At 42.6% G+C, this 72,089-nt stretch overlaps 1 protein-coding gene and 1 long non-coding RNA gene across 4 annotated transcripts; both read left to right on the top strand.

Annotated features, from left to right (window-relative positions):
• The first annotated feature begins 45,934 nt into the window (after window positions 1–45,934).
• Window positions 45,935–63,380, top strand: LOC131243032 (uncharacterized). 3 transcript variants are annotated; one of them, XM_058242087.1, is made up of 6 exons: window positions 45,939–46,089; window positions 46,343–46,486; window positions 48,756–49,331; window positions 51,186–51,681; window positions 53,008–53,089; window positions 62,827–63,380. In XM_058242087.1, the coding sequence occupies exons 1-6, from the start codon at window positions 46,065–46,067 to the stop codon at window positions 63,028–63,030; spliced, it is 1,527 nt and encodes a 508-aa protein (XP_058098070.1). In that variant the 5' UTR covers window positions 45,939–46,064; the 3' UTR covers window positions 63,031–63,380. The 3 variants fall into 3 exon arrangements, with proteins under 3 accessions (XP_058098072.1, XP_058098070.1, XP_058098071.1); XM_058242088.1 differs by lacking the exon at window positions 45,939–46,089 and adding an exon at window positions 46,716–46,859 and having other exon boundaries at window positions 46,350–46,486; XM_058242089.1 differs by lacking the exon at window positions 62,827–63,380 and having other exon boundaries at window positions 45,935–46,089; window positions 52,982–53,089.
• Window positions 46,855–47,376, top strand: LOC131243033 (uncharacterized). The gene is made up of 2 exons (XR_009169818.1): window positions 46,855–46,945; window positions 47,032–47,376. It is a non-coding gene; the product is annotated as an uncharacterized LOC131243033 (long non-coding RNA).
• Window positions 63,381–72,089: the final 8,709 nt, after the last annotated feature.

The following is a 72,089-nucleotide window of genomic DNA, read 5'->3' as shown; positions in this document are numbered from 1 at the left end:
TGCTGCTGACACCAGAGGACGTAGCAGTGTCCGGCTGCTACGTGGACATTAGCCGGGTAAGGACCGTGGGTCCCAGCCGTGGGCCCCTCCATGTTGTGTGTTGAACATCAACACCGTGCATTTAATGGGTCCCCTTTACATACAGGGCACCCCCAAAAATCAGATGTATACATCACTCAAGTGGCTCACACGGCAGGAAACAGTGGTGATTGAGCGTCTGCCATTGGAACCCTTTTCGAGTGTCCCAGGAGTTTGGATCATTATGAAATTTGTTTTCCTCTTCATCCAGGGTCTGTGTGACCTTATCAACGGTTTGGATGGTAGATAAACATTATGGTGTGCCCCGCATGGGATCCACTGATGTAAGTGTTGTACCCACACCGTCCATGGGAGTGGGGCGGCTAGTGTACCTCACTCCAGCTGTTGTAGTGGCGCCACCAAGTTCTGTAGGTCCCATCTACTTCATCTATGTCGTCCATCTATGGGACCCATCATGATGCATGTGTTGCATCTAAGCCATCTAACCATTGTGAAAGCTCATTTTATGGCATGAGCTAAAGAATGAGTCTAACCCATAGTTCAAGTGGAACCACCCCCCCCCCCCCCCCCCCAATTGAAAAATGTGGACAGTGACGTCCACCGTTCAAACTTCTAAGGGTCACATTAGTTCCCAATTAAGCTTATATTTTTGTTTTTCACTTCGTCTATCACTATGTTAACTTATGAATAGGTTGGATTTCAAATACACGACCAGCCCTTTGATCAGGTGGACCACACCACAGAAATAGTGGAGGATTAAACGTCTATCATTTAAACCTATTTGGGTCATAGAAGTTCTGGATCAATGGCGAATTGTTCCCCCTCTTAATTCAGGTCTTTACGACCTTATGATCATATTGGTTGGAAAATAAACTTTATAGTGGGCCTCGTGAATTGTTTTAACAGTGAAAATTATTATCTCCACTGTCACTTGGGGTATGGTCAAAATGATCCTTCAATATGACTTATTTTTGGAAATTTATGAGGCTCATGTGATTAGGCCCATCTAGATGTATTTATGGCCCGTTATTGAGGCCCACATGATGCGGCCCATTTGATGTACCTAAGGCCCATGGGTTGAGGCCCAACGGGATGTACATAAGGCCCATTGCAATATGTGATTCCACCATGGTTATGTAATGATGATTCATGACAGGCCGTGCCTTGGGAGCAATGATGGTTTGACGTCCACATTGTAAGAATAATGTTGGTTAAATGTCCGCATTACAACTCTCCCTAAGGCCCATTGTTAAGCCCATACTTGTAGTGTATAGGCCGTCTAGGCCCATCTTCATTATGAACGGAGCCCACCACCATATAACATGTTTATTATAGATCCATGATTCATGCTCATATGCATCATATGTATGCTTGATATGAGGAGTGATTGATCATAGCATATGCCTTCGCGTAGATTGTTTATGGGCTCCCTGATAGGCGGAGTTGCCCTACATGAGCGCGCGGTATGCGCAGGATTGCTGCATGACCGGTAATGTGATTCATGCACTTCGCATTTGTATGACATGATTACTGTACGCCCTACTAACATCAGGGTTGTGGCCTCAATAGGCACATCGTGGATGGTAGGATCGGACACCGAAAATACTGTTTCTAACATCGGGGCCCCATAGATGTCCCTGGGTGAAAATTCCTAAACCCAATGGTACCAGAGGATGACTCCAACATCAAGACCTAGTGGATATATGAGCACACGAGGGCCGAATACTAGGAAGTCGCGTCTCCCACTGTGTCGTGGTCGGATAGAAAGGGGTGTAGCCTTACTCGCCTGAAGGTAGGGGCATTACTAAGCTGAGTTTGACCAGCTCGTGAATAGGTCTGCTATCGATGAGTGGAATAGATATTGGCAGACTATTGGCTAGGCGGATAGTGAAGTTTCTTACGCTCAGTTGGACTACGCGCCTGGGAAAGGGGTAGTGCCATTTGGAGTGTAGTAAACCCCGGTGATTATCCAGAATGAGAACTGTACTGATATTTGATGAGCTGTATAAGGATTTGGATGAGGATTGGCATGCTTGAGTTGCATCTCGCATCACATGGTCTTGATATGGCTAATAGCATTCATGTCTTACACCGCATAGCCTTGGTACGGCTGATTGCATTCATGTACCCATCAGCATGATTCCGTATTACTCTGGCATTACATTTTGAGCACGTTCATACTACGCACACACTTACACCACCCTCTAAGCTTTCTATAAGCTTATGCACGATTAATGCGTGCAGGTGACACCAGGACGCAGTAATAGCCTCGCCGCAGTTGGAGTGTGCAGCCGAGCTTCTGGAGTTTCTGTTATTTTCATTATCTTGTATTTTCCTTTCATACGCGTTATACTCAAAGTTTTTTATCATAGTGAATTATGTAATGGTGTTCTTGTAGTTATTATTCGTGGGTTATGCTCATTACAAATCAAATCATGTTTGAAATCCTCCTTGTAGGATCCCGAGATAAGAACCTGGTGTATAGGTGCCAGAAGCCGAGAATGGGATACTATGGAAGCTCTCAGCGTCAGATTTGGCGATCGGGAATTTTGTGAGCTCGGTTTCTGAGTTTGGGGCGTGACATACCCTATATCATTCTCATAATAGTTGACCTTGTTGACATCTCTATGATTCCTACTTGGAGGAGGCAGGACCTGGTAGTTACTCTCATTATAGGGAGTTTGTTGAACTGGAACTAGAAAAGGGGGCTGCAAAGATATCTTGGTTGCAGGAGATTGTTGAAATTGACTGAATTCCCATAAGGGAGAGAATTTTGGAATTAATTAGGAGTCTAGGGTGTGGAATGGTGGAACTGATTCTTATTAGTGGGGGGATATTGGTTTGTGTTGGTTGGATGTCTCCATTAGGAGGGTATCAGAAGTCATGCACAAACCTTGACTATTACGGTTGTTGTGTTTTACCAACCTGGGTGCTGGCTATTAGGACTTGCATTGATGTGAGCTAGCGAAGTGTTTCTTGCATGATCTTTGTATTTTGGACCACCTCCTGAATGCAAGAGACTAGCAATGATCCTTCTGGATGCAGTTGAAGGGAAATGCCTTCCTATATATCGAGAGCGAAGAAAGGGAGAGCTACTTCTTCATGATTGGTCATGACTATTGAAGATCTAGTTCGGATTATGCTACGATAAGCGAGATTTTTTAAGGCTACCTAACTCGTAGAGGTACTATTTTTTTCTTCTTTTTAGTATGAATGTTGATGCAGATGTAGATACAAATGCAAATGTGTGAGAACTGGTATTCCTCAAGTATTCGTAATATCTTATTTTTCAAGTCGGGTCGCGACTATTGTGACTAGTTGATCCCCAGTAGAGTTGACATTCTGTGGACTCTGGAGGGTGAATTGTCCTGAGAGGATGGGAGATTGACTCTCCTTTCAACCGGTTGCCTTGCTCAAGGGCTTTCGTTTGGGGGTAAAAAAGGTGTTATATTTGACAAGAGTCACCACTAATCAATTATTACAATCCTACAGTCGGTTAGACCCTGTAGAAATGCTTAGGATTGAGAACTCAAAGATTCTTAACCCCAAGATAACTCGTGAGTTTATGTTCCAGAGATTCCGAGTAAGAGACCTCGATTGCGAAAAGGGGATGTGTTACGCACACACTCTACCCATACAAATGTATGGTCTTTACTTCATAAGATCTGACTAATTTCTGAAGAATGTAACTAATTCTCACATGCGGAAGATATAATGCGATGCAGTGGCAATGATAATTGACTGATCCGAAGTTTTGATGGGCAGGATCTAATTATATCAGCAAGCCGTAGAGCATACATTCAAAATGATCAAGTGCAGGGTGCAAAGTATGTATGTATAGGATACTTAATGTTGTATTAATACTTATGATAAAATGATAGCTAATTGGCTAAAGTTTCTGGTGGACCTACCCAATTATATCAGAAGGCCTCAGAGCATATGTCCACCAATCATATACAAGAAAACAATGGAATACAATGTATATATCAAAATGATGGCCAATTGGCTAAGGTTTCTGGTGGGCAGGATCCAATTATATCAACAAGCCTCAGAGCATACGCCCACTAATTAAATGCGAGAAAATGATGAAATGCAATATGATTATGTATATGAGGAGCAAGGGGGTTGAGAAGGGAATGAGTGTTGCACGACGCTAATGCTCTAATTTGATGAAATTGGTTGAAGTTGAATGGTTGAATGAACGGTAATGTTGCAAAGCTAGATCGAGTGACCAGATTTGAACTTATGTGGCTCAAGAGGCTTGGGCTCTAGGTAGGCTAGGCTAGACCAAGGCTGGACTCTCTCTCTCTCTCTCTCTCTCTCTCTCTCTCTCTCTCACTCTTACTCTCCTCAGTGGAGGAATGGACCAGGATCTACTACATGTAGTGGGGGACTCCCTCTGAATTCCCGATGCCTCTGGATGAGAGTGTGTGCTTAAAATGAGAAGGGGATGGGGCTATTTATAGCCTTCAAACTCGGTTTTATTGTAATTAGTGGTAATCATATGGGATAAAAGGTGGTTGAAGGGTTAGGATTGAAGATTACCACATGGCATCATCTCATGGGTTGGACGAGGAGGTAAAAGTATAATTTTGGTTAAGGAGATGGGCATTGAAGTAAATACACCTCAACTGCACACTTAGGGTCTGAAAAAGGAACATTCAATATGCTTGAGGGACGCCGCCCTAAAGAGGGCGAGTGCCACATGGCCGACAGCAACCTGATCACCACCAATCCCTGCTTGGACTCCCTACTTTGGCTGACAGCCTCCTCCAAGTGTGTGGAGGCTTTGGTATGAGGGTTATTGCTTTGAGTGTTTGCATACTTCTCCGATTAGGCTTGCTTTTAAACTTTAGTTCGGCCTTATTTTTTGGCTTAACTAGGTGAGTTGAATGGGTTGTTGGATTAGGTAGGCTGACCGAGTGAGTTGACTCAATGAGTTGATTGGGTGAGTTGACTCATCAAGCTAACTTAAGGTTGAAGGGTTTTAGGTTCCTAGCTTTTAAGGTTAGGCTGACTGGGTTGACTGGTTTAATGAGCTAAGTTTAGGGTTTAAGACCGGGGTTCTTAGGGTTTAGGCTCTAGGGTTTTTAGGATTGGGGTTTGGTCGACTATCCATCAATTCAAACTCAATCAGCTAATCAGCCTGGGGTGAGATGTTTACACAACCAGGTCCTGCTACGATGCATGGATTAGACTGAAGCTGTAAAAATCAGGACAAAAGTCCACGATGGAATATGTGGTCCATACATGAACGGGCACATGATGGCCAAGAAGATCATAGGGTTGGGATCCTAGTAGCTGGCAATGGAAACGGACTGTTGCCAGCACGTCAGAACATGTTTCAAATGTCAGGGAGCACGCGGATCGGATCCATGCCCCTACTTCTAAACTATACAACTTGATGATCACATGGCCTTTCTCAACGTGCGGTATCGACATTATTGGCAAAATCAATCCTAAAGTGTCTAATGGCCACAAGTACATCTTGGTAGCTGTCGATTACTTCACCAAATGAGTGGAGGCAGCATCCTATACCACCATAGCAATATCACAGATAACACGATTTCTAAAGAATAACATTTTTTTTTGAAAGATAAATTTCTAAAGAATAACATTATTAGTTGTTATGGAGTACCACAGCTCATTATCACAGATAATGGGACACCCTTTGTAGATCGAAAGGTGGACAAATTTCTCGAACAATTCAAACTTAAGCGGCACCGATCAAGCCCTTATCAACAGCAGATGAATGGGGGGGTTGAAGCTACCAACACGATACTCATTCACACCCTCGAAAAGATAGTAAAAACATACCATGCCTGGTGAGAGAAGCTTTCGTATGCGCTATGGGTTTATCAAACGTTCGTATGCACTGCAACGGGCGCCACCCCATACAAACTTACATATGGAACAGAGGTTGTTCCACCAGCAAAGGTGAGATTCCCTCACTACGCATATTGTTGGAAAGCGAAGTTGAAGATGGAGAATAGCTACAGGCCCGCTGTGATCAGTTACATCCGGCAGACGAAAAGCGTCTGCGAGCTCTATGCCATTCCCAAACTTATCAAAAGAGGATCGCACAAACATACAACAAGCGGGTCTACACAAGAACGTTCGGAATAAGAGACGTGTTAATGAAGAAAATCCTACCTATTATCACATATGACATTATTTGGCAGATTAAGAAATTACCATCAGTTAGGAAACTGCACGTGCACATTATTTGGAATGAGGATGCTGCTTTATTCACTGTCGTCTGATGTGGACTTTGCGCTTTTCTATTGACTACATCAAAGTTTAAAGGGGCCCTGGTTACAGGTAATTCACGTTCATTGTATGTAGATGAGATGTCACTCTAATGTCAGTTGAATTTTAGCATTCATTCAATTATGGATGAAAGCATCGAAATTATTGGCCTAGGTACTATGATTACTAGATTAGAATCAGGTTTTCGGTTTCTTCAAATTGGGCCCATAGTTTAATTATCCAAAACATTGATAAGATGGGACTCATATTGGATCGTCCATGCACCAAAATCCCAGCCTCAGTGATCCTAGATATATAAATGTATTATTAATTCAGTGGGAGCGGTTGGTTTATCGTGTCTAAATCATTTTCTTGTTTGGCCGCCTCTGTTGAGAGGCTTAGAGCTTTCTATTAGAAGATTTTTGGTTAATGGACCATATAGCGGGCCCGTAATTTCAATGGTCCAAAAAACTGATTGTAAGTCTCCTCTTGTACAAACTGAAAATCCCATCATTAATGTGCAGTCTCTTAGCTTTAATATAGGAAATTTTACAAAATAGTACCTCATTGATATGGTATTTATGTCCAGATACTTTTTGAATTATTTTTTTATTAGGCTAGATTAATATTAATGGAGTTATTGTCAAACGGGCAGCCACCGTGTGCGTGTGTGTGTGTGTAGGGAAATGGTACTATACGGTCAAGCGTATGAAACCCTAACATATGGTCGAGTCATGTCCCGTTTTCCCTCGTTGGATGATAAATTTGAAAAATATACCGTATGCATGCTAGCTACACAAACAAAGGTAAAACCGGCGGAACCGCCATTACCCATGTACTACTTATTGGGAAAGTTCTCGAGTCAATGTGATATCCACACCGCTTGTCATTTTAGAGATATTATTTTAAATCATGAACTCAAAAATTAGGCAGATCCAGCTCTCAAATGAATCACACCACATAGGGTAGTAGGACAATGATGACCACCGTTGGAAACTTCCTGGGATGCACCATGATGTTTATTTGTTATCCAACCTGTTCATACTGTCACACGGACCTGGATGAAAGGACAGAACAAATACCAGCTTAATCCAAAACTTTTGTGCCCCTAAGAAGTTTTCAATATTTTCAATGGTAGACACTCAATCTCCATTGTTTTCTGTGTTGTGGTCCACCTGAGATTTGAATCTTCCTTATGTTTCGGCTAATGCCATAAAATAATCTCATCAAATGAATGGACGGTGTGAATATAACACTTACATCATGGTTGGGCCACGACAGCAACACAACAACACAGAGATCATTGCACGTGGTAGACGGGCGTAGATTTCCTGAAAAGCCTTTGGCCCTAAGTTGCTGTGTTGGGAAGTAGGTGGGACCACCGTGATGTTTGTGATAAATCCACCCTATCCATCCTTTTTGCGACCTTGCTTTAGTTTTTGTAACAAAAAAATGTCGGATCCAAGTCTCCAGTGGGCCATACAATAGGAAACAACGGGGATTGAATAGTCACGGTTGAAATATTCATATGTCCACAAAAAAATTGTATCAGGCTCAGTTCTTTGTGTTTTCAGTTCATCCCAATGGAAATGAACTCATAAACAGTTTGGATGTCATGTAAACATCAAGTTCAAACCCAGGAAGGTTTCAATGGCAGGTATTTTTTCCCCAGGTTTTCCCTCTCGTGTGGTCCACTTGAGTGTTGGATCATGATCAATTTTGTTTTTATGTCTTGGAACGAGATCGTAAAACGGATGAACGGGTGGATTTCTCACAAGCATCACGATGGCCCCACCTAAGTTCACAAGAACTTCCTACCTTTTCGCGGGAAATTCACGCACTGGCACACGAGGTTTTCTGCTTCGACACGGTGAGAGCATATTATATGCAACCCCGGCCTCACCATTGACAGTGCGGCCCTAGCTGTTGGGCTAACTTAATCCATTTATTTTATATCCATGATGTTCATTTGTTTTACATGATCATTTTATGGCATGAGTCCAAAAATGTAGAAGACTTAAATCTCAAATGGACCATATTATCAGAAACAGTGGTGATTGAACGCCTACCATTAAAACTTCCTAAGGTCCGTAGTAATGTCCATTGTAACGTTTTGTTTCCATCAAACCCGTTGATAAGGTCAACCAGACATGGATGAAGGGAAAATGTAAAGATAAGATTAATCCAAAACTTTTGTTGCCCATAAAAAACTTTTAATAGTCATTCATCACTGTTTCTAGAGGTGTCGTCCACCTGACATTTGAATCTGCTTAATTTTTAGGATTACGTCCAAAGAATATATAATAAAAAGGATAGAGGGAATAGATATATAAAAAAATCATCAAAGTAGGCCCCACACAGCAAGTGTAACAAAGGTGTTACCCGACAACACCTAATCCGCTCCCCTACTTTCAGTAAGCGGTTTGCGCGGTGTGCAACGCACCACTGACTTAGTTGTTACGACAACGTCACCAGTTCTGTGGGCTCCACCATAATGTATGTGCTATACCCACACCGTCCATTTCTTTGGCGAGGTCAATTTAGATCATGAGCCTGAAAATTATGAAGATCTAAAGCTCAAGTGGATCTCACCACATAAAGCAGTGGGGCACCGTGACACCCACCTTTAAAACCTTCCTAAGGCCTACCATGATGTTTATTTGCAATCCTACTTGTCTATAGGGTCACCCAAACGTATATGAAGAGAAAAAAACAAATATCAGCGTGATCCGAAACTTCTATAGGCCTAGAAGTTTTCAATGATAAGCATTCAATCCCCAATGCTTCCTGTGATGTGGTCCGCTTGAGCATTCAATCTACCTCATTTTCATGAATGTGCCCTAAAATAAACTTGGCAAATGGATGGATGGTTTGGATATAACACATTCATCATGGTGGGTCTAATGGCAACACACCACTAAGGTCGCACCACACAATCCAATACTTGATCTCTTTCCTTCCGGGCGAGTAAAATGCTCCATCGATTTCGCGAGTTTCCTTTTCATTAGAAGCTGTTATCCAGGCAGTATATTTTTTACATTTATTATCCAACGATGGAAAACGAGACACGACTCGACCGTATAGTACCATTTCCCATATATATATATATATATATATATATATATATATATGGGAAAAGGTACTATGCGCTCGACCTCACGATTAGCTCCAGTGAGGTCGAACTGTGTGGGCCCCACCGTGATGCGTGTCGACCATCAACACCGTGCATTTGATGGGTACCCTCTAAATTATGGGATATCACAAAAATCAGCAGTATACAGAACTCAGGTGGGCCATACCATCTAAAATCATGTGAAACACCGTTAAAACATATAAAAGCACTTGGTGGGGCCCACCTAAGTTTTGAATCTGCTGAAACTTGGTCTGAACCCTCATGCAAGTGTGACACACATTATGGATGGGCTGGATTTGCAAACCACATCTCGGTGGGCCCAAAAAACTGATTATGAATGTTTTAATGGTGCACAACCCCTCCCTACTTCTGTATGTTGTGTGGCCCACAAAAGTCACGGATTGACTTGATTTTTAAGACCTAGGCCCACGATGGAATGGTGCATCTGACTGATGGGTTAGATGTTCGAAACGCATCACAGTGGGGCCCACACAGCTTGACCTCATGGGACGGACTCGTGAGGCCTAGCGCATAGTACCTTTTCCCTATATATATATATATATATATATATATATATATATATATAATTAAAATGGCGAAAATGCCCACCAGCTTTTAACCTGGACGCAGATTTGCATACAGTGCACTGTGGGCTCCACTGTGATATATGGGTTTGATCCCCGCCGTCCATCCAATTTGGCCGATCGTTTAGGGCATGAGCCCATGAATAAGGCAGATCCAACTCTCAGGTGGACCATACGCAGGAAAAAGCGGTCTGTGTGTGTTAATCAACAGGTTGGATGGCAAATAAACATTATGCTGGGCATTAAAGTGGGCCTTAGGAAGGTTTTTAACGGTGGGCATTCAATCAGCACTGTTTCCTATAGTATTGTCCACCTGAGATTTGGATCTGCTTAGTTTTTGGGTTCATGCCCTGAAAAGAGCAGGAAAATCGGATGGATGGCATGGATACACAATACATACATCACAAGGTGGCCCCAGCCGCACCGTGTTGGGAGGCATATGGCCCCAGCCGCACCGTCTCGGGAAACCGATGCCTCACCTAATAGGAAAGCTTTAATGCGGCAAAGACGGAGGCGGACTGTCTGTGCTCCCTGGATTTCCTGTAGTCGAAGCTGTGTGGGGCCCAAAGAAATTCTTGTAACGAATCCACTCCCTTCATCAGTTTTGAAAGAGAAATATAGTACGGTAATTTATAATCAGAAAGATCAAAAATTCATGTCAGCCACACCACTCGAAATATCGAGGATTGGACGCTCACCATTGGAAACTTTGTGGGCCACAGAAGTCTTGTATCAGGATGATAATTGTTCTCACATTTTATCTGAGTGTTAATAACCCTATGAATGATTTGGATAGCCTATAAACATCATGGTGCACTCCCGGAAGGTTTCAACGGTGGACGTTTTGGTTCCCACTGTTTAATGTGATGTGGCCCACATGAGTTTTGGATCTGCCTAATGTTTACATTCCAGTCCTTCCATGGTCTTTCAAAACTGATGGACGAAATAGATTTGTGACGGCCATCTCTGTGGCTCTATAACGTTTCCACCTCATGAACTTATTGTGCCAGGGGCAACGGCAATCGGCTTCCGGCAAAGACACCAAATCGGTGATTTAACCTAGGTTGCATGTGTGCCGTGTATGCCTAACCATGACGTATGTGTTTAATCCATGCCGTTTATCCATTTTTCCCGATCATCTTAGGGAATCAAGTAAACAATGATGCAGATATCCAACTCCCAGGTGGACCACACTGCAGGAAACAGTGGTGATGAACACCCACTGTTAAAAACTACTTATGGGCTACAAAAGTTTTGGATCAAGCTGATATTTGTTTTTTTCCATTCATCCAAGTCCGTGTGTTGACAGGTTAAATAGAAAATAAAAATTATGGTGGGCATTAAGGTGGACCCCGAAATTTTTAATGGTAGCCTTTCAATCACCACTATTTCCTATGGCATGGTCCACCTGAGATTTGAATCTACTTTATTTTTGGTTCATGCCCAATATGGATGGACGGCATGGATACATAATGGTGGGTCCCACTGAGCTCTGACTAGTAATCATGTCCTTGCTACCATGTAATGGGCGAGCAGAGATTTCTTTTCGTTATATATATATATATATATATATATATATATATATATATATATATATATATAAAACGATATTAATTAATTGGTGGCCGTTAGAGAAAACCAACTGAAGTTACTCGTTTGACAATATCTTAATTAATGAGGTAGCTTAAAATTTTAATTAAGAAAGGTATCAGGATGTAAATATCTTATTAATGAAGTACTATTTTGTAAAATTAATTATAATATATGATCTAAACTACTCATTCTATTATTGTTTGGTAGTGTGTCCCATCGACATGCAACCAGTGGTGTTTGGCTTCGTTGGTCAGGAATGCATGTTTTCTTCATTCTTAAGACTTGTACTGAAGAAAAACAAATGCTAATGTTACGGTGTCCTGAGCAAGGATAGAAGGGATGAATCAAAGCAAACGTGCCAAAGTGGCACATGTGTGCAATATCATGTCCATGTTTTTGGCCTGAAAAAGAGTCCTTGTGGATGGAAAGAAAGGAAAGCCCAGTAGAGGGTGAAATCAAAGAGGGAAGGAGGGAAGGCGAGAAAAGGCGAGGCTACACGCATGTGCATATACATGTAGAGATGCAGATAGAAAGAGGGAAAGGTTGAATGATGGAAGACCCATTCCAACTGTTTCCAACATATGGCCTCTCAAATATCCCATCTCCCTTTTGTAGAGATCTCTTAATATGAGCTGGCGCAAAAGAGCATGGAGTGGATGTGGTCTCAGTGGTCCACGAAGCCTTTGTTACACGCGCTCCTGAATGCCTACTTTCTGTGCTTGCTTATGCACAAATGAGGTAGGTATGAGTTATCTGCAGGAAGTAAAACAAAAATGCGCTTAGAGAACCACACCTTATTTTGGGTTCAACCTAGGTTTGGGTTTTAACCAGACCCACCGATCCAACCTCGAGTTCAAGTCAGGTCATATTGTCAAGGTCCTCTTATGGTTGAAACATGCCAACTCTATTTGATTTCAGGTTGAGTAAATTCAGGCTGGATTAAGCAGGTTGGTAATAATTGTTGATTGATGTCTTAAATCTATAAATCAATTGCCTGTAGATGACAGCTCGATGCCATCGAGCAGACTTCGATGCGTCCGTCTTGATGCCATCGGAAAAATTCAAAATTTTCACAATTGGTTGATAAACACTTTTAGTGTCCTACTTGATGCCATCGAAAAAGGTTCGATGCCATCGATAAGCCATTAATAACATCGAAATCTCATCGAAGTGCCATCGAGAAAATTTGAAAAATTTATGTTTAGTCGTTGGAATGTTTTGGTGTTTTGTTCGATGCCATTAACAGTCTATCGATGCCATCGAAGTGTCATCGAAGGTGCCATCGAACGATCGTGTAGAAATTACGAAGAGTTGCATAGTGAGGGATTTGTTTCCTATTTTGGATTGCAATTCACTTAGAGGCTATATATGTGGGTGTAATCGGGACTATGGGGTATTTAAAGCTTTCTAATTCGCTCATAGGGTTTCAAGGGTGTAGCTTGGGTGATTCAAGGCTTGTTCGAATAAGGTATTCTCTATCTTTTGTAATTTTCTGCTTTCATAGTGCATATGTCACTTTATGCTATGATTTTTTCCCACAAGGGTTTCTCCACGTTAAATTCAGAGTGTTTGTGATTGGGCTTAATTGTTGCGATTGAAATATTTTTCTTGATTCATCTATGTGTGCTTCCACAGTCCCCCAACAAGTGGTATCGGAGCGTAACGTTGGGGCGCGGATTGAATCTAAAAATAAAATTGAGAAAGGAAATGGTGCATCTTGTAGCTCTTCTTATGGAGTATTTACAACCCCAAGTGTAGGGTCGCGATGTAATAATAACTCGGTGAGACCGAGGTCAAATCCACAAGGACTAAACTTGTACATATTTTGAAAATAACTAGAACTAGAACTAGAATAATATCTCAATCTAAATCTGAAATAAAAGAGAGTAATTGTGAATGAGATTTCAATAATCAAAAGGAAACTAGAGCGCCAAGGATCCACTTGTAGCTATCAGGATGCTACCTTATTTGATTCGAGAAATACAATTGGAGTTGGAGTCTTATCTTATCCAATTAGAAGATGAAGCAATTAAACCAAATCTGAACTTTTCATTGACCTAGTCACACATGAAAAAGTATTGTGATGATCGGAAGTGATTTCATCATCCTACCATGGCTAGGAGACAATGGTGAATAACAAGATTTACCAATCTCACAATCTCAAAACAGAAAAAGAAGATATTCAAAACTATCACAACATCTATTGTAATTTGAGTCACAATAAATCATGAAAAACTAAAAATATTCATTAAATTCAACTAGAAATCAATGAAGTTCAAGAAAAATAAAAATCTAAGCAAGATAATCATCCCAACATTCTACAAGCTTCACATCTTAGCCATAACTAAGAGGTTTAGCCAACCATAGACATGATTGGATCTAAAACCCTAAAAGAAAGCATTAAAAATAAATAAGGAAAGAAGAAAAACTCTTGGGAGGCTGCTCCACCCTTTGCCTCTACTTCTCGAAACCTAATTCATACCTAGAACTTCTCAAAGAACCCATATTCATAGCCTTAGTCTGACTGTTTTTGAAAATCGCCTCAAATTTACACACTCTGCGTAACGCCTTCGATGTCATCGAACAACCTTTGATGTCATCGAACGTAACTTAAATCCGGAAGTCGCGTTTTTCGCACTGCGTAACACCTTTCGCACTGTGTAATTCTTAATGTCATCGAACATACCTTCGATGTCATTGAAGGGTGTTTGATCAATCGAGAATGTGTACAAAGTGTTCCAGCAAGTTGTTCTAAAAATCTCGATGTCATCAAACTGCCTTCGATGTCATCGAGCAGGTCTTTGAGCAATTGAACAAGACTTCGATGTCATCGAGAATTACATCCAATTTGTCCAGCAACCAACTTGATTTTCATATAATTCTTCGATGTCATTGAACACTAGCTTCGATTTCATCGAACGGTGGTCGATGACATGGAAGTGAAGTTCAGATTCTCTGAATTTCTGCACTTTGTACTTTCGACTTCCTTCCTTCTACACTTGATTTCCTTGAATCTTAGGGTCTTGAAATCTTTAATCTTGGTCTCCTAAAATCCATCCCTTGCCTTGGGGATTCTTGAGCATCAAATCCATGCTTTTAACATTCTTTTCAATCTAAGCTCTCAGATTCACCTCGCAATACAAAATGTATAAAATATACCCATTAAGTGTTATCATGTTCATAAAACCAAGATATAAACAGGGGGTAATATGCAATATTTAACACTCAACAGAGAGCTTGAAGGGAGAGAAAGTACCTTTGTGGGCTTCTTGAATGAGGCTATTAATGGTGGGTGGGTTGGTGAGGCTTGATGATGGGGTAAATGTTGGTGAGCTTAATGCTATTAATGGGGGGAATCTACCCATCATTAATGGAGATGAATTGGGTATTGAGGAATCCTTGGGTGATGGTTTTGAAGAAGATTGGGTGGTTGATAAGTTTGAATTGGTACATGTTCAACGAGCCACTTGATGGAGGGCTTGGGAGCTTTGAAGGGCCCATTTTGGGGGATTTTAATATGAACAGGCTGATCAAATTGTTGGGTGGTCCTTCTTTGGGTTGGATGAGGGAGTGATGCAAATGGATGACTCGAATTTTATGGAAGATGGTGGGGCCATGATGGAGGGTGTGGATGGAAATGGCAAGATGGCTATGACGGGGGGTGTGGGTTTTGTCAGTGATGGCAGGATGACTATGGTGAAGAGTGTAGGGGTGGATAAAGTGATGATTTTGGATGGTCCAAATGTAGTGGCATTTAAGGTGGGCGGTGCTTTGGTGGACCGCGATGTGATGATCATTGGTGATTTGGGTCCTTCTAGCGTTGTTTTTCATGACACGCTGGATAACCCCATGGGTACAGCTGGCTTCTTTAGTACCACAATATCGACCTTTTGGATGAGGGGATGCCAATTTTTGGCAATCCATCAGTTGGCCCTGATTTTTAGATTGTGGAAGGCATCCCAGTGCATACTTGTCGCCTGAAGCTATGTGGGACTTGTTCAACCAGGTTACGTGATTGCATAAGGAGTTTGAGCGCATATAAGAGACATGAGCTGCATCTTCTAAGGTTTGGTGAGGTTGTGCATCTTTATTGGGTCTACCTGGATTGGTGGATGTTGAGCGTGGCATCATATGATTGAGTCCCATCGTTGAACTTGTTCTCATTCAATGACTTAGAGCTGGGACCCTCTTTGGAGGAGCTTTCTCGCCTAACAGGATTGCCTTTCTCTTATGAGTCGTATTTTCCCCTGTCCTGATAGGTGAGGGAGTTAGACTTAGAGAGTTTATTTGGATTCATAGCGGCTCTCCCTGTAGCTAGCGCTGTTGTTGGGGAGTTCACTCTCAACCTTTTATTCCATCATTATTCGACTAGTCAAGGAGGCAACAACTTTGCTCATCAGTTGCATTGTCGAAATGTGCTGAATTTGGCATTTTGGTTGAGTTGCTCTTCTCTGGGTGGCGCCGATCATCCTTGACAATTCTTTTCGACACCTTCCACCACGTGCTCATTCAGCGGAGCATAGTTCCCTTAGTCCTAGCTAAGACATTCCTTGGCTTGATAGAGTGCTCACTTGGCCATACCAATATCCTCCATGGTTGTTGCTCCTTCCTTCAGGTATCTGCTAGTCTTTGGCTTTTGAATTTTCAACTTTTGTTCCTTTTCAGTCATGCATGAGTTGCTTTTCTCCTATCATAGGTGTGGGTGTGGGAGCATCTTGTATGACCCCGCCTCTCTCCTGGCTAGATTCTTATGGGTTCGATGTCCTATCTCTTTTCTTCAATGGACTTCCTCTCACTACTGAGGCCTGTGAGCCTCTTTATTATCAGATGCTTTCTCATCTTCATGGATGGGAACTTAGCTGAGAGGCTACATGGATGCGTTAGGTGCCATTGATTTGCAGCGTTGACCACTCTCCTCTTGTTGGGCTTCCGAGGATGTGCTCCTACCACCTGATTCATTTTTTACCATAGTTCGGGTACTGGAAGGCATCCCTCTCTTTGCTTTTTCTGATTTCGACCATGCACCTATGCCTATTCGTGCACAAGCTCTTTGGCAGAGAGTACAGTTAGCTTGGCAGGGTTGTTTGGATGCAATTGGGGTTCAAGTCTTGGGCCTCACCATTTGCGATTGCTCCATATCAGTGGTGGGTTGCACAACAATCCTTATATCATCACATACCAAGCTGGCACCTAGGTGACGATGAGAAGAGGGACATTCTTGGAGATTCATCCTCGTATTCTTCTGGTGGTGTAGACAATACTTTTAAGGCCTTTGAGGAAAGGCCCTTCATCGATCCCTCTTTTTTTATGGCTACCCATGGCCATCTTCTATCAGATATTTTTGTGCTCCATTATATATGTGAGGACATGGCATGCCACTTGGTAGTGGGTCAGAGAGTAGATGATAGCATTCTAATATCTCGAAGACTGGAGAGAGATGATCTCTATTACATGCGCATGGAGAATGAGAGACTCAGGCAGAGATTACTAGAGTATGAGTTTATGAAGAGAGACTCACTAGATGGTTCCTAGGTGGTCTTTTTTGTTTTTATTGCCATCCATACCTTTTATACTTAGTATGTGAATGGCTGAAAAAGGAATACTTGCATTTTATTGTTTTGAAAACTTTTGTAAATGATAGAAAAGGATGAAATACATAATTGTATGCAAAAGCTTAGAAAGGAAAGGAAAATATTTTCCTTTGTGCCATGCTTGTTAGTATGTGCATGTGTTTGGATTTTGTACCAAGATGAAGTAATCAGAATATTGGACTCAGCCTATATTGAATCTGGTATTCTGAGTTGTTTACTAGGGATCCTGATTCCCTGAGAGTAGCGCCTTCTAGATTCTCGCCCCTTGGGTTTAGGGGGAGTCTGAAGGAATTCTAATCCATGACTTATCTTTTCCCTGCATTTCCTTATCTTGCTGGTAACCCAATCGTGTCGTGTACCTAGTTTTTGTTTTTGTTTCTCTTCTCTAGTCGTTGTTACCCATAGCACCCTTTTAGGTTTTCACTATGATTAATTTTCCTGTCATTTTTGCCCGCAATGCCCGTTCAAATTTTTACCATGTCCTGGGTTTTTACTCTTACCTTTTCCTTGGAAGTTGTGCTCTTGTTACCCTTGGTACCATTTTGGGTTTTTACTAAGCTCGCTACGTGCCCCCTGTTTTTACTCGAGGCGCCCTTTCGGGTTTTCACCTCTCCTACAACACTTAGGCATGCTATTTTTCTTTTGAGTTTTCTTTAGATGGTTGTGGTGGGAGACTAGATTTTTTCATTGCCAACTGACTGGTTATATTCCTAACTCTATCTTCAATCATGATTATAAAGTTATTGTCTGAGTCGAACCAAACTTAGAGGGGATGGGGTGGTTTTTCAGGACTTGTGTCCTTTCTTGGGTTTAACTCTTCTTTTTTTTTTTCCTTCTTGTTTTTTTAACCCTTTCAAACACTTATTGGAATGAAGGGATGGTGGGTGTATCTCAAGATGATCTAACCCATGTCGTTTGAGTTCAGCTTTACAATTATAGTTGTTGATATAATCAGGTAAGATTACCCATGATAGATCTTTACATTGTCGATGTTGATGGGCTCCAGAAGGTCCTTACCCCTCATGTTGGTGAGGTGAAGGGCACCTCCTAGAAGAATACTATAAACGACCAGTGGACCATCTTAGGAAGGCTTAAACTTGCCCCTGGGATTTAGTAGGTGTAATGGTAGGATGCGTTTCATAACCATGTCACCTACCTTGAAGCTCTTCTTTTGGAACCTTTTATTGTAAGCATGTGAGATCCTTTTTTGGTAGCACTGCGAGTGACTTTGCACATGCATGTGCTTTTCATCTGCTAGATACAGTTGATAGTATCTTGTTTGTTTCTGGTCACTTTACTTGACTTCACTTTCCAGTAACAATCACAAAGATGGGATTTTGACTTCGATTGGCAGAACCGCCTCCATTCCATATGTAAGCTTGAAAGGAGTTGTGCTTGTAGCAGACCGTACAGACATCCGATAAGCCTAAAATGTGTAAGGGAGCATTTTAGACCATTCTCAATATGTTCTGACCATCTTCTCTAGTATTCGGATGAGTGTTTTTTTTAGGGCCTCGACCCCACCATTCATCTGAGGGCGGTAAGGACTCGGCAATGGCGCTGAAATTTGAATTTTTTGAGTAAGTCGTCCATCTTTTTGTTGATAAAAAGGTGACCCATTATCTATAACAATGACATCTGGGACTTTGTATAGGCTAATGATATTGGCCTTCATAAACTTAATTACGTGAGATGTTGCGATAATGGTGTAGGATTATGCTTCTACCCACTTCGTGAAGTACTCGATTGGCACAAATATATACTCGTGACCATTTGAAGCTTTGGGGTTAACTTTCCCAATGAAGTTGAGACCCCACATAGAGAAAGGCCATAACATTGTCAGGTTGTAAAGCTCTAAAGTAGGTACATGAATATGGTTTTCATGCTCCTGATATTTGAAACACTTCTTGACGTGTTGGCAGCAGTATGTCTCCATTATTAGCCAATAATAGCCCAATCGTAGAATCTTCTTCACCATTATGTGACCATTCATGTGTGAGCCGCACATTCCATCATCGATTTTTGACATAATCACGGCTAGTTCAGTCTCATCCACATAACGAAGGACTTAGTTAGATGATCGCTTATAGAGGATACACCCACTGATTGTGAACTGAGTTACCAGCCACTAGATCATGTGGAGGTCAATTGGTATAGCTTCTTTCGGGTATTCCTGTCATTCTAGATAACTTTTGATATTAATATACCGGGGACAACTGTTGGGATCGGCATCGCCTTCCTTACTTCGTAAGTAGAAAGCATGTTCTTCTTGAAGCTCCATGATTAGTTTCCATTCAGAAGCTCCCTTGGACATCTCTAGCATCGACGTAAGGGTGGCGAGTGCATATACAAATCGATTCTTAACTCGCGGTATGTATAAGAAAGTGACCTCATCAAACTCCTTGATTAGATTTTTGAGGTAGACAGGATATGGGATCAATTTCTCATCTTCGATCTTTCATTCATCATTTGTTTGGTTGATGATGAGTTACGAGTTTCTAAAGACTCGTAACTTCTTTACGCTTAGGATAATGGCTTCTTTTAGGCCAGCGATGCACGCCATATTGTTTGTGCAATTGAATGCTAGATGCTTGGAAATAGGGATTGAAACGTCATCGAGGGAGTAGAGTATGACTCCTACTCCACTCCCCTTTTAATTGGTTGCCCCATCGAAGAAGAGGGTCCATTCTCCTTCATTTCTTTCTTCTTCTCCCTCAATGAGGATGATGTCCTCATCAAGAAAGAAGGTCTTCAAAGGCTAATAATTTGGCAGGAAATGTGGCACTAGGTGGTCAGTCAATGATTGCCCCTTGATTGTCTTCTGAGTGACATAGGTGATGTCAAACTCAAAGGTTAGCAATTGCCACTTCATGATTCTCCTCGTTAGTGTTGGCTTCTCAAACAAGCACTTTAATGGGTTCATGTGGGGGAGAAAAATGATTGGATAGGCGATCATGTATTGATGAAACCGTTGAGTTGCCCAAACTAAAGCGAGGTAAGTCTTCTCTATTGCCAATCACTTGCTCTTTTCTTATCGAGTAATCATGTTGGCCAAGAACACATCTAATTGCTTCCATCGTGTCCTAGATGTAAAGCAGTAATGGCCTACCAGGTGTAGGGGCATTAACACTGGTGGATTTAGCATATACCTCTTGATTTTATTGAAGGTGATTTGTTAGTCATCATTCCATTCCTTTGGCGAGTTCTTCCTTAGGATCTTAAATATGGGCTCATAAATGGGGGTGAGTCGAGCGATGAAGTGACTAATGTACTAAATCCATTTGAGAAATCCCTTAATTTCCTTCTCGGTCTTTGGAGGTGGCATCTCTATGATAGCTCTTGTCTTAGTTTCATTGACCATGATACCATCTTTGCTGACGACGAAGCTAAGAAATTTACCTTCAATTACGCTAAAGACACATTTTTGCGGGTTGAGCCGGAGCTTCATTTTTTCTAATCAATCGAAGAGTTTCTTGAGATCTTCAAAGTGCCCTTCGATTATGCGAGACTTGAACATCATGTTGTTCATGTGGATCTCCATCTCCTTATTCATCATGTTATGAAACAAGGTAGTTATTACTCGCTAATATGTAGCCCAAGCATTTTCAACCCAAATGGAAAAACCCAGTAGCAGAAAGTTTCCCAAGCATGATGAAAGATATATTTTCACCATCCTTTATGGCTATTTTGATTTGATTGTAGCCAAACAAACTTTCCATGAATGAGAAGATCTTATGTCCCACTAGGTTGTCGAGTGTCGTGGTGGGGTAATGGGAAGTCATCTTTAAGATTGGCTTTGTTTAGGTTCTGGAAGTTGATGCACATCCAGACCTTTTCTTCCTTTTTTTTAACAAGTACTAAAGTTGTCAGCCATTCTGGGCAGTTGGAAATTACCAATAACCCTGCATTGTACTGCTTGATGACTTCTTCTTGGACTTTTAAGGCCTACTCTAGTATTATTTTTCAAAGTTTCTACTTAATTGGCTTCATTTTAGGTTTCGTTGGCAGAAGGTGTACAACTAACTCTTCATCAAGCTCAGGCATGTCCTTATAAGAAAATGCAAAGTTGGACAACATTGGCTTCAAGAATTCTATCATCCTCTACTTGTATTCCATAAGTACAGAACTCTCAATGCGCACCTCTTTAGGGAGCTCAGGAGATCCTAAGTTCACAATTTTGAAATCATCTGCGATGACATTGACTTTTGTTTCGACCTTTCTAAGGGAATCCTCAAGCTCAAGAGTTGGATAATCATCTTTCACATCTTGGGCTTCGTCCAAACCCATGAGTTCGAAGTCTAACTCCAAATCAAAATTGTATGAGTCAACTTCAAACTCAAGCACTTTAATGAACCCATGAGTTCGAAGTCTAACTCCAAATAAAAAATTATTACTAATAATTTTTGAAAGATTTTCTAGTGTTTTGATTTTTAAGAAATTTATGGTGTTTTTTTTTTTTAAAATTTTTACTTTTAGCAAATATCTGAATTTTTTTTGTGCTTTTGAAATATCTGGTGTTTTTAACTTTTGTGGATTTTCTGATTTTTTGGGATTTTTGGCTCCAAGGGACCTCCAATAGGACGGTGTTGCAAACCATGAGTGATCTTAACCTAACTTGAGGTGCCAACTGGTATTTACATTGGCCTTTTTTTTTTACTGACACCATTGGATGACCCATCAGCCAATTCAAATGTTAGGGAAATGGTCGACCAGTTTTTTCCCCATGGTCCTTCACTGGTGAAGTTGGTGGATCATCATGGTCTAGCCTAATGACCATGAGTCCGCGGGACTAGGTTTGGAATCATAGTCTGACTTAGTCCCCTCGAGCTCTTCATTTAGAAGTTGGAGCTCTTTTAAATCATCTGGTGTGCTTTCATGTGGAACTTTGATATCAAACCAATCCAAGGTGGGCCATTTTCCTTTCTCGGTCTAATGAACGAGTACTTTCTGCCTCTAGCTATTGTGAGAGATGGGCGATTCTTACCCCTGGTTGTTTGATCTTAAAAGGGGCACCTCCTGCCCCTTACTTTTGGTCTTTGAGAGCGGCCCCTCTTCCATGCCCTTGGTCCCACCCAGTGGGTTAGGTGGTCTTGCCTCTCGTATCAAGTTCCCTTTTGGAATTTTGATGATTTTTTTCCATTGGATCGACGGCCAAATTGACTCTTGATATTGGATGGGAGGGTCGTGGTCTTTCGTCAACCTCAAATCCTAGAATCACTCTTCCAGGGTTGGATCATTGTCCTTGTAGTTTACCCCTATTTTGACAAATTGGATGGGCCTGCACTTAAACTGCCACTTCTTTTTGAACTCTGCAGTTTGCCCCTCCCGTGATAGTCGATATCCCAACCTTGGTCTCTGCTCATTCGTGGGATTTGTTCAATTATCATACCTTTTCCATGGAACTTAGTACGATAGTTGAGTATTTGACACTCAATAGGGGGAATGACATAGTCTGGTGTCAGGGGATAAAGATTGGTGATAGAATTTACAGTTTCTAACTCGAAACTATGATATGGTATGTCCTCCTCAAAGTGTTGAATGTCAATCATTGGGATATTTGGCTCTAGAACAGCGAATGCCACGGGTAGGATGAACTCAGGCTTGGTTAGAACTGAGATGACTCGATTCCCGAAGGGATATTTGACCCTTTGATGGAGAGTTGATGAGAAGACTCTGATTCCATGGAGCCAGGGTCATCTAATAGGATGTCGAATGAGGTGGAGATATCAAGGATCTGAAAATTAATTGTTGATACCTTTGGTCTAATTTACACTTTAATGTCTATTTCCACCTATACTTGCCTCTGAAAATTATCGAAGGTTCTCATGTTCATGTTGTTGGGTCTGTAGGAGGATGGTTTAATCCCCGAGACAATCGACAATCCTCATTTGACGAACATTCAGGCTTGAGCCATTATAATTGAGAACAAATGGGACCTGGAGGTCCTTGTGATATACAACTATGTTGAGTGAACACCCATGGTTGCGGCCCTCAGGTGGCAACTCCTCATCAATAAATGTGATTACTCGAGGAGAGAATAGTTGCCCTATCATATGGGCAACCATCTCGGGAGGTATGTCCGGAGAGATGTGCGCATCATTTAGGTTTTTTGTAAATATTTCCTGATACGCTCTTGATGTGCACAAAAAATCCTAGATGGAGATTTGTGTAGAGATAACTTTAAGCTGAGTTGCTACATCGTAGGTGGCCTCAATCTTGTCAGTGAGCCCTGGTAAGGCTCCCCGGGCTTCATTCCAGTTCGGATTGTCTCACCGGAAACACCTCCCATTAGGGTTCATTTTCTGACCTCGGCACACTCAAGGTAATGCCATGGGATTGCCTTTTCATCATAAAAAGGGACCGTCTTCGTTTCCAAGAACACCTGCTCTTTAGGAGTCTGAAGTAATGGTACTACTACAGGTGTTGGAGTATTCTGCGAAGGACGCGGAGGCCTTCGCTAGAGCACAACCATTTATCCTGTGGGGATCAGGTTTGCTTAGGGAATAGTTGGTTGACCAACAATGGGATCTGGCATACAACCCTAGGATGTGTTCTACGGGGATGGAGGACCCCAGTATGTCCCAATTGTTGGGGTAGGAAGGAAGGTCTTGAAGATTGTGGTTGGGCTAGAGTAGCCCCTTGAGGATTAAAGGTGCGAGGCTTGAAAGTGTCCTTAACAAGATGATAGGTTCAGAATTTGACCTGGTGGGTGTCACGCCCCAAACTGGGAAAACAGGCTCATAGAATTCCCAATCGCTGAATCCGGTGCCGACAGCCTCCATAGTACCCCATTCTCAGCTCCCAGCGCCCATACGCCAAGTTCCGATCTTGGGATCCTACAAGGAGTATTTTCAGTGTGATTTAAAGGAGCATAACCACAAGTGTACCCAAATCACAAAGGCAACATCATCATCACATATCCACTAATATCAAAAACTTGAGTACAATACATGAAAGAAAAATATAAGATAAATGCCAAAAGCTCCAGAAGCTCTGTCGCACGCTCCTACCTTAGCTCGACTGCATCCTATCATCACCTACACGCATCTATCGTGCATAAGCTTATAGAAAGCTCAGAGGGTAATGTACGTGTGTGCACAAGATAAGTGCCAAGCACACAAATATTAGCGTAAGCGGAATACTGGTAAGGCTATAAGTCATTCAATATCAGAGTATGCAATGCGGATCGGTTATATAATGTGGAGTCATTAATGAGCCAAATATCAGATATCGAGGATGCAATACAATATACAATTTTGAAGAGCCATGAATACCATCAGCCTTATCTAGGCCATATAAATGTAGAGACATAGCAACCCAAATGTCATATGCCGCGGATGTAATACAATACACAGATCCTAGCGAGTCCATAATACCATCAACCTCATTCAGGCTATGCAATATAGAAGCATAGTAAACCAAATGTTATGTGCTAAGGATGTAATGCAATATGTAGTGCGAAAGAAATGACCAAACTAGAGTGTAAAGTCAGGATGATAGTACATAGTATCGCAAGCTATAGGGTCCATCATGAGGGACTTCTATCCAAACCAGTCTCATACCTAAATTTGGATAGCTAAACTCAATGTGGTAAACTCCTGATCTCAGGTTGGTTGCGTGCCCCAACCGAAATTCTGACCAGTGCGAAGGTACATATAACAAATTAATTGTGCACCACCAGCCCAAGTGGATAGTGAATGAATGCATGAATGAGTAAAATGATGAGTATACAACTCTTGTTCAATAAGTCCACATATTAATACTGTACATCTCTGGGATCATCACCGGGGTCTAGTACACTCTACACCAGCTTGCTGCCCCATCAAGCACACAACTGGGTAAGTGAAAGAGACCTCGCTATCCGCCTACCAATATTGGCCCAACCCGTTGATAGCGGACCCATTTATGAGCTGGTCAGCCATTGCCTACTCCCTCAGGCGGGTAAGGCCACACCCCCTCCCAACCGACCACGACACAGTGGGAGACACGACTTACTGGTATATAACCCTATGCGCTCATATATATCCACTCGCTCTAGACGTTGGGGCGTCCCCTGGCCTCAGGGGTTTAGAAATTTTTACCTAAGGACATCTATCGCACCCATATGCTAGAACCAAGCATTTTCGATTTCCCATCTGGCCATCAACGACATACATGTGGAGGCCGTGGCCCTGATGTCGCTAGGGTGTATGGTGGTCTATCACAAAATACGAGATGCATGAGTCATTCCATCCAGTTATACATTAAACCTGCGTGTACCGCGTGGTCATGTGGGGCAACTCCGTCTCTCAGGGAGTCCCATAAACAATCAGCCTAATGGTACATGTTATGCTCAATCACTCCTCATAACAAGCATGTAGATGATGCGTATGGGCATGTATCATGAAGTATACCAAGCATGATTATACTCATATACATCATAGTGGGTCGGTATAAGATGGCCCATGGCCCGTATAGGTGAATGGGTGGTGTGCAATAATCACCTACACATGGTGGGCCTATAATGGGCCTCACTCATATAATGGTCCTCACACATATGACGGGCCTCGTACATCACAATTGGGTCTCATACAATCGCAGTGGGCCTCATGCAATCGCATAATGGGCCTCATACAATCATGATGGGCCTCCTATAATCACAATGGGCATCGGTCCTCAACAGTGGATATACTAAATCTAATACCACAGATTCTTCTACCTATGGCCAGAGGTGATGATGCATCCTCCTCTAACAAGGATGGATTTAGATGGCCTACTTATGGGCCTAAGAGCGGGTTTCCAGGTTTGGGTACTTCTACTAGCATCAATGGGGACTCAAAGAATTGGGATAGCCCAATAAGGCGAGATGGGTCATACTAATAATAGTGGGGGCCCATCAATTTGGGTTAGCCTAATAAGAATAGATTGATCATGCAATTATCAATGGGGCTCAATGATTAGGGTCAACCCACTTAGAGAGGGATGAGAATGGGCCTAACAAAGGCCTAAGGGAAGGTCACAATGTGGACATTTAACCATCATTGCCCATTAATGTGGACATTTAACCAGCATTGCTCCCAAGGAGTGGCCCACATAAAGCCTAACATATAATGGGGCCCATGGTCTCACATAAGGGCCTCACATACAACATAATGGGCCTCACACAAGAGCCCAATATACATCACAATGGACCGCATCTCATGGGTCTCATATGCATCACAATGGGCCGTATTACATGGGCCACATCTCATGGGCCTCATATGTATCGCAATGGGCCACGTATATCTCCATGAGCCTCATCACAATGACCTCACATACATCTCAATGGGCCTCATGTAATCACAATGGGCCACATATATCTCCATGAGCCTCATCACAGTGACCTCACATACATCTCAATGGACCTCATGTAATCACAATGGGCCTCATACAATCACAATGGTCCTCATACCATCACAACGGGCCTGACACAACACAATGGGCCTCATATGTACAATAAGTGGGCCTTTTAAGGTAATGAGGCCTACGACCCAAAAATAAATAGACAGTGTGTGTAACACACATACATCATGGTGGGCCTTATGGGGTAGCCCATGGCCTAGAAAAATTGGGTAAACAATGTATACATAAGACATACATCATGGTGGGCCATACAATGCAATGGGGCCCATGGCCTAGAAAAATTGGGTAAACAATGTATACATAAGACATACATCATGGTGGGCCATACAATGCAATGGGGCCCATGGCCCTAGAAAAATAGCTGAACAGTGTGGGTATAATATACACATCATAGTGGGGCCTGAGACTTAAAATCAAGGCAATCTGTGGCTTGCGTGGGCCACACCAGGTACACAGTTGAGAGGTTTAGCCTCCATTAAAACATTCACAATCATTAGTTGGGCCCGCCAAGCCATGGTTCACAAATCCAACCCATCCAATAAGTGTGTCCCACTTGGTTAAGGGGTTAGACTGAGTTTTAGATGCATCCAAATTTCAGGTGGGCACCAACAAGTGCTTTTATGTGTTTTAACATGTCATCACATGATATTAGATGGTGTGGGCCACTTGAGTTCCGTGTATGCCTGATTCTTGGGATATCCCAATAATTAAAGGGGACCCATCAAATGGATGGTGTTGATGTTTAACACGCATCATGGTGGGACCTGTGGTGGGGCCCACTGACCCTGCCCGTTCCAAGCAGCAAGACGCTGTTTGCTGCAGCGTCCTCTAAATGCTGGCAGCAACAGTGTCCAGAGCTGTTGTGTTCTTATATATATATATATTTATTTTCTAAAAGTTTTTTATAGGTGGGGCCCACATCAAGACAATCCACTCCATTAGTCGGATTCTGTGGTTGATGACGGATCTAATGAGCCCAATATTCGATATCTTTTGATGTATAGAAACATCACATCGGGCCCTAACAGTTTATCATTATTAAAATAATCTTTTTTTATGGTGTGGCCTACTAGAGATTTAGATTGGCTCCATTTTTTGGCTCAATGCCTAAAATGAGCTAGGAAATTGGATGGACAGTGTGGATTTAATACATACATCAAGGTGGGGTCCACGTCCAGTGGACTGGACGACATGGATAAAACACTCACGTCATGGTGGTCCCATGTGCAAGATACAGCACGGTGCACTCCACTTGAGATTTGAACCTGCTTCATCTCCCATGCCCGTGGCCTGGGAGGCATGGATGGACAGCTCGGATAAAACACACGCAACGTGGTGCATCCAGCACCGTCTCACGCTGGACGGTGTGGACAGTACACACGTGCCCCACCTGGCCCCACCATCCCTACCTTTGGACGGTGAAGGCATAACAGATACATCAACGTGGGTCCACGTGGTGGCCCACCATAGCCTTGGATCAGCTGATATTTGTTATTTCCCTTTGTCTAGCCCTACCCAAGAATGGGAAGCAAGGTGGATCCATATGGACAGCGGGTTGGCCCGCTTAAATGGATGGCGTGGACGAAACTCATATACTCATCAAGTGGGGCATCAATCATGGAAGAAAGAGAGAGGGGGACAGAATCGAGTGGTGAAGGGAGATCCGCCACTATGATCTCCCTTGAGCTATATTACATGCATCAAAATAGGCCTCAAACGTGTGGGCCCTTCAAAAGTGGAAATCAAGGTGGGGATACCATCCCTACCACAAACTTAAGGTCTAGATGACCTCTTACAATGGAAATCAAGATAAACATCATGATGGGGTCCATAGATAATGGCCCCATCATGGGATGAACATATGAATCATGGTGGGCCATCGGCCACACCTAGGGTCCAAAGTGAGATTCATACCATCAATCGGTAGGCCCCACTTGGTCCATCATCAAAAACACAATATAATCTTACAAATCACCCACTTAAGGTTCTCTTCTTTAGCTCATTGGAATCCTAAACTCCTTGGCTTCAACTTTGATGGAGGATGATGAAGATTGAAGGGGTGGATGGTGAGATGTGGGGCTAGGAAGGTGGGCCTTGATCTTGGGTTCTCTTTTCTCTCCTTAGTCTTTTTCTCTCTTGGTTGCTTGGAAATGGTGGAGGATGGGATGGGATGGAGTGATATATGGGAGAGAGGGATGGTGTTGTAAGAAAGATGGGATGAGAGGGATGGGTGTTGAGAGAGAGAGAGTTGACTTTCGGGATGACTTGTGTAAGAGGGGGATGGGCTAGGTATGAGTTGAGTACTTGCTTGTACTTGATTGATTGATGTGATAGATTGAGTAGAGATTCTCTCAGGATTCGCAACACGTGGCGTTTTCTTGAAATATACATGGGCTTGTAACTCCTAGCTTAGGTATCGCATCGGCGCATGAGACACGGTGATGGCGCGGTTGCAAGGGTATAAGTCTCGGGTCGAGTCGACTTGGGTTGATAGGGTGCAAATCAAGGTCGCACGCAAATGTTGATTACAGGTTGTAGGTTGTCGAAATTCGACGGGGAGGATCACAGGGGTCTAAGGAATGGTACAGACTAAGATACGGGCTTTACAGTGGGACTTCCTCCTTATCGAAAGATGAAATTTAGCATTAGGGGTGCCCCTTGTAAAATAAGAGGTTCTAGTGCATGATTGACTACAATTGCCTCTAAGAACATCGGAGGCAGAGAGGATGCATGGGGTGAGATCACCCCTTGCAGGACAAAGGGACTTCGTCGCTGAGGGAGTTGACGATGCCCCTTCGTAAACCCATAACCAGCTTGCTAGGTTAGATAAAATGGCATGAGTGGACTGATTGGGAGAGAAAGAGTAAGATGAATATTCTTCCTCAATGCTATTGATGGTAAATGTGCTTGATATGCTGGGTCCTACCTGATATTGTGCTAGGGGATTCTGGAGGATATTAGTTGGAGCCGTAATGTCGGCCTAGGAAGTGATCATAATCTTTTGGCCATCAATCAAATCTTGTACCACATGTTTCAAAGTGAAGTAACGTTCCATGAAGTGGCCTCAAGATTGATGATATGAGCAGTACTCATTCTCACTGTAATTGGGTGGTAGAGGATTTGTAAGACCTGTGTCCTAGTCCGTACCGTTCCTTTAGCTTCCGCAGTCTTTCCGGTCGAATTCCGGCAACTTTTGCACCTTATCAGACGTTTGCGCACGATCCTAAACCGGGTCCCGCATACCTAAGTCGATTCGAACCGAAACCTATACCTTTGAGACCGCCTTGTCACCGCGGTTCCAACGCCGCGACTCACGCACCGACCCGATACCCAGGCTAGAAGATGTCAGTCTGTGTTTATTCCGAAGAAACGCCGCATGTTGAGAATCTCAAGGGAATCTCTACAACAAGTCTCATCAATCAACCATAAATGCATCCCTTATCTAAGTACAACCACCCCAATCCTCCTTTTCCCACAAGTCAAACCTCTCTCTCCCTCACCATTCCTTCTTTAAAAAATTTCAAACTAAACCATCCCTCTTTTACCCATTTTTCAAACTAACCCATACCTCATTAATTACACCCACCACTCCATCCATCACTCTTAATATTCTCTTTCCTCATCTACTCAAACAATCTCCCAAGCAACCCAAACTCTCACACGTCCAAGCTTCCTTCTCCCTCCCAAGTGTGGTCCACCTTCTCATCTTCCATCTACACCTTCTTATCTTCCATCTACACCTTCTCATCTTCCATCTCAACCATCCAAACCCCATCAACCTCCATCAAAGTTTAAGGCAAGGATCTTAGGAGCCTAAGGGAGCAAGGAGAAGTCCTAAAGGTGGGTGATCCACCGTTAATTTTAAAATTTAGGGTCCACTTGTTATGGGACCCACTTGATGTATGTGTTGTATCAATGGACGGCCCATAGTGGCGGGGTCCCTCCTCTCCATCACCGTCTCTCTTGTCTCTCTCTCTCTCTCTCTCTCTCTCTCTCTCTCTCTCTCTCTCTTTCTCTCTTTCCATTGTGATGGTGTGGATCCCACCAAAATGTGTTATATCTACTCCGTCTACCAACATCAGACGGTATGACCCACCCTATTGCAGGTAATGATCCACACCATCCATTGTTTAGATGGACCTAATACACCATTACTTCTATATATTATATATAATATATATGATATAATATATATATATATATATTATATGTATATACATGCAGGTGGGCCACGTGTCTGTGGGACCCACCACGATGCTGTAGCCGTCCAGCGTCTCTGAACGCCGGGCAGGGGTGGCTAACACGGATTGTGTATACTTACAGGGTGTGTACTTTCAAGCTAACAAAGAAAGAAGGGGCTTTTTGGGTGGGCTACTTAGGTAGGCCCCACCTTGATGTATACATTTAATCCAAGCCGTCCATCCTCTTCCTCAGATAATTTTAGGTGTTGAGCCGAAAAATGAGACTAATCTGGTTTCCTAGCGGGCTATGGTATAGGAAACAGTATTCCTACCATTGATATACTCCCTGATGCTCCTGTACATCAAAAACCACCCAATATTGGACTCGATGGGATTGTATCGAGCCACAGGGACCAATGGCTGGGTTGGATTCGTCCGAGGTGGGCCCCACCTACCAAAAACCTCAGATTTTCGTGTTTCAAAAAAAAATAAAAAACAAAACAGCAACAGCACTGCTGTTAGAAGACGCAGGCAGCGTGGGCGGGCGGACGGATGAGCTGCGGCTCACAGCCCCAATTGTGGGCCCCACCTTGATGCGTTTCGACCATCAACACCATGCATTTGATGGGTCCCCACGGACCAGGCGGTCACCCCAAAAATCAGCCATATACGGAACTCAGGTGGGCCACACCATCTAAAATCATGTGAAGACATGCCAAAAACATATAAAAACACTTGGTGGGGCCTACCTGAAATTTGGATGCGGCTGAAACTTGGTTTGAATGCTTAGCCAAGTGGGACACACATAATGGGTGGGCTGGATTTACGAACCAACTGCGGTGGGCCCCTAACCATGACCCTATGAATGGTTTAGGTGGCAAATAAACATTCTAGTGGACCCTTTGGTCCACGTGACCCTATGTACAGTCTGGATGCAAATAAACATTATGGTGGGCCCTGGTCCACTTGACTTCATGAACAGATTGGAGGTAAATAAATATTACTGTGGGCCCTACCCCCTGGTCCACGTGACCTTACCAACAGGTTGGATGATAAATAAATATTATAGTGGGCCCTAGGCCCATGTGATCCTATGAACAGTTTGGTTGGAAAACAAACATTACAGTGGCCCCAGGGTTTGTGTGACCTTATCTACATATTGGATGAAAAATAAACGTTTATGGTGGGCCCACACGGGACCCACTAATGTATGTTTTGTATCCACATTGTTCATTTATTTTGTGGGGTCCACCCTATTTATGTGCCCCAAATATGGGCCACCCTAGGCAAGTCCACCGTGATGAGTGTGTCGGACCCTCTGTCCTTCTAATTTTGCCAATCATGGGCTGCTATATGAGGCCCATGTGACTAGACCTATTTTAATGTATTTATAGGCCACCACTTTGATTTGTATAAAGCCATTAGTTGAGGCCTATCTTAATGTATTCATGGTCGCCCACTAAGGCCCACTTTGATATATATGAGACCATGGTTTGAGGTCCATTTGATGTATTGAAGGCCCATGGGTCGAGGCCTAATGGGTTGTACATGAGGTCCATTACAACGTGATTCTACCATGGTTCATGTATTGACTATTATAGTGGGCTACGCCTTGGGAGCAATGATGGTTTGACGTCCACATTGAATGGATAATGTTGGTTAAATGTCCGCATTATAACTCTCCCTAAGTCCCACTGATAGGCCCATACTTGTAGTAAGTAGGCCGTCTAGGCCCATCTCCGTTATACACAGAACTCATCTCTTTATACATGTTTAATATAGATCCATGATTCATGATCATACGCATCATATGTATGTCTGATATGAGGAGTGACCGATCATAGCATATGCCTTCGGGCGGACTGTTTATAGGCTCCCTGATAGGCGGAGTTGCCCCATATAAGTGCATGGTACACGCAGGACTGTTGCATGACTGGTAGTGTGACTTATGCACTTGCATTTGTGTGACTGTACTTACTGTATGCCCTAGCAACATCAGGGCCATAGCCTCCACAGACACATCGTGGATGGCAGGATTGGATATTAAAAATATTTGGTTCTAGCATACGGGCGCCATAGATGTCCCTGGGTGAAAATCTCTAAACCCGATGGTACCAGAGGATGACTCCAACGTCGAGACCGAGTGGATACATGAGCGTGCGAGGGCCGTATACCAGTAAGTCGCGTCTCCCACTGTATCGTGGTCGGTTGGAAGGGGGTGTGACCTTACCCGCCTGAGTGAGGGGGTAATTTCTAGGTTGAGTTTGACCAGCTTGAGGAATCGGTCCGCTATCGACGAGCCGGGCCTGATATTGGCAGGCGGATAGTGAGGTCTCTTCCACCCTCCCAGTTGTGCATCCGGATAGGGGCGACAAGTTGGCGTAGAGTGTACTTGACCCTGGTGATTATCAAGACTGAGAACCGCACTGATTTGATGCTCTAGTGAGGAGCTGTATTGATATGTGGATGAGGATTGACATGCTTGACTTGCATTCTACATCGCATGGCCTTGATGTGGCCGATCGCATTCATGTTTTGCCCCGTATGGCCTTGGTATGGCTAATTGCATACATGTGTTCATCAGCATGATTCCACATTTCTCTAACCTTGCATCCTGAGCACTCTCATATTGCGCACACACTTACACTACCCTCTAAGCTTTCTATTAGCTTATGCATGATTGATGCGTGCAGGTGACGTCAGGACGCAGCCATAGCTTTGCAGCCGTTGGAGTGTGCAGTCGAGCTTCTGGAGTTTTTGTTACTTTCAGTATATTGTATTTCCCTTATATACGCCTTGTACTCAAGTTTTGATCATAGTGGATTTTGTGGTGGTGTTCTTATGGTTATTATTCATCGGTTATGCTTTTGTTATGCTCATTATGAATCAAATGATATTAGAAATCCTCCTTGTGGGATCCCAGGATCGGAACCTGGTAAATGGGTACCGGGAGCCGAGAATGGGGTTCTACGGAGGCTGTCGACGCCGGATTCGGCGATCGAAAATTTTGTGAGCCCAGTTTCTGAGTTCAGGGCGTGATAGAAGTTGGTATCAGAGCATAACTTAGGAATAACCGAGAACAGCATCACATATTTGCTATGAGTTGGGGCGATTAGGTTTCGAGTGCGATTCTTAAGGTTGATTAGCATCCTTATTCTTCCTATAGGACATGCAGCCCAAGAGAGCGACCCGAGCGCACCCTCGCTCCACCATTTAAGGCTCCAGCTTTACCACCTGCGCCTCCCGTTCCATCGTCAGAGATCCTTGCTCCCCTGCCTGAGGATGACGTTCCTCCACCAGAGGCCAGTGTGGATCCAACCGTGCCTGTGAGTGCTTCTCAATTACAGCAGATGTTGCAGGCTGTGACTGCTGTGCTACAGGGGCAGGGTAGGTGCCCAGTTGTTTCTCCAGCCCAGGCCGAGTAGGAGCGCGCAAGTGCACTACTTTGAGAGTTCAGATAGCTTAATCCTCCGCGTTTTCAGGGCGAGCCAGATCCAACCGCAGCTGAGAGATGGCGCTCCGACGTGGAGAAGATCTTTGATACCATATCATGTACGACCAAGCAGCGAGTCCGGTTAGCAGTGTTTCTTTTCCAGGGCGAGGCTGAACATTGGTGGACCTCCGTTACCCGTGTCGTAGGACCTGATTATGTCTGGACGTGGGAGGACTTAATCGACCGATTCGAGGAGCAGTACTTCCCTGACCATATTCGTCATCAGAGGGCACTAGAGTTCGAGACACTGGTGAAGGGGGACATGACCATGGCATAGTACACGGCCTGTTTCGTGGCGCTATCGAGGTTTGCACCATATATGGTTGATGATGAGGGGCGGAAGGCCCGCCGTTTCGAGAACGGCTTACGTTACGGTCTTCGAGGCCGTGTCATTGGGCATGAGCTCTCGACTTTCCAGGCAGTAGTGCGGAGGGTTCAAATTTATAAGACTAAGTGGGCTGGCACGCAGGCCAACAGAGATCAGAGGAGGGGTCAGAAGAGGAAGGCCCCCTCCAGTAGCTCACAGCAGCATCAACGACCACAGAGATACAGGAGCCACCCATCCACTAGAGCGCCAGTCGCATCGTCAGCACCCCCAGCGGCACCACCTCAGAGACAGCTTTCTGACACTTGCTATGGATGTGGTGGGATAGGACACCGTAGGTGAGAGTGTCCCCGACCTCAGCAGCAGCAGCTGAGAGCTCCACACAGCCTCCGCAGGAGCAGCGACAACAGATTCCACCACCGAGGCCCCCTCAGCAGCAGCACCAGCCTCCGAGACCCCAGCAGCAAAGGCAGCGGTTTCGAGCGCCTTAGCGACATCAGCAGCAGCACCACCAGGGACCTCAGAGGGGACATGCACCTCCCCAGCCAGCTCAGGCTAGATTTTACGTGGCTCAGCAGGACCCGCAGTCATCCAGAGGAGTCGTCGAGGGTATACTTCCTGTCTCTTCATGCATTGCCCGAGTATTATTTGATTCTGGTGCTTCTCACTCATTCATGTCTGAGGATTTCTGCCGATCGACTAGATTACCGACAAATTCTACTAGTGATGGATTGACCGTATCAACGCCCTTGGAGAAGACTACAGTATTGGGCCGTTTCTGTTCGTCTTGCCCTGTTCTAGTCAGAGACATCTTTTTGCCCGCTGACTTATTTATGCTGCCGATGTCCGATTTTGATGTTATCTTGGGCATGGATTGGCTTGCCCAGTACCACGCCATCTTGGACTGTTTCGCGAGGACTGTCACGTTCTGCATACCAGGCTTACCGCGGTTTCAGTTCGTTGCAGAGCCTTGAGGAGAGCCGTTATCTTGCTTGATGTCCTGCGCCGTTGAGGAGCCTGTTGCCACTTGTATTGATCAGTGGCCGGTTGTTTGCGACTTCCTCGACGTGTTCCAGGAGATTTCAGGATTGCCGTCACGCTGTCATATTGAGTTCCAGATTGATCTTGTACCCGGTACCGTGCCTATCTCGAAGGCCCCGTACCGTATGACACCGATGGAGTTGTGTGAGCTGCAGCGGCAGTTAGACGAGTTGCGTAAGTTGGGATTCATTCGTTCGAGCAGTTTTTCATGGGGAGCGCCAGTACTCTTCGTCAGGAAGAAAGATGACTCATTGAGGCTCTGCGTGGATTACCGCGAGCTCAGCTGGGTCACAATTAAAAATAAGTACCCGCTCCCGAGGATAGATGATTTGTTTGATCAGCTGCAGGGTGCACAGTTCTTTTCGAAGATTGACCTGCGTTCTGGTTATCATCAGATTCGGGTTCGAGAGGAGGACATCCCAAAGATAGCTTTCAGGACGCGTTATGGTCATTTTGAGTTTCAGGTCATGTCCTTTGGACTGACCAATGCGCCCGCGGTCTTCATACAGTTGATGAATGAGGTCTTCCGTCCATATCTCGATCAGTTTGTTGTGGTCTTCATCGACGACATTCTGATATATTCGAGGATCCGTGAGGATCAAATGCAGCATCTGGAGATCACATTGTAGACCCTCCGTGCCCACCAGCTGTATGATAAGCTAGAGAAGTGCGAGTTCTGGTAGGAGGAGGTGAGGTTCCTCGGTCACATGGTAACGAGGGAGGGTGTCATAGTAGACCCCTCGAAGGTTGAGGCAGTGCGTCAGTGGGACCAGCTCACGACTGCGTCCGAGATCCGCAGTTTTCTTGGTTTAGCGGGATACTATCGACGTTTCATTGAGGGCTTCTCCCGTATTGCAGCCCCGTTGAATAGGTTGACTCGGAAGGGCGCAGAGTTTATTTGGAGTGACGCCTGTGAGCGAGCATTTGTGGAGCTGAAGGACTGTTTGACGTCCGCTCCTGTCCTCACTCTTCCCTCTGGGAGTGATGGATTTGTTGTATTTACTAATGCTTCACGTATTGGTTTAGGTATTGTCCTGATGCAGCACGGCAAGCCTGTAGCCTTCACGTCTCGTCAACTCAAGGTCCATGAGCTGAACTACCTCAAGCATGATTTGGAGCTGGTAGCAGTTGTCTTCGCATTGAAGGTGTGGAGGCACTATCTCTATGGGGTCAGGTTCGAGCTCTTCTCTGACCACAAGAGCTTAAAGTATTTATTCTCTCAGTCTGAGCTGAACATGAGGCAGAGACGCTGGATGGAGCTCCTGAAGGATTATGATTTCGACCTCCAGTACCACCCAGGCAAGGCGAATGTGGTGGCGGATGCCCTCAGCCGTCAGCCATGAGGCCTGGTGACACATATGATGATTCAGGAGTGGAGGATGTTCAAGGATATAGCAGAGTACGACTTTGATTTTGGTCTGCAGTCTTCTATCGTTCAGCTATCGAGCCTGTCGATTCAACCCTCTCTTATCGCAAGGGTGATCGAGGCTCAGCAGACAGATGAGTCGTTACAGGATTATCGAGCAGAGGCAGCATCTGAGAGTCAGACAGATTAACAGATTAGTGCTGATGGTGGACTTCACTTCAGATGCCGATTGTGTGTCCCGGATATTCCTGAGTTGCGTAGAGATCTTATGACCGAGGCACATCAATCGCGGTTTTCTATCCACCCTGGCTCGATGAAGATGTAAGCAACAGTATTTTTGGGCGGGGATGAAGAGCCGGATTGCTAGTTTTGTGGCCGAGTGTGACACATGCCAGCGTGTCAAGGCCGATCATCAGAGACCCCCTGGTCTATTGCAGCCGTTGAGCGTCCCAACGTGGAAGTGGGAGCACGTATCTACCGATTTTATCATGGGTTTACCGAGGACTTAGCACGGTCATGACGCCATCTGGGTTGTTGTGGACCGTCTGACGAAGTCGGCACATTTCTTTCCGATTCGTGTGACTTGGCCTTTGGACCGGTTTGCTAGGTTATTCATTGAGGAGATTGTGAGACTGCATGACGTTCCAATCTCGATCGTTTCTGACCGAGACCCGAGGTTCATGTCTCAGTTTTGGAGGAGTTTTCAGAGAGCTATGGGCACTGATTTACAGCTCAGTACCGCGTATCATCCGCAGATCGATGGCCAGACCGAGAGGGTCAACCAGATCCTTGAGGATATGCTTCCGGCCTGCGTGATTGACTTCGGGGGTAGCTGGGATGAGCATCTGCGATTGGCTGAGTTCGCATATAACAACAGCTATCAGGCGACCATCGGCATGACTCCTTTTGAGGCACTGTATGGCAGACCGTGCAGATCTCCGAGTTGTTGGACCGAGGTTGGAGAGCGGCGTCTCATAGGTCCCGAGCTTATGTAGGAGACGTCAGAGGTTATCGATATCATTAGGCAGAAGATGCACACAGCTCAGAGCCGGCAGAAGAGTTTTGTCGATCGCCGACGTCGTCCCTTAGAGTTTGATGTAGGGGATCACGTGTATCTCAAGGTCTTGCCCATGAAGGGCATAGTTCGATTTGGAGTGAAGGGCAAGCTTGCCCCGAGATTCATAGGACCTTTTGAGATCACTGAGTGCATTGGCGCCGTGGCCTATCGGCTTGCCTTACCATCTCAGTTGTCTGGCGTCCACAACGTTTTTCATGTCTCTATGTTGAGGAAGTGTGGGTTAGACGTAGTTCCTGTTATCGACTGGCAGCCGTTGGAGGTTCGTGAGGACGCTTCTTACATTGAGCAGCCAGTTCGTATCCTTGATCGGAAGGAGCAGGTCCTCCGGAGTAAGGTCATTCCCTTGGTGAAGGTTCAGTGGGGTCACCATTCTGTTGATGAGGCATCTTGGGAGCGTGAGGCAGAGATTCGAGAGCGCTATCCCCATCTCTTTGATGATTGATCATATATTGTATCTTGTATGCTGCCTTCGATCTTATATGACAACGCTTTGATTCCTCTTTTATCATGAGTTAGGTTTGGTTGCAATGATTGTGTAAATTTTGAGGATGAAATTTTTATTTGGAGGGAAGAGCTGTAAGACTCGTGTCCTAGTCCGTACCGTTCCATTAGCTTTCGCGGTCCTTCCGGTCAAATTCTGGCAACCTTCGCACCGTATCCGACGTTTGCGTGCAATCCTAAACCGGATCCCGCATACCTAAGTCGGTTCGATCCGAAACCTATACCTTTGCAACCGCGTCGTCGCCGCGGTTCCAACGCCGCGACTCATGCACTGACCCGATACCCAGGCTAGAAGATGTCGGTCTGCGTTTATTCCGAAGAAACGCCACGCGTTGTGAATCTCGAGGGAATCTCTACAACAAGTCTCATCAATCAACTATAAATGCATCCCTTATCCAAGTACAACCACCCCACTCCTCCTTTTTCCACAAGTCAAACCTCTCTCTCCCTCACCATTCCTTCTTTAAAAAATTTCAAGCTAAACCATCCCTCTTTTACCCATTTTTCAAACCAACCCATACCTCATTAATTACACCCACCACTCCATCCATCACTCTTAATATTCTCTTTCTCTCATTTACTCAAACAATCTCCCAAGCAACACAAACTCTCACACGTCCAAGCTTCCTTCTCCCTCCCAAGTGTGGTCTACCTTTTCATCTTCCATCTACACCTTCTCATCTTCCATCTACACCATCCAAACCCCATCAACCTCTATCAAAGTTTAAGTCAAGGAGCTTAGGAGCCTAAGGGAGTAAGGAGAAGGCCTAAAGGTGGGTGATCCACCATTAATTTTAAAATTTAGGGTCCACTTGTTGTGGGACCCACTTGATGTATGTGTTGTATCAATGGAGGGCCCATAGTGGCGGGGTCTCTCCTCTCTATCACTATCTCTCTTGTCTCTCTCTCTCTCTCTCTCTCTCTCTCTCTCTTTCTCTCTTTCCATTATGATGGTGTGGATCCCACAAAAATGTGTTATATCTACTCCGTCTACCAACATCAGACGGTATGACCCACCCTATTGCAGGTGATGATCCACACCATCCATTGTTTAGATGGACCCAATACAGCATTACTTCTATATATTATATATAATATATATGATATATAATATATATATTATATATATGTATATACATGCAGGTGGGCCACGTGTATGTGGGACCCACCATGATGTTGTAGCCTTCCAGCGTCTCTGGACACCGGGCAGGGGTGGCTAACATGGATTGTGTGTACTTATAGGGTGTGTACTTTCAAGCTAACAAAGATAGAAGGGGCTTTTTGGGTGGGCTACTTAGGTAGGCCCCACCTTGATGTATACATTTAATCCAAGCCGTCCATCCTCTTCCTCAGATCATTTTAGGCGTTGAGCCGAAAAATGAGACTGATCTGGTTTCCTGGCGGGCCATGGTATAAGAAACAGTATTCCTACCATTGATATACTCCCTGATGCTCCTGTGCATCAAAAACCACCCAATATTGGACTCGATGGGATTGTATCGAGCCATAGGGACCAATGGCTGGGTTGGATTCGTCCGAGGTGGGCCCCACCTACCAAAAACCTCAGATTTTCGTGTTTAAAAAAAACAAAAAACAAAACAGCAGCAGCGCTGCTGTTAGAAGACGTAGGCGTTGTCTGCAGCTGCATGGGCGGGCGGACGGACGAGCTGGGGCTCACAGCCCCAATTGTGGGCCCCACCTTGATACGCTTCGACCATCAACACCGTGCATTTGATGGGTCCCCACGGACCAGGTGGTCACCCCAAAAATCAGCCGTATACGGAACTCAGGTGGGCTACACCATCTAAAATCATGTGAAGACATACCAAAAACATATAAAAACACTTGGTGGGGCCTACCTGAAATTTGGATGCGGCTGAAACTTGGTTTGAACGCTTAGCCAAGTGGGACACACATAATGGGTGGGCTGGATTTACGAACCACACTGCGGTGGGCCCCTGACTGTGACCCTATGAACGGTTTAGGTGGCAAATAAACATTCTAGTGGACCCCTTGGTCCACGTGACCCTATCAACAGTCTGGATGCAAATAAACATTATGGTGGGCCCTGGTCCACTTGACTTCATGAATAAATTGGAGGCAAATAAATATTATAGTGGGCCCTACCCCCTGGTCCACGTGACCTTACCAACAGGTCAGATGATAAATAAATATTATAGTGGGCCCTAGGCCCATGTGATCCTATGAACAGTTTGGTTGGAAAACAAACATTACAGTGGCCCCAGGGTTTGTGTGACCTTATCCACATATTGGATGGAAAATAAACGTTTATGGTGGGCCCCAGGACCCACTAATGTATGTTTTGTATCCACACTGTTCATTTATTTTGTGGGGTCCACCCTATTTATGTGCCCCAAATATGGGCCACCCTAGGCAAGTCCATCGTGATGAGTGTGTCGGACCCTCTGTCCTTCTAATTTTGCCAATCATGGGCTGCCATATGAGGCCCATGTAACTAGGCCTATTTTAATGTATTTATAGGCCATCCATTGAGGCCTACTTTGATTTGTATAAAGCCATTATTTGAGGCCCATCTTAATGTATTCATGATCGCCCACTAAGGCCCACTTTGATATATATGAGACCATGGTTTGAGGTCCATTTGATGTATTGAAGGCCCATGAGTCGAGGCCTAATGGGTTGTACATGAGGTCCATTACAACGTGATTCTACCATGGTTCATGTGTTGACTATTGTAGTGGGCTACACCTTGGGAGCAATGATGGTTTGACGTCCACATTGAATGGATAATGTTGGTTAAATGTCCGCATTATAACTCTCCCTAAAGCCCACTGATAGCCCCATACTTGTAGTAAGTAGGCCGTCTAGGCCCATCTCCGTTATACACAGAGCCCATATCTTTATACATGTTTAATATAGATGCATGATTCATGATCATACGCATCATATGTATGTCCGATATAAGGAGTGACCGATCATAGCATATGCCTTCAGACGGACTATTTAGGGGCTCCCTGATAGGCGGAGTTGCCCCATATAAGTGCATGGTACACGCAGGACTGTTGCATGACTGGTAGTGTGACTCATGCACTTGCATTTGTGTGATGTAGTTACTGTATGCCCTAACGACATCAGGGTCATACCCTCCACAAACACATCGTGGATGACAGGATTGGATACTGAAAATATTTGGTTCTAGCATATGGGCGCCATAGATGTCCCTGGATGAAAATCTCTAAACCCGATGGTACCAGAGGATGACTCCAACGTTGAGACCGAGTGGATACATGAGCGTGCGAGGGCCGTATACCAGTAGGCCGCGTCTCTCACTGTATCGTGGTCGGTTGGAAGGGGGTGTGACCTTACCCGCCTGAGTGAGGGGGTAATTTCTAGGTTGAGTTTGTCCAGCTTGAGGAATCGGTCCACTATCGACGAGCCGAGCCCGATATTGGCAGGCGGATAGTGAGGTCTCTTTCACCCTCCCAGTTGTGCGTCCGGATAGGGGCGACAAGCTGGCGTAGAGTGTACTTGACCCTGGTGATTATCTAGACTGAGAACCGCACTGATTTGATGCTCTAGTGAGGAGCTGCATTGATATGTGGATGAGGATTGACATGCTTGACTTGCATTCTGCATCGCATGGCCTTGATGTGGTCGATCGCATTCATGTTTTGCCTCGTATGGCCTTGGTATGACTAATTGCATATATGTGTTCATCAGCATGATTCCGCATTTCTCTAACCTTGCATACTGAGCACGCTCATATTACGCACACACTTACACCACCCTCTAAGCTTTCTATAAGCTTATGCACGATTGATGCGTGCAGGTGACGTTAGGACGCAGCCATAACTTCGCAGTCGTTGGAGTGTGCAGTCGAGCTTCTAGAGTTTTTGTTACTTTCAGTATATTGTATTTCCCTTACATACGCCTTGTACTCAAGTTTTGATTATAGTGGATTTTGTGATGGTATGCTTGTGGTTATTATTCGTAAGTTATGCTTTTGTTATGCTCATTACGAATCAAATGATATTAGAAATCCTCCTTGTGGGATCCCAGGATCGGAACCTGGTAAATGGGTACTGGGAGCCGAGAATGGGGTTCTACGGAGGCTGTCAGCGCCGGATTCGGCGATCGAAAATTTTGTGAGCCCGGTTTCCGAGTTCGGGGCATGACAGGATTTGGCAGAGGTGTGTGTTGGAGTGGTGTGAGGAGTTGTTTCTGCACCAGCATTGCCATGATCTAGCTATATGTTTGTGCCAGTGAAGTAAATTCCTGGCCAACATCGCCTGACGATTTTGATAGGGATATTGTGCATTCTCCCTTGGTTGTTGTTGCTACTGTTAAGGAGGTCGTGGTTGATATCCCTGTCGGGGATGTTGTGGACAGTATGGTTGATATTGCTAGTGCTCTTGTTGGGGAGCATATTAATTGCCTTAAGCAGTGGCAATGATATTGTTCACTTCTATTGTACGTTGGACAGGGACATTCCCATTCCAATTCCCATATCCAAGAGGTTTTCCTTTAATCTTGTTCCATTTTACCTGTGCGGCTTGATGAGGCCACACGGAGATCATCCCAGCCTTTATTCTAGCTTATACTTATTCCTCAATATGGATAAGTTGGGAGAAATTTGTGTATGGATATGAGATTAGGTGTCCAGAAATACTAGAGTTTGTCAAGTGGACGAACATGGAAATCTATTTATCGCCGTCAATGAAATTTCTCATTCTGGTGGACATGCCTTGCCAACGCCCACCATATGCAGACGATGATTCGTCAAGTTCTTTGTCTCAAGGCAGCCTGGTCTACTCTCCTTAGTGTCATGTTCAAATTGTAAGAAAATCAATCGACGAAAGCTTGAGAAAGTTATTCCCAGGTTCAAATTTGGTGGTTGTCGAGCGATGTATACCAATCCAAGGCATCACCCTTCATGGATTTTTGAAAGAGAGGTATCAATGCTCCATCGTTTCTTACTATTGCATTGAGTTCCTAAAAAAATGCTTTTCAAATGTGCTGTGTGGCACTCACTACCATCATATCTCTTGAACTTTGGTATCTCGAAATTTCAAGGCACCTTGGCATCTAGAAAGGGACACAAGTCCTTGAATTTGGTGGATGGATGATCCACCCCTTGCTGCTTTTACAATTGATTTTGCACAGATTGGAGTTATTCTCATAGTTCCTCAATTTTGGATCGGCTCATTTGAGGGAGTTTTGCCCATTGCCTCATAACTTGGATTGCTTCTTCATCATAAGGATCTATCTCATTAACCCTATGGCTCCTATGAGGGGGAGGTTAATGAAAAGAGACTGGACTCTAAATGACTCTCGCTTGGGATATCTGCCAAATCCTAATGGTTGCTCCAGTTAGGGAGAGTATGTTGGACTTAAAACTAACCCTTTCATGGGCAACTGCCAATTCTTATATGTTGCTTCCGTTAGGGGGAGCCTGTGTTGGAAAATGATTAGTGTTCCCACCTACATGAAATTGTGATGGAAAGTTGTTCCCATTTATGGGAAGATGCTGGTGATCTTGTGCATATCCCAAAAGAAAAGAATGAATTGGATTTGCTGTTAGAGGAAAGGAAAAAGCAAGATGGAGTTGTGGAACTAAGCTTTTCTGAACACTAGGCTGTGGTACCTTTATACTTGACGTGATTCCCCCTGGCATGAGGCTGATTAGTAACTCATGCATTACCTTGAGATTTTGGACCACCTCATCCATGGTTGCAGTGGTTGCTAGATTTGTTAGTGGTGCCAGCTTTGGTACCTTGCGAGCTGGCAAGGCCATTGGTTCCTCTTCTTATCTCGTCATGGCTGCATGGGATCAGTCACCATGGAGGAAGTGTATGCCTAAACAAGCGCAAGCCAAAGATCATTTTTTTTTTCATTTTTTGATGCAAAGTGTGAATGCAAATGTCTGTGTGCAGAAAATCTTCTAGAATTGGTTTATCACACTCTTTCAAGTTGGGTCTCGGCTAGTGTGAGCTAGCAAGTCCCCAGTAGAGTTGTCATTCTGCGAATGCTGGAAATTGACGCCTCATGCTTTTTATGTTTGTTTTTTTAGTCACGTGGGCTGATTTGGATTGATAATGTAATGGACTTAGAGTCACCACTAGTCAATTAGCTTAAAATCCTGTAGTCGGCTAGAACGTATAGAATCTATGAAAGCTAAGGAGTCTGAAGACTCTCTTACTTTAAGTTGACTCCTGATATGTAAACTGAGATTCTAAGTAAGGGACATCGGTTATAAAGAGAGAATGTGTTAGGCACTCTCTCTTCCTATACAGGTGTAAAGTCTCTACTTCGTGTGGTTAACTGATTTTAGGTGATAAGATATGAAAGTACAAAGTATTGAAAATAGAATTAGGTAGACTCAAAATTTTGATGTGACAAGATTTCGAATTTCGATAAGTCACAGAGCCAATGTCCAAAGAGTGTCTAGAGAAGCAAGAGAATTAAAAGGTGACATGTAAGAGGATTAGGCTACCATGAGTTTTTGATGCGATATGATAAAGATTTTCGGCAAGTCACAAAACATACATTCAATAGAAACCTAGAGATTAAGGGCGTTGAAAAGGAATGTGATAAGTAGAGGTGGCTAGGAGAATGCTAGAGGAGGTCGGGATGGAGTTGGAATGAAAGAGGAGGGGTATTTATATCCCCCTTGATTGTTTGGGGGTGGAGTTTGTGATTGGTTGAAGGGAATGAGATGCCACATTACACACTCTCATAAGTTGATGAGGCCACCTAGAATGATAAATAGGTGAAAGTTTAGGGATAAGATGGGTCCCAGCATGACTATCTCTTCTAGGGGGGCGACAACTATAGCTCAGGTACAATTCTTGAGAGGGAGTGATAATCCGATTAATGCCGATGGTAATTGGTTTACCGCTACTCTCGCCTTTTTCTATGTATTTTGGCCAGCTGGCTCGCAAAATGGTTTAAGGCTTGGTTTTAGTTTGTCGGCTTTTGGCTTGAGAATGGCGTGGATTTGATTCTGGTTTTGGAAATTGCCGGTGTGGCCTGGTATTGGGCTAGGAAATGGTTAAGATTTGGCTTGGGTAGGGTATGGTTTATGAAATTATAATTTAGGTATGATTTTTAATGACTATCCATGCTTAATTAGGTTGGTAGTCGGTGCCTTCGAGTTACTGTTCTAAAATGAGCTGAAAAAATGAATGAACGGCGTAGATAAATCGCATAAGCCACGGTGGGACCACGGAACCGACGTACAGAAGGGGCCACGGCCGAATCCAAGTCCCCCTCCGTACGGTCAATCACTACGGGTCACTTCCCCCCGAAACACAAACCATAGTGGCAACATAGTAATTCCCTTCAAACCCAGAGGCAGTATTCTTGTTACCCTTCAGTTTAAAATCACTTTCAAAAATAATTATTCTCTCTCTCTTGCAACTCACGGCAAAGCAAAATGCGGCAGCAGCAGCGACTGGAGCAGACCAGCTTCCCCCCTTTGAATCGCTTCTTCTAGACGCAACAAAAAGAAAGCGAGAAAAATCCCAAATGGATTACGAAAGGATCGAAAAACCTCAGGTACGGCCTTTTCATTCTCTCATTTTTCCGTTTTGTCTCTCTCTCTCTCTCTCTCTCTTCATATTTCATTTCGTAATCCTTCGATCCGTCAAATCACTTCTTGCCACTTCGAATTCTCTGAAAATCTCCTCGAATTTCGCATCTTCTGCTCGAGTTTCATCGGAATCGTTTTTTATTTCTTTCGGGGCGTTTGAGTGTTTGAATCTCTCGGAATCGAGATCGAGATCGTTTCGGTTTGTCTGTGGTACAGGGAGCAGGAGGATTCTCTCCAAGCAAACTAAGGATGATGCTTCTGGGAGTGGAGAAGAAGAGGAAGGAAGAGGAAGATATTGTGTCGGCATCAGTGGCGGCATTCTCGTTGAGATCAGAAGGTGCTGAGATGGATGATAGAGGTGAGTGATTCCTTTTTCTCCTTCGGATTTTGCGTTTGTTAGATGAAATTATTTTAGGGTTTTGAGGCAGGCTGCTGGCGCTTCTCTAGCACATCCATTGCTCCGTTGTGGTGATTGGAGCCGTTGATCTGTGGGCCACCTTGGAACCAGCATCCAATGGCCGGATTTTTACGAAATTTGATGTACTGAAAGTCATATAGTCTGATGGTAGGCTACTTTTGCGCTATAGTTTGTGTTTGCGGTGGGCCATCATCAGATCAGTGCTTTCGATCGCCCTAATTGATTGCCACATGTACGGTGCGGATGCTACAGACGCCAACAACTATCTCTAGCAAGAGTTACCATCATTACTACTCAGCCAGCGACCTTACAGGTGGGTCCACTTACTGCTATACAAAATGTGATCCACCGAACGTGGGTGATCATCTTGGGTGGTTTTTCTTCAAACGTTTTTTTAAGGTTAGCAATGCAGAAGTTAATGTAGTCTGATAGTCTGATAGTCCTCGAGTTATGGGATATGAGCTATGCTTGTGCTGGCCCACCAGATTAACAGCTTTGATTGCCCCAAACAGTCATCGTGTCTAGTGGAGATACTGAAGATAAGTGAGCAACCATATCTTGCAAGGATTGCAGGGAAATGCTGTGCTTGATCAGCGACTGTTTACGTGGGCTCACCTTATGGGTTGTTTAGATGCCTGTAAAGTTTGAAGTTGTTACACTTCACACTTAGGGCCTGTTTGGATTACCAATTACCGCTGTAGTGTACTGTAATTTGTGGTAAATGAGTAGTGATTATCTCTACCATGGTAGTCAGAGGTAAAACAGAGTAGTGGTTGTACCCAGGGCTCCTTCAGATCCACTTCTAGCCGGTAAAGCATTTTCAGTTGTTAGATATATGTAGATGTAATTTTCTCACTATGTATTGTAATTTTCTCAATATGTATTATATCCACACCATCTATCCATTTTGCTGTATCATTTTAGGACATGTCTTCAAAAATGAGGAAGATCCAACGCTTCTGTGGACCCCAAGAAGTTTTCAATGGGAGGCGTTTAATCCCACTGCTTTCTGTGGTATGGTCCATTTTTGCTTTGGATTGACCTCATTTTTTTTTAAAAAAAATCTTAGTCCATAAAATGATCACGCAAGACGGACGGACAATGTGGATATAACACATACATCATGGTAGGGCCCATGAAACTATGCCACATCAACACACCTCCCCTGATCCATTTTCTGCCGTGATTCTGGAAGATTACCATGATTTGGCAGTTGGTAATATCCAATCAAAAGTAAGATGTAATGATGTGACTTTTAAGATGTAATAATGTGAGTTTTACACCACATTACTGTGATAGTAGTAGGTCCAAACAGGCCCTCAAAAAGAGTTTTAGGTGGAAACTGTTTACACGCTATTCTGTTTAGCTTTTAAGTGGTAATCTGTTTACAGTAAACATATTATGTGTTTGGCTCTTCTATAAAGTACGTACAAGGTATAAAGTTGGTATTCACACAACATTTGAGCTTGGAGCAGTAAATCTCACTAAAAAGGATTTGATTTTTATTCGGCCCTATGAGATCATCAAAGTATGCACTATGGATGGACTGGATGTCCTGCACCCATCACACTGGGCCTCGCACAATCCAGAAGGGTTTTAACGTGGGCGTTCTATCCCAGATATCCCTTGATGTGGCCCATCTGATGATCAATCGAGCTGTTTTTTCTCGGGGCCATAGGAGAGATCAAGGATGCACGTGATGGACAAATTGAATGTACTGCACGCATCATTGTGGGCCTCACATCATGAGTGTGTATCAATTACTGTGTTATGTTATGTATAATGTCTTTTTAGTTGTGAAGACTAATATGTAAGGCAAATTTTGCCATCCAAAAACCTGCTTATAAAGTGTTTAACTGTAACCTTTTTACAACTAAGGATTTTACAGGCATCCAAATGAACCCTTCGGTCCTTACTGTTTCATTTGGTGTCCCTATTGTGAACGAGTCATTGCCTAAAATCTCCTCAGATGAATTTTTCCTGGTTAAATATGGACCTTTGCTAGAATTGTCCGCTTGCTCCTAAACCGTCTTATCCATCTCCATGGAGGGATGTTTTTTGGCATGGTTCATCCATGATGGGGCCCAAGAGATGAATGGAATGGATTGTTGAAAGGCGGCCCTCCTGTATAGTTGCTTGGTTGAGCAAAGAGTGTTTTCTTGTATTATAAGTAACTCTAATATTTTTCAATTGATGCAATTCTCTTTAGGCGTTAGCATTTCTGAGAACTGCAAAGATGTAGACATTGTAAGCATAACAATGGCCGAGAATTTAGACTCTGAGATGGCCACCGATCATAGATTGAAAGAACGTGTTTTAGCTAATTCAAGAATTAGAGCTCAAGACGATGGTTGTCTGGATTATGATAGTGGCATCGACAATGTGAGTGTGTCATCGTCATCAGCCTTTGAGTTTCAGAAGGCAGAACGGGCCCCACATAGGTTGCCTTTCACACCGTTCTCCAAACCGGCACCATCAAAATGGGATGATGCGCAGAAGTGGATTGCAAGTCCCTCATCGAACCGGCCAAAAACCGGGCAATCTCAGGTACAGGGAGGGCAGGCAACGACTCGGAAAACGGGTTTGCTTGGGAATCGACAATCTGCTACGAAGGTTGTCGTTGAAGTTCCAGACCAGAGGGTCGTTGCTGCAGAAGAGGTGGATACGAAAAGGATTGATCCAAATCAAGCTAAGAGGGTGAATTGGGTGCCTGATCCTTACCCAGTGGCAGATTCGTATGTGAAGCCTGCACTCATAATAGAGAATTCAGTTGCAGATTCAGCGAGTAAGCATGCAATCTTTTCTTATCTTAGTTAAAGATGGTATGTCACAATTAACCATATGATCCTTCAAGCCTTTTGTTGATTTGTAACATGATCACCTTTTCCAGTTGGGCACGTGAATGAGAATGTGTTTGGTTGCTTTTATGTGTGTGTGTGTGTGTGTGTAATATAGAAGAGAGAGAGAGAGAGAGAGAGAGAGAGAGAGAGAGAGAGAGAGGGGAATGAATGCTCACCTGTGCACCTTATTACATGAGCACCCGTGTGCACCTTTGCACATGTGTCTTAGGCATAGAATCTAAACAGTCCCTTGAAACTTTATGGTCCCAATTTTCAGCTCGATCCAAAACTCTAGTGGGCCATAGAAAAGAGAAATGCAAATCAAGGGAGGAAAATTTTTCCTTTTTCCATGGCCCACCAGAGTTTTGGATCAGGCTAAAAGTTGGGCTAGTGAGGTTTCAAGGGGTCCACATCACGTGGACCGTTCAGATTTTGTGCCTAAGACATGTGTGCAAAGGTGCGCATGGGTGCTCACGTAAGAAGGTGCACAGGTGAGCATTCCTCTCTCTCTCTCTCTCTCTCTCTCTCTCTCCCTCTATATATATATATATATATTTCTCGGCTTAGTAATTCCCTAGTTTTACAAAAAAAAAAACATGTTTGGTTTGCAGTTTTTTGTTGGTTCATACATTTCCCAAGAGTTCCATTCCCCAACTTTTCCGCCAAAAACTTGCCTCAGCTAAAAACAGGGAAATAAAAAACCTAGAGAATTCAAACAGGATTATAGACTTTTCCCAGGCTTTTTGGGAAACCTACTGTATGAAGCAAGCAAAATTTAATCATTATTCAGGAAATACTAGGCCACATTTCTCAGGAATCATAAAAACCAGGGAATGAATTCCCCATCAAGCAAACATGTTTGTTTGTTTGTTTCTTTCAATTTTTTATTTTTTTTTCTGATGCTATTTTTGTGAGCAATCATCTAGAGAGGAACTCTCATACCAAATAACATCGTGATTTGTTTTCAAAGCCACCTGTTCTTGTTCATATAATCAGACAGCTATCTGGGGTTGGGATTAGCATCCCAGATAGGAGTGGGGTGTTGGTCTCTCATCCTTGATTGCCTGGCAGTTGGTTTCCCCTAGCAAGTGTTGGAGTCATTGTCCCCACAATTGACATGCATATGTTCAACATAGAACAGTTCTAGGCGAGTCTCCCATTTGTCGTGGTGTGTATTCTATACAGAACCATTTCTCTAATCACATATTATATATGAATTGTGTGTGTGTGTGTGTGTGTGTGTGTGTGTGTGTGTGTGTGTGTCACTACTTTTTGGGTACTACTTGCACATGGAGCACGTGTGTGTGTGTCACTATTTTTTGGGTACACTTGCACATGGAGCACACTTAAAGAGTCAGCGCAAGCATCTCCCATCATTTAAATATGGTTGTTGGGAATCTGGCAAGAATCTCGAGATTTGAAATTTCAATTGCTAATTTTGAAATGCATATTATGATTCCTGCATCCTTCTTGTGCATACACTCTTGGTACATGCTTTGTGATTTCATGAATACATCACGGTGGGCCCCATTTTCCCTAACACTACTGTAAGTTATGGTAATGTCAGCACTATAGGATGTTTCTCCTTTCATGAACATATGATGATGACAACAGGACAATGCCTGGAAAGAAAGTAGTTGGTAAATTTGGGAATTTCCATGCAGTTCCATTTTGAAGGGTTGTCAAAAATCAAAGGTCGATAATTTGTGGATTTGATTGGAAATTTAGAGGGACTATGAATTGCAGTAAAAGGAACTTAAGGTTCATTTATTTATTCTCCGTGTGTCTAATTTGTGCAGTTAGTCTGAGTCGGCATGATTCATCCGTATCTCTCCATAGTGCTACAACATATATTCCACCTCCATCAACAGTTAGGTCTGTGTCCATGAGAGACATGGGTACTGAAATGACTCCTATTGCTAGCCAAGAGCCTTCTAGGACTGGAACTCCTGTGAGAGCAACGACACCAATACGCAGCCCCAATTCTTCAAGGCCGTCCACTCCCAGAAGAGCCGCACCAGCTTCATCTCCTGTTGCTTCAGTTCATTGCCAAGATGATCTTAACAAAAAGGAGCTGTCAGAGAAAGAACTACAGATGAAAACTAGACAAGAGATCATGGTTCTTGGAACACAGCTTGGGAAAATGAATATTGCAGCCTGGGCAAGTAAAGAAGAGGAGGACAAAGATGCATCGACTTCACTTAAGACTGTTGCTGCGGACCAGCTGGCTAAAAGTGTCATCGAGACCCGTGCAGCAGCTTGGGAGGAGGCAGAGAAAGCCAAGTACATGGCCAGGTTATTGGTTTTACTCTAATCTTATGTGCTGACTTCTTTTAATGCGACAGATCTTTCTATTTTGATTGAACATATCTATACCATAGGATAGGGAGAAATTGTGGCCTTGTGGGGGCTAACACACAACCCCCCCCCCCCCCAAGGCCATAGTTAATGATCCGATTGACTTTGAAAACAAAAACATATTTAGAGTGTTTAAATCATATTTTGGTAAGTAGGCATGGTACTTGTAGAGGTAGGATGTGAGCCACTACCTCTCTTCACAATAAATTAGAGTTAGGGTAAAAGAAACTATATGGAACCTGACATTGTGCATGTGTATAGATTTATATACTCTAAGTACCATACTTTGGTAATACTATGGGACTTTGTTAGAGTTTTTCAATCTATACACATGCACAATGTTAGTACGAGTGCCATATAGGTGCCTCAATACAAATAACCAAATTGTAGGCCCTATTATTTATGACTGATATCCTAGAATATAGTTGCGCAAAGTGTGAAACAAAGCAGCACTGGAGTCGGGTGTGGGTGCAGGCAGCATCTGTTTTACAATGTTAGCCAGCATAAACAGCCAGGAGGAGGGAGCGGGGGTCTGATTCTGAAGTGCAACTTGAGGTGGGAGTGGCACCTAGGTAGAAGGTTCGTGCAACAAGGTCCTAGAAATCACAATGACCAGATGATACTAATGTGTAATTGTGAGCCATCGTATCAATGGTTAAGATGATTTTCTTTTTTTCAGCAGTTCAAATTCATCAAACAAATATGAAATAATAAGGGATCATGAATCTTCAATCCATCTGAAATTCTGCCCATCTCTTCTCCCGCTGGGGCATATGATTTGGACAGTTGACAGTTCAAAGTCGTTAAACAAATATGAAATATTAAGGGATCATGAATGTTCAATCTATCCGAATTTTTGTCCATCTCTTCTCATTTGGGGCTCATGATTTGGACGGTTAACAGTTCAAATTCATCAAACAAATATGAAATAATAAGGGATCGTGAATGTTCAATCCATCTGAAATGTTGTCCATCTCATCGCCACTGGGGCCTATGATTTGGACAGTTTGCATTTAGACACATATATGCCACATGTACAATGCTTGTGTAAGCATATGAGTAGTCATGATCTACGAGCCTTGGGAAAGCCTCCGCACGGTTGAGTATGATGCGCCTGCCTTTTTCTAGTTTCTAAATAACGAATCTTCGTACAAGTTGGTATTGCCGTATCAGCATGGCCACTGATCATGTGCTTGACTTTTCTCTAATAACAACTCTATTTGTATATGCGGTTCAGATGATGAACTATGGCACACTTTTCAGGTTTAAACGTGAAGAAATCAAAATACAAGCATGGGAAAATCATCAAAAAGCAAAGACAGAAGCCGAAATGAGGAAAATTGAGGTATTGCTTATGATTCTACACCAAACTAGGCCATGTTTTCGATGTTGGTTATCTGTATGGCTCTTTTTATTTTATGGAACTGTAGTACTTCCTCAGAAGGCAGGCATCTGCACTGGTTGGTTAACTTCAGTTCAATTCCTTCTTGATAGATCGCCAAATGCTTTGGTCCTGAGAATCCTCAACAAAGACCAAATGACTAAGGGGCTGTTTGGCATCTCTACTAATAAGTGCTTGCTTGCTTATTTATATATTAAAAAAAAGTCCTTTTTTTTTTCCTTTCAAAAATAGTTTGTTTGGTAGTGGTCTATTTTACATTTATTTGTTTTTAGACATAACGGTTTGGGCGAACGGCTTGAGTTGTGGGCATCATGGACGATCCTTTACAATCTCTTTCTAACAGGTGGGCCCACATGATGAACGGCCCATATTGAAGGTGGGCTCACATGATGGATGGTTGACATCAAAGGTTGGCCCACATGGTGAATGGTCCACAACAAAGTGGGCCCGCATAATGGTTAGAGTCGGCTTTACATGTTGGATGGCCCACATTGTGGCCCCGCATGATGGACAGTCCACATCAAGTGGACCCCGCCTGATGGATGGTCCACATCCAAGGTCTCGCATGATGGATGGTGCATATCCAAAGTGGCACAACATGATGGATCATCCACATGAAAGGTATGCCCCACATGATGGATGATGGACATCAAAAGTGGGCCCCACATGATGGGTGGCCCACATAAAAAGTGTGGTCCCGCATGATGGACGGCGTACATCAAGTAGGCCTTACCTGATGGATGACCCACATCAAAGTGGGCTCCACAATGGACTGTCCACATCAAAGGTTGGCCCCTAATGATGAATGACCCACATCCAAGGTAGGCCCCACATGATGGACAACCCACTTCGAAGGTGGACACCACATGATGGATACATCAAATGCGGGCTCCCGTGATGGGTGGTGGACATTGAATGGCCCCACATGAAGGACAATTAACATTGATGATAAGCCCCACATGATGGATGACCTACATCAAGGTGGGCCCCACATAATGGATGGTCCACATTAAAGGTCGGTCCCCAACGATGAATGGTCTATGTCCAAGGTGGGCCCTACATGATGGACAACCCACTTTGAAGGTTAGGCCCACACGATGGAAGGTTTGGCTTTTGTATAGACTTAATAGTTTTGGAGAATATGTGTGTGTGTGTGTGTATCTTCACATTGGGGTGGGGTGGCCCATGAGGTGTGGCTTGTGAGATGCAGGATGGCCATGGGGTAGGTCCCATCGTAGGACTCTGTGAGATGTGGGGTAGTCCACGGGGAGGTCTTGGTCGGGCAGCCTAGGAGGGCTAGGATAAGGGATATTCCGGTGCTTCCCCAACAATTCTGGAGCTTTTGGTGTGTTGGCCAGTACTCCTTGCATCAAGTGATTTAGAGCAAGAAACCAGTGTTCGAGTTTCCTTATGGGACATGCGAGATGCAGGATGGCCATTGGGTGGGTCCCATAGGCCTGTAAGACTGGGTGGGTCCCACTATGGGACCCATGAGATGCGGGGTAGCCCATGGGGAGGTCTTGGTTGGGTAGCCTTGGAGGGCTCAGGATAAAGGGATTTTCCGGTGCTTCCCCAACAACTCTAGAGCTTTTGATGTGTTGACCAGTACTCCTTGCATGTATGTATGTATGCATGCATACATGCATGTATGTATGCATGAGTAATGCTAACACACAACTAGTTGGATGTCCAACTAATTGGTGCGTGGGGCCCACCATGGTGTTTGTATGACTTCTTGCCCATTTGGCATGGTTGTCCAACCATGAAAATGGGATGCTCCAAAAATCAGGTCAATTCAACTATTAGGTGAGGCACATCGTATAATAACTATGAACAACCACTAAAAAAACTCTATATTCATGTGGGATGCATCTAATGGTTGGATTGACTTGATTTTTAGGGCATTCCTTTTTCATGGTGGGACAACCATTGCTACACTGATAAGATGTCATACAAACACCATGGTGGGCCCCACACACCAACTAGTTGCATGTGAACATCTTTGTGTGTGTGTGTGCGCTCCCATGCAATGTTTTAGATATCCGCTAATATATCCCACAATATATCTTGTATCCCACTTGTGCAATACGAAACACATAGGTAGTGCCAATATACCCCACATGTTCGATTCGATGAACATTTTCAATTTTCGATCCTTTTTTTTTTTTTTTTTTTTTTGTGGGGGGGGTTGAAATTATGTTAAATTAGTGTCAAATGGTTATAAATCCATTGGTTCTTCATGTTTTGCATGAAAAATTATGGAGTTGGAGTTTTGATTTCGATATCCATTGATTCTTCATGTTCTTCATTTTTTATTTCGAAAATTTCCTTCAACCAGCTGTCAATTGAGACTAATTTCAGAGTACTTAGGAGTGTTTGGTGAAATGATCATCACATACACTCTAAATGTGTTATGCATTCAACTTGAATATAGTTGCATTAGTTCAATCAAACAATGTATAGCTTAGGACCCTATACAAAGGAAACCTATTATGTGCACTTCTTTTTTTAGATGTTATCATTTAAAAGTGTCTATTAAGGTCTTTTTTTTAACAATCCCTGAAGTTTCATTGAAAAATCCAACAAATTTCCTAATGTTTCTCAAAAAGTGTGATAAATTACCCAATACAAACGATACATCCCATGTGATAACTGATATGTATCTGTATCCTAAGGATACAATACGTAACACGATAGTGATATTTTGAACACTGCCCCCATGAGAATTGTAATGCCGTGAAGCTTATAGTGTGAACACTCGGGCATTCTTGGGGTGGCCCACGCTTTGATGTGCACGTGAAATCCAATCCGACCAACAGGTGTGTCAGCTCATGTTAGGCCTAGGGATCAAAGTTCAGGCTGATTCGTGATTCAGGTGGGCCTCACCTTAGGGGAACACCGAATAGGACAACGCCCACCCTTCCAATTGTTTCCCTTAGTGTAGCCACCTGAATCACTGATGGACCTGAGGCTAACATGTGGTGGCTCATCTGTTGGTTGGAGTAGAAGTCACAAACACAACACAGTGGGTCCCCTATAAAATCAAGGGTGGGTTAGCCCTCCTAACTGTTTCAGTTGTTGTGGCCCACCTGAATCATGAATGGGCCTAATTTTTGGGCCTTGGGCCTAACATGGGGTGACGCATCTGATGGCCGAAGTGGATGTCCCATTCACATCATGGTTGGCCTTGAATAAAATCAATGGTGGGTGTCCCTCTCCCAATTGTTTTCCATGGTGTGGCCCACCTGAATCATGGATCCGGCTGAACTTTGGTCTGTGGACCTAACATGAGCTGACACCTCTGATGGTCGGAGCAGATTTCATGTGCACATCACCATGTGGGCCACCCCAAGAATACCCAAGAGCTTGCATGTTAAGCTCCCTGTGCTACAGTTTGCAGGGGAGCATTGCTCTCTCTCTCTCTCTCTCTCTCTCTCTCTCTCTCTCTCTCTCTCTCCCCAAGCGTCTTGACTCACTCAGTAGCTTAAACACAACATGCCACCCAGAATTTGCAACAACAACGGTGTTCACAAGCCTTCAGCTCTATTGGAGTATTGTATTTAATAATAGATGGTAACACAAGTTGCAACAACAACGGTGTTCACAAGCCTTCAGCTCTATTGGAGTATTGTATTTAATAATAGATGGTAACACAAGTTCCTTATGGCATCAAGTATCATTTTGATTGAAGCCTGATAATTGTTTGTCTTTCTGGTTGTGTTTGGCATGTACATGAGGAACTTTGTTTTTGAAAAGTCACATATTATATCAATAAATGAAGGAGAGTACAAAAAAGTAGACTGCACCGCCGAGGGAGCTACACAGACTACTACGAACCTAAAAACAGCAAATTGTCCTTTAATTTTTCTACGTTAACAGCCCATTCAACAACTAGCAATCTAGCTCTAGTAGCGACATAATCTGCTGATTTGGAAATCCTGTTAAAACATCTGCGATTTCTTTCTTCCCAAACAGCCAACCAGACAGCGAGAAGCAACATTCTCCATAGCGACAACTTAGTCTTCTCGAAAGAGATACCATGCCAAGCCTTTAAAAAGCTTCCAGCTGTAATTGGGGCTGCCCAGTTCATTTCAAGACAAGAGAGAATATCCTTCCAAATATGGCTGGTGTTACCATCTATTAAATATGATATTCCAATAGAGTTTGAAGGCTTGTGAACGCTGCTGTTGTTGCAAATTCTGGGTGGTATGTTGTGTTTACTGAGTCAAGATGCTTGGATACAACAATGGTTGTGCAATCCCATTTGTGTTTAGTTAGTCTGGAGATTCCCTTGTGGTCCTTTTCTCAGTGAGAAAGTCTCAAGTGTTTCTTATCAACATGTTCCTCAACAAAATTGCAGACCATTGGATGTTATGCTTGTGAAGAAATCCATGTATGTCAGCTGTTACATTTACAAATGAAACATTCTATTGACCACTAACCATGAACATGGTAGTGCAGGGAACCCTTCTTCAAAAAAGATCCATTGTTCTTGCACTTTACACAAATTAGATAAACCAATTAATACTACTGATTACACCAAACTTTTTGGATGTTGCACAGTCCGGTTCCTTTTGGGTCCAGGTCTCATTTTTGAGGACCCAAACCTAGTTCCAATGCCTTGGTTTCGAGTCAAGTTTGGGGTGGTTCCAGGTTGAGTCCATGTTAAATAAGGGCATTTACCTGGTTAGGGCCTGAATGGAAGGATTAGATCACACACATGTATGCCACTTTGACACATGCTCGATGTACACTATGGATTCTCTTACAACCATGCAGCTTAGCAAGCCTCATTACGTTGTCAGAGTAATTAATATAACATTACTATTGAAATTAACTGGAACGTACCCAGTCCTGTCTCGACCAGATTTTGACCAAGTCCAAGATAGTGGACTCAACTCGAACCTTGAATAGACCCATTTTTTATTGGGTCCAAATGGCAGATCCAAACTTGACCCGATTACTAAACAGGTGCTTGAAATTGGATTGAGACCCATTAAAATTGTGTTGGGCCCATTGAGTACTAGGGGTGGCAATGGGTGGGTTGGGCCAGGTTGGCCTTGGCTGAGCTTTAGAGCCATAAGCCCTGGCCCAAGCCCTAATGGGCTAAAGAGGCCCTGTCCCTTGCCCTAGAGGGCCGGGTAGGGCTAGGCCTGGCCAGGGCCAGCCTTGTAAGTTAAAAATAAGTTACATTATGCTACATATACAATTGGTGTACAATTGTGCTTATGAACCATCATGCTCTTCCAGATAATCGAAGTTCTTCTGTGGCACACCACACCTCCATCAAATCTATCAAATAAGAACATTCATCAACCAAGCGTATTCCTTACCCAATTATCAACCATATGCGTGGACTTAAATATGTGCATCAATATATTGTTCACCATCTAAAGTGGGTGGGATTCCCAATTTGGATAATTTATAAGTGCTTATGTATCATCCATAACACTCTACTAGAGTATCAAAGTTCTTCATATTACTGCATACACTAGTATATGAACTCTATTGTCTGTGTTACTAATATGAATGTACCATATAGAAATACTAGGGAAATGGGCCAATCTAGGCCATTCATCATTGGCCTTGGTCTAGCTTGGCCCAAACAAGAGGCCTAGATTTTAAGCCATAGCCCAACCCTTGCAAGTTTAGTAGCCTAAGTAATGCAGGGGCATTTTCACATCGGGCTTGAGTGGGGTGGCCTGTGGGATGCAAGGGCACACTCAGGGTGGGTGGCTCGTGTGAAGTGGAAGTGGAACCCATATAAAGTGGGGCCCACGAGGAGGGTTCGGCCGAGGTCCTAACCCATGCGAGGTGGGTCTTGAGCTATGAGATAAAGGGATTGATTCACCATGCTCTATCAGTTCGAGCTTTTAGAGCAAGTGGTTAGTTGTCCTGCATCAAAGTGGTTTCAGAGCGGGAGGTCTCGTGTTTGAGACTCCTTACCGAGGGTGATTAATTCAGGAGCATTTTCACACCGGGCTCGAGTAGGGTAGCCTGTGGGATGCAGGGGCACACTCGGGGTGGGTGACCTATGTGAAGCGGAACCCACGTGGAGTAGGGCCCACGAGGGGGGTGTGGCCAAGGTCTTAACCCATGCTATGTGGGGCCTGGGCTATGGGATAAAAAGGGAATGATTCACCATGCTCTATCAGTTCAAGCTTTTATAGCAAGTGCTTAGTTGTCCTACATCACTAAGCCTAACCCTTCAGCGTTGGGTCAGGCAGCCTGGCCCATTGCCACCCCTATCAGATACCCATAGGTCTTGTACCCATTAACACCAACAAAATCACCTAACACCTAACAAATGCGCCTAACAACCTTATGGGAAGGATGTTAATAGATGGCCCGACCCCTAAGCTTAGGTTTAGATTCAAGTTTTTGCCAACAATTTGGACAACAACTGAACGACTCAAAATACTGTGGATTGTGCATTGTGTGGAGTGATCATGCAATCATCAACTAAGCCTTGTCCCAGCTAATTGGGGTTGGCTACATGAATCTTTTTCCACCATCCTACTCTTTCAAGGGCCATAACTTTAGTTTGACGATAGGTCATCAAGTCTTTTCTTACTACCAACACCCACGTCCTTGGGTTTTCCCCTTGCCTTTTTAGAGTCTTCAACTTATATTAACTCACTTGTTCTAATCGGCATATTTTTGTCTTCGTTGCACATGACTAAACAATCTAATTCTACTTCCCTTCATCGTATTACCTATTGGTGGTACTCCTACATTCTCTAGAAAGCAATTGTTTCTAATTCTATCATTGTCTTGCCATTCATCTATCTCAACATCCTAATTTCAACTAAATTCATCCTATGAATTTGTTGTTCCTTAACTGTCCAACATTGTCTTGTAAAGCAAAGCTGGTCTTATAGCCATCCTATAAAATTTCCCTTTTAGTTTGAGTGGTACATGAGGATCTTTGATCACATAGAACTCTAGAGGCACATCTCCATTTGTCCCACCCCACTCCAATTCTATGGGAAATCTCTCCACTCATTAAAGCTCCAGAGGCACACCTCCACATCCTTCTCAATCTCTCCACCCATTAATTATCGATCCAATACATCGGAAGTGGTCATTTTGGGGAACTTTTTAGTCAACAATGTAACTAATACTTCATTCCTACTCCTATTGTTACTAAAATTGCACTTTATATACTCTATTTTAGTTCAACTAATTTTAAATCCTTTAGATTCTAAAGCACCCCTCTATAAATCTAGCTTTGTGTTTACAACCTCCCTCGTCTTGTCAATCAAAACTATGTCATCTACAAACAACATACATCATAGGATCTCTTCCTATAAATGCCTCGTTAACCCATCCATAACCAATGCAAAAAAAGGCACGGGTTCAATGCCAACCCCTAGTGCAATCCTACAATAATTGGGAAGTCACTTGTCTCTCCACCAGTGGTGAACATTTGTCATACTCTGTTATACCTATTCTTAACCATGTCAATATATCCTCTTGAAACTCCTTTCCTTCCCAACCCCCACTAGATTAACTTTGTAGGGCCCTATCATAAGCTTTCTCTAATAAAATAAAGACCATGTGTAGATCCTTTCTCCTCTACCTATAAATCTCTATCAATTGTCTGAGTAGGAAAATAGCTTCAGTGGTAGATCTCCTTGGCATGAAACCAAATTGATTTTCTGATACATTCATCTCATGTTGTAGTCTTTGCTCAATCACTCTTTCCCAAAGTTTCATAATACGTCTCATAAGGTATCCCACGATAGCTAGTGCAGCTCTATATATCTCCTTTATTTTTATAAATAGGTACAACAATACTTTTCCTCCATTCACCTGACATTTTCTTTGATTTTACAATCTTGTCAAACAACTTTATCAATCAAAATAACCTAGTATCTCTCATACACTTCCAAACCTGTATTGGCATACCATCTGGTCTAAGGGCCTTTTCCAAACCTGTATTGTTGTTTTCACTTACCTCAAGGGAAGTACTGCTTGTTCTGTCTGTGTTAGGCAGCAGGGGGTAGCCCATTCAGCTGGCCAGAGAAACTCCCATCTCATCCTGATTCACCACCAACAACCCCCTGTTGATGTGCTTCTACCTCTGCCCAACTTCAAGCCAACTGCTGGTGTTGAGGGTTGTCTTCCTCCATTTCTTCTTCCTACCTGGAAATGCATTCCCTCCTCAAAATTCCTTGCACAATTCATTAAGCTCTTGCCAACCTCCAATAATATTACCATGCTATCATCTGGTTAGGTGTTCCTTCTTGGAACTCTTTGTGATTAGGCTTGCAACTAGGGTTTTTATCTGACATTTTTCCTCTCTACACATCACAGAAATCTATTTGGCTTCCTCCTTGTAGTACATGCGGAAAGCTTGTATCATAGTGCTTGGGACTGTTGATAGGGCTATAGGCAAAAATTACCATGATTTGACAACTCTGACATGCAGTCATGAAGTTTGCAGGCTGAATGTGGACTGTTACTTTCTTTGAGCCAACCTTTCCTTTGTGCAGGCCCCTGTTGATGAATGCACACTCCAATCCACTTGATTTGGATATGACTCATCCACATGGTGTCTCACTAGGTCCACAGTCCTGATCGTTGCTTGTAGAGCTGCATAGAACTACAAAGTCAGCCACCTGAGGAAAATGTCTTGATTGTAGCATATGCTCAGCATCTGGAATCAGCATATAAAGAAGCTGTTGAATCTCATGTTTAGAGCAATGTCTGGAGTCTAGACCCATGCTAATGTACATTATTAGAAGCATGCCATTGCTTATTACAGGCAGTTAGACTGAACTGCCCATTCTTTGATTTTGGATAGACTGAGCAATTTCTCATTGCCTTGATGAGAAGTGTAAATAGCTTATTTCAATAAACATCTTTCCTCGAACTATGGAGCTAATTTCTGTAGTCCAAGATGAATCCAAGTGATCTTCACCCCTTGCAAATTTATCCTGTTTTGAGTGGTCAATCTTCTCCCATCTTCTTCAAAGATGACCATCAAGGTTGCCTTTGAGGATATGGACTCCAATGTGCAATTATTTGTGTAGTCGGGATTGAAAGAAATGCAACTGCAATTTAAGGGGTAGTTCCTAATTATGAATATACGGAAGGTCACTATCTTTTGCCATCTCCTCCTATTAATGACCTGTTTGGATTGTGGGAAAGGAAAAGAAAATGAACCACTTTTCTCATGATGGAATGTTTCACGATTTTGGTAGCATAAATAACAATGAAGGAAGACAGCAACCATTATGCCTTTCCATAATCAATTCCCCTAACATGAGATAAAGGGTAACCATTGTCTGACAAATGTTAGATTTCAACTTGCCATTCAAACAAGACCCCCCAAAATGGAATCAGTGGAAATCCCTATTTCAGTAGTGCTCATGGATTCTCGTTGGAAAATCATTACATTTTTCGTTTCTTTTCTTTACCCACAATCCAAACAGGCCCTCGATTGAGTGTGTGCCGAATTCTCCAGGGAAAAAAAGTACTAGAGCTTCTCTGAGTATATATTCAGTTGATCCACACTGGTACCCATTATTGGTAATCCAGTGTTGGCCGTTGGATTTTGCAGCTTTTAATTTATTTCAACAGCTTTCTATACCGCTCCCAAAATAAATATATAAAAGTAAAAATAAAAAAAATAAATCTAACCAACAATATTCACTGATGCCTACATCTTTCAGGTTGAGGTGGAGAGAATGAGGGGGCGGGCCCATGATAGGCTGATGAACAAGCTAGCAGCGGCAAGACACAAAGCCGAAGAGAAGCGTGCAGCGGCAGAAGCCAAAAGAAACAGGCAAGCTTCAAGAACCGAACAGCAAGCAGAGTACATCCGAAGAACCGGCCGCATCCCATCATCATTTTCTTGCTGGAATTGGTGCTTTTAAAATGCTATTAATTGGTTTCATGGAAGATGACGCCAATATGATTGTTGTGAGTTTCTGTGCTTCGAGTGTTGTAAACAGGCATATGCATATGAGCACAAGCTTTTGGCCTAATGTTGTTTCTTCCACTTGAGTCTAATTTGATCACTCTTCTTGTATAGGAGTTACGAAAAAGTGTCCCTGTTCTTTTTGTTCCATTCAACCTCAAATCTTTTTTTTTTTCCTTTTTCTTTCTTTTGTTTTTTATTTATTATTATTATTTTTTTTGGGTCAATGACTAGAAGGGTATTAAGCCGAATGTTGTAATATTTCTTGAAAAAATGATCAAGTTCAAGAAGATACTATTTCCACTATTTTCATAGATTCCTTTGTTTCTCTGTACTAACTGCAAAAAATAAGTCCTAAGCAGACCTGTTTGCAGAGGGATTGAAGAGGTGACACGTGGCATACATGTGTGTGATTCTGGACGTCGATCAGGCAAGTGAAAATGCTCTGGCCCTCAAGTAGCATGTTCTGCTTAGCAAGTCTGCTGTTTGCACGAGAGAAATGGGCTGTTCGAAGAAAGAAGACTGACAAGCCATGTTCAATGAACATGTGCAGCCCAGATCCTGCAAGCTTTTTATGTTGGCATGCTGTCCATGAATGGACTTTTCAGTCTCTCATTGTACGAACGCTGCAGCATTTCTCATTACTAAATTACAAAAGCAGAGACAACGTGCGTGCCAAGTAGCTGGATATGAAGGAATTATTTGATATGCGATCTGCGTCTTTGCGCAGTGTATGTGTTTCAATCTTGATAAGTGGGGCCCATTGTTGGATAATCCAGACGATTATCAGTTTAAGTCCCATTGCAGATGGACCGTGCCCCAGAACTGGAAGATCTCACTTGGGACTTTGCTCAGTTGAATGAGCACTGTTGTTGCTTTCTCTTATTTACCATCTATCCATTGTGGTTGCGAGTAACTCATGGTCTCAATTACTAAACCTTGGACCCCACTTTTGAGAACCGAAAACCAGCTTGCATCATATAATCATTCTCCAATTAGTGGCTTTTGGACCAGTACACAGCCTATTGGCCTGGTTCATGTTGATGACATATGGGTGCGCTTAATCATGCGGTTCTTAAACAAGCTTATGTGTGTTAGCGGTGGGCCTGATCGTCCACAGTACACAGGTGTGCAATTTGACTAGTTGGGCCCTAGAATCCCGTCATAGATTGATCATGCTCCAGATCTCCCAGATTGGAATATCTCAGTGACCAATATCAGGACCATTATATTTATTTCTCTTCTTAACCGTTTATTTGTAGGTCACAATTCCAGAGGCAACCATTGTTTTGTGAGGGATTCAGCAGACCAGTGGTAGCCTCCGTAATTGTGACCAATGGTAAAGATGCTCTCGAAACTGAGAAGTTCACATGGTGCGGCTCACTTGAGTTTTTTAACAAGTTGATTTTTAATTTTTAAATTTTTTTATACCGCTGAGTTAGACTTGATTAATGGGTCAGTGAAACATACACTCCCATGCATGTCTGTGGCCGGCATTCCATTCACATTGTTCCATATGTTGTGGCTCATCTAGTTATAGATCTAGTTGACCTTTTGCCTAAGACCTAACATCAAGTGTAGAATCTGCTGAGTAGAATGGGTTTTACACTTAAAACATGGTGGGCCCCGCAGTCTTTTTACACATGACTTAAAACGGGTGTTGTAGAGGACTGGAGGGGGACCGCCTCTCTCTCTCTCTCTCCGACTTTTTCTCCCCTCCAAGTTTCTCTCCTTCATCTTTTATTCCCTCCTTGCCTATCCCTAGTTTTATTAACTGGGCCAGTTAATCAGTCCAAAAAAAGCCCTGCATTTTATTCAATCAAACGAGTGATTTTCTCACCTATTATGGATCCCATGCTACCTCCCATGAACTCAAAATTCATAATCCTAATTACCGTGAGAATACCATTTAGTTGACCTATGCGTGTTTGAATAGCCTCAGTTAAACCTATCTTTTATATGAATCTATTTAAGCTAAAAGAATTAACTTATTTATATGATCTCTATAAGGCTCTTCTTCGTAGTGAAATTCTAGTTCAATTCCATCTGAACTGTTCATTTTTAAATGATAAACCATGCTTTTAAGCTATTGAACCCAAGTGAACAAAATCCATGTGCACCCAGAGTCCACAAACTCATATCTCCTTCCATCCCAACTCACAGATAGTAAAATTTTCAGTTCTAAATACTTACACACCTATAAAGAGTTTCAAAGGTAAATTGTTTATATTCCGCCATGTTTGGCTTTTAATTGTTGAAGTATTTACAGGTAAATATTTTGTGTTTAATTAACTTATAAAATGTTTATCGTGTAGAAACTAGGTAAGTACATTAAGCAGTAATTCCCTCCAAAATCTTTAAATCACATAAAAGTGGCTATGATATTTTGGGACCCTAAGAGAGTATAAACAAGAGCATGTGGTGGTAGATTAGATCCATCTTAGTGGACCCCACAAATAATTTGGAAGGGCATCACATCCTAATTGTGAATCAATCAACCCATAATTTTCTTTTTAAACAATTCAGTTATAAACCTTTTACATCTAAAAGATCTAACAATCATCCAAATGACCCCTTGGGGCCCATTTTGGTTGGGAATCCCACATAATTGGGATTGAGACTAATCCCCATTTTGATGGGCCATCTCCTCCATGTAAGATTCCCCATGCTAAAGTAGTGCTTTCTTCTGTTTAAATGCAATTAGCTGTATTTAGATTTTTTGTCTAAAACTTCAATAATTACACTTATACAAGGGAAACCACCAATTTAGGATAGAAAATCTTACGTTGGAGGGCCTGAGTGGGAGCTATTAACATCAAGATTAGTTTTAATCTTGATTTAGGAGGATTCCCATAACAAACAAATCTGCATCATGCATCTCAAGATGAATTTTAAGTATATTATTGGATTCTTGTTAAGCTTGTATTAAGATATTGTGCATGCCGAGAGACGTAACGGTGCCAAAGCTATGAAAGCGATGAGTAAAAATGATATGCATTCATGTATTATATTATCAAAATCAACAGATTGATAAGTGATGAACTTGTGCTGTACAATATGCTAAGAAATTGTGGACAATGAACAAATTGTTGGACACCGAACCTGCAAAAGCACCTTAATCTGGATTGAAACAAAGAAGAGGGAAAAAAAAAATACAAGCAACCACACAGAGAATATATGATTTTTTATGTGAAAAACCCTTGTGGGAAAAAATCACTACACAAATCGACGATCAATATATTATTCAAAGAAGATTGCATGGATGGAAAGAACTTACAAAAAAAAAACAAAAAAAACCCTATTTCTCTTCTTGAAGGCTTTTAAAACACCAAAAAATAACCCAAAATTGTAACTCTCTCTTAACCCTAACATAACTAACCGTAAAAGTCGCACTTTCATATAAAAAATGTCAAAAATGCCCCTCCAAGGGTCCACTAACACTTGGGCCTTGTTAGCATGTGAAATATGGACATTATGGGCTCATAAAAGTGAATAGACAACCCAATATTGATTTTGGTATAACAACTTTAACAATCTCCACCTCAATAGCAAAATTACTTCTTTTCTTTGCCAATCTTCTTCTAAGCATCTCCATCATCGCTTTGTGCATAATCTGTCTCTATTCTTTTTTTACCAAGCCTAGAGAAGTCGAGCAAAACTTGAACTTTTCTACTTGAACAACCTTCATAAACATGTCTGTTAGATTCTCATGAGTGTGAATTTTCTGAAGAGTAATATCTCATTCTTCTAACATCTGTTAGATAAAGTGATGACGAATATTAATGTGCCTATTCTGGGAGTGATATACTGAGTTTTTTGCCAAATTAATCACGCTCTTGCTGTCACAATGCACAAGCATGGATTCTTACTGAAGATCCAACTCATTTGTCATATCTTTTAACCTAACAACTTCCCAAAATGCATTTGTCACTAACATGTATTCAATTTTAATAGTGGAAGTACAACTAAAGACTAAAGCTTAGATATCCAACTAATAGCTCATCCTGCTAGCATAAACAAGTAAGTGGAAGTAAACCTTCTATTGTCCAGATTCCGTCCATAATCTGTATCAACATAACCTACGAGTCTCTTCTCTGAACCTTTAAAACACAAGTCATATTCCATCGTACCTCATATATACCGAAGTTACCATTTCACTGCTTTCCAATGTTACCAATCGAGGTTTGACATGTATCCGCTCACAACACCAACTACATCTGAAATGTCCGGTCTCATGCAAACCATGACATACATAAGACTACCAACTACTCTCGAATAGGCCACACGAGACATACCGCTTTCTTCATCTAACGTAGGATATAGTTCCGAAGGAATATGAAAGTAAGTAGTGTGAGAAGTGCTAATCGATTTCGTTTTTTTTTTAATTTCGAATTTAAGTAGAACCTTCTGAAAATACTTCTCTTGAGATGACCATAACTTGCTCCTCTCCCTGTCCTTGTGTATATCAATGCCAAAAATCCTATTCGCAGCCCCTAAATATTTTATTTCAAACATCCTGGATAATTGAGCCTTCAACATGTTTATTTATTTAGACATGCTGTGGCTGATAATAAGCATATCATCAATATATAATACTAGAATGATGAATTCTATATCATTTAGTACTTTAAAATAAACACAATGATTAAATTCTCTTCTAGTAAAACTTTATCTCAACATAAAAAAATCAAACTTCTTATACCACTTCTTAGGCGACTGTTTCAGGTTATACAATGACTTGTTCAACTTACAAGCAAGATCCTTCTTTCCCTACATCTCAAATTCTTCTAGTTGCTTCATGTAAATCTGTTCTTCTAGTTCCCCATGTAGAAAAGCAGTTTTAACATCTAACTATTCCGATTCTAGATTGCATTTAGACCCTAATAGATACCTACTTTACCACTGGCACAAAAATCCCACCGAAGTTGACACATTCCTTCTGAGGATATCCATTCGCTACCAATTTTGTATTCTATCTAATTGGTTTCTTCCAGAATATCCACTTGCACTCAATTGCCTTCCTCTCAACGAGTGGCTCAACTAGCTCAGACGTTTGATATTTATACAGAGAATCCATCTCTTTATACATAGTTACAATCCACTTTTCTCAATCTTTATCTTCTAAAGCTTTCTGAAAAGTAGATGGATCTCCCTCATCTGTCATGAGAGAAAATGCAACATTAGAGTTATTCATGTATCTCAATGGTAACCTAGGAACCCTCGATGGCTTTATCATAACATGTGGCAGATCCACCTTTTCTCGTATTTTAACTTGTGGCTCAACTTCCTTAAGTGTCTCATCATTGTCTAATTCACATCAACAACTAACTTTTCCATTTACTTTTTTTCATCTTTCTGAAATAAGGAACTCTCATCAAATTTGATGTTTTAGCTAATAATGATCTTCCGTAAAGCACAATCTAACAACCTATAACCGTTCACTTCATCACCATAGCTAACAAAGATACACTTTTTTACTTTTTGGTCTGGCTTATCTCTCTTAATAGATGATACATGAGAATAATCATCACAACAAAAAATCTTTAAAATCGAGAAATTAACTACCTGGGCACTCCATACTTCCTCAGAAATTTTATAATCAATAACTGTAGAAGGTGACCTATTCACCAGATAACAAGTTGTATAAACAGCTTCAAGCTAAAACCATTTTCCCAACCTAAAATTCATCAACATACTCCAAGCCCTTTCCAAAATAGTCCGGTTTATACGTTCTGCCACACTATTCTGCTTTTGCATGTCTCATTGTGTTGTGCCCGACAAGTAAATTCTCCGCCATTATCTGTCCTCAGAACTTTCACTTTTTGCCATATTTGTTTTTAACCATCACTTTTCATATATTCAAAGTAGCAAACACATCGAATTTATATTTTAAAATATAAATCCATACCTTCTTGAAGAAGTCATTTATAAATGTGATAAAATAAGACGATCCTCCTCTATAAATAATAGACGATGACCCTCACACATTAGAATGCACGTAATCAAGCTACCTTTTACTAACATGTTTTTCAATTTTAAAATACGGTTTCAAATGTATTCTATATATGCAATACTCACATACATCTAAATTAAAGCTTTTAAAACTAGTAATTAACTTGTAATTGAATAGTACCTTTATACTCTTCTTGCTTATTTGGATTAGCCACAAATGCCATAAACATGCTGATATGAAATCTACTACAGATGTTGCAGTTCCACCAGATATAATATTTCAATCAACCAGTTAAGATTACCACTTTCTTGTGACTTCATCACTATAAGAGTCCCCTTTGAAACCTTCAAGTTACCATCATAACCAGTGAACTTGTAATCAATTGCATCTAGAGCTAGAGCGATCAAATTCTTCTTCAAGTCCAAAATGTGCCTGACATTTGTTAGAGTATGCTCTACTCCATTAAACATCCTGATGCGAACCAAACCAATTCTAATAATCTTACAGGCATGGTCATTGCCCATAAGAATTAGCCTACCATTATACTTGTTATATGTGGTAAACCAACTCTGATGAGGAGGATACATATGGTACGATGCCCTCGTATCCAAGATCTATTCCTGATAGAAATTCTCGATCTTAGTCACCGATAATAAATCACAACCATTCGAGCCTTCACCAGATTCAACTAAATTAGCTTCCTTGGACGAATTATCTGATTCTCATCCTTTTGGGCTTTGAAAAAATGACAATCCCTTTTTAAATGTCTCATCCTCTGACAATTCCAACACTTCAACTTTCCTTTGCCTTTTGACTTAAATTTAGATTGCAATTTTTCATTTTCTTGTTCAAACAATTTCCCTCGAGCAAACAACACATCTGTGGAAGTACCTTTATCGCTGCTCTGTTGTCACAATTGCTTTGAGTAAAGGGTTACGATAATAATAACGATGTCTGAAGTATCCCTACTATGACAAAGAGTATTAACCAGATACTTAGAACAACTTAGGGAAAGATTTCAACAAAATTATGACTTTGTCTTTCTCCTCGATCTCACCTATACAATCATCAACTTACAAACCAGTCTGTTAAATGTGTCAATATGTTTAGATAGATCCAACTCTTTCATCATTTTCAAAGTATAAGACTCTCTCTTCAAAAATAGATAATTGGTGAGAGATTTCGTCATCTAAATGCTCTCCAACTTTGCCAATAAACCTGCAATAGTCTCATCTATAACATCGTAAAGGACTTCATCGCTAAGCACAATTAAAGTGTACTAATTGTCATTTGATCCAGTTCGACCCAATCTTCTTCCTTCACAAATTCTTGACAATGAGCATTCCCAAGGAATACATACTGCGGCCCTTGCTAAACTAGGAGGGCTTTAATCTTCAATCTCCATATTTTAAAGTTATTTTTATCCATGAGTTTTTATGTCTCTAACTTCACATTCAATCCCCTTGACACCATATCTCAAATCCAAACTAACAAACGAACCTCTCTGAGATATCACTTGTTGGAGAACTGGGCCTACGGAAGTACTTTAATATAGATTGAAATAAACAAAAGAATGAAAAAAAAAAAATCCAAGCAACCATACAGATAACATATGATTTTTTACATGAAAACCCCTTATAGAAAAAAAACGGCATAAAGAGATGATTAATATACTATTTAGAGAAGATTACAGGGATGGAGAGAGCTTACAACAAAAAACTTTAGCTCTCACTCCTAGGAGGAGGCTCTCAAAGCACCAAAGAAACAACCCAAAATCATAACTTCCTCTTAACCCTAACATACATAACTAATCTTAAAAGCCACTATTTCATGAGGAAAATGTAAAAAAATATCCCTCCAGGGGTCCACTAACACTTGGGCCTTGTTAGCATGTGAAACATAGGTCATACGGGCTTATAAAAGTGAATAGACCCGATAATGATTGTGTTGTTATAATTTTAATACAAATGACTATGGAGACAAGGTTGGACTGAGTCATTAAATTTATGATAACTCCCACCCCATAAGGTGCATTGGTTCATAGTGAAAGTGGTAATGGACCCTGTATGCAAACCAACATATGTTAATGTTATTGGCCTTAAAAAGCTAATGCTCTTATTAAACCTTGTTTATGAATATATGAAATGCATTTTATTGTCTTATTAATTATGTATGTAAATGCAAGTATGCAACTACATGTGGATACTTTATGATTATTAGAGAGAGTGTCTTATGCTATATGAAGTGGAGACAATGACTTTCATATCCAAGAAAGAGTTGTGGGACATGGTTCTCAAGTAACCTAAACTTCTATGACCAATTTAAGCGCGGTTAACTTATCTATGATCACGTTAAGTTGTTGTCTAGTGTGATATGAATTAAAGATAAATTAGGGTTGATAGTATCCACAATTGGGCATTTTTATGCCTTTGCCATACCCTAAATGTAGTATGGTATCCATAATATTTGTTGGTCTTTGTTCTTAAGCTCTATGGTGCATAGATCAAATTTACTTGATCATGTACTAGCATTGGCTAATCCTTAGATCTAAGGTTATGTTGGGAGCTCCTGGTCCTAGTGCTATTGTTTATGCTAGATTTGACATTATCGTATTAGACGGCTAGAAAGCCGATATGTGGCATCACCCTCATACAAAAAAATAGGACGAAATTTTTACGATTGATATGGTCAGCGAAAAGAGATAGTAAGAAGCCAGGTTGGCCATCGTCATGGAACACATCTCACACGATCAAAACAATAAGGCAAAGCGACAATCATGCATATACGTAGCAAGATATGAAAATTCACCACTACATAATGGCTTGAAAAAGTGTGCACGATCGAGCGGCTAGCTAACAATAACCGCTAGTTACACCCAACGAAACGTAATTGGCCACAATTACTTAGTGATCCATATGATTACTTAGAGAACATTGGGAAGCGATTACAAAAACTCTCCAACAACCATTCTAAATGTCTATAAAGAAATCTAATAGCAAAGAGCTTGAGGCCGTCAACAACCCATCCAAAATCAATACAATGTTATTTACCTTTTATCCCTC

Source organism: Magnolia sinica, chromosome 4 (genome assembly GCF_029962835.1).
Source record: "Magnolia sinica isolate HGM2019 chromosome 4, MsV1, whole genome shotgun sequence".
NCBI classification, from domain to species: Eukaryota; Viridiplantae; Streptophyta; class Magnoliopsida; order Magnoliales; family Magnoliaceae; genus Magnolia; species Magnolia sinica.
This window is presented reverse-complemented; position numbering and strand designations above follow the sequence as displayed.

Excerpts from the sequence above, each read along its gene's own strand:
- LOC131243032 (XM_058242087.1), top strand. The coding sequence starts at position 46,065 with ATGGATTACGAAAGGATCGAAAAAC. Across the intron at positions 46,090-46,342 it reads TTACGAAAGGATCGAAAAAC|AGGGAGCAGGAGGATTCTCT; the intron begins CTCAGGTACGGC and ends TGTCTGTGGTAC. Across the intron at positions 46,487-48,755 it reads TGCTGAGATGGATGATAGAG|GCGTTAGCATTTCTGAGAAC; the intron begins GTGAGTGATTCC and ends AATTCTCTTTAG.